Source organism: Carya illinoinensis, chromosome 2 (genome assembly GCF_018687715.1).
Source record: "Carya illinoinensis cultivar Pawnee chromosome 2, C.illinoinensisPawnee_v1, whole genome shotgun sequence".
Classification (NCBI taxonomy): Eukaryota; Viridiplantae; Streptophyta; class Magnoliopsida; order Fagales; family Juglandaceae; genus Carya; species Carya illinoinensis.
This window is the reverse complement of record NC_056753.1, coordinates 166,243-238,331: the sequence shown is the minus strand read 5'-3', so window position 1 is coordinate 238,331 and position 72,089 is coordinate 166,243. Positions and strand designations below refer to the sequence as shown.

Genomic DNA, 72,089 nt, shown 5'->3' with positions numbered 1-72,089 from the left:
TTACTTCTCATTGTGATAAACAAAAGAAATGGAGGTTCTTTATATGCATCATACATACATGTGTTTGGAAATAACTTGCACCTTGATCTTGATAAAGGGATAAAGATATTCTTAATATATATATTTATATAATTATATAAAAGAGTGGCTAGCACCCGTATGGGTGTGCAACTTCATTTTACACCCCTTAAAATGCAAAAACATGTAAGAATTCTATCAAAATCAGTAATGGAGTTGCATGTGGGTATAGGCCTCCCCAACACAAAATCATATCTCACCACCCTTGTCATCTCCCTCCCAAGTTCTTTCCTCCTCCATTGCTCTCAACAGCTCTCTCTATTGAGCTGTCTCTCCTCAAATTCATATAAGGTGAAGCCAACCTCTCTCTCTCTCTATCTCTCTCTCTCTCTCTCTCTCTCTCTCTCTCTCTCTCTCTCTCTCAAAACTACAGCATATTCGGTTCTCACTCTTCTTTCTTCCAACCATGAGATGGATAGAAACATCCCAGCCTGTGATAATAAGTATATATTACCTATAAACAGCCATGAGTTGCTACTGTTGTGAAAATCTCAAACCTAGTCTTTTTGATTTGAAGTTGGAAGAAAAGCTCTATTTTTTTGGCGAAAAACACTTAACTTGAAAATGTAATAAAGGTGCACAACCCAGATTTCCTTTAGAATCTTTAAATAACTTATATTAGTTTCTTTTTACATTAACAGTCATCTATTGAGGAGAGAGAGACTGACATAGAACTGGTTCACTATAATATGCTATGATTGTAGGGAATTCCCGAGCTTGAATTCCTCCAAGGTCAGTGGTTCATAATCACAAAGAACAGTTAAGCTTAGTCACTTCATTTTCTTTAATTGGTGGGAAGTCCAAAAGTCACTTTAGTTTGGTCGTCAGCATTAAGTTGTCCATTCTGACCTCTGTGCTTTTCAGAAATATGATAGTGTGGTTCTTGATGGCTTAAAGGAATAGACTATTACATTGTCTATGTGAGATAGTAAGACAGTCTTCACCAAAAAACTAATTCGAGTACAAACCTCTCAAAAATGGGGATATGATTAAATGCCTCTATCATTGTGATACCTGATCGAGAAATCCTTTGTTTCCTTTCACAATCCAGTGTATTTGTTTTTTGGGTTGGAGTAGGACGATTTAAGAAATTTCAGGCCTACTAGATATTTGTCGATTCTGTATGAATAGATTCAAGAAGTAGTTCAAGAACAACATGTTTGTTTACATGCTACGAACAAGTTTTTCTTGAATATATTCATACAGAACATTTCATTTTCAAATGGCCAAGGTTTAATCTCTTGGATTGAGTGACTGCTGCTACAGATGAATGTTGTAATAATTTTAACATAAATTCATAATTTTAAGGACATCGACCGATCGCTTTTGAGCGTGATTGGACCTTATTCCCATGTAGCAAACTGTAGTTTGGTTTTCACTTTCTTTCTGATCTTCTTAATGAACTCATGGAACTACATAAGTAAATTGAACAACATTACAGCTAAGTAGATTATACAGACATCCCAACCAAAACTAGAGACACTTCATTCTGTCAAAAAACAAACAAAACTGAATAGCTCAAATAGTAGTAATCTCCATATTTTGCATTTAATAACATACACCATGGCTGGCCGCTCCTTTTACTCATTCAATATCTTATTAAATATGGTTCTTCTACTTAATGATCTTAAAAAACATAAAGAAATTCATGTGGCATTTGGCTGATTGGTTTCAAGGGGTTGAATTGTTTTAATTTATTTATTTTTTGATTCTTGATTGTTCAAGGGGCGAGCGCCACTTCATGACAAACCGCGCACATGCATGATGGCAGTGTGTGTAAACACAAAGATGAGTTTAAATGACTCATCCATTTCCTTTCCCAAGTCTCATTTTGAGCTCAGAGCTACCATTCCTTCCAGGCTAGGTGGATCGAAGATTTATTAAACCATCAATAATAGGGACAAATCATTGATAGATAAATGAATGAGAAATTTGGTTCAATTTTTATCAATTAGATACTGCATGTATATTATATAGATCATTAATAAATTAGTAGATACACATAAAACATGACATCAAGCTGGTTCATTAACCATATGTAAGAATCATTATACTAACTTTAATAGATGTTATATAATTTATGTGAGTAAACATTTGATCACCAATATCTACATAATTAATAACCAATGAAAACATGATCACCAATATCTAATTAATTAGTAACTTTCATAGATTTAAAATAATCTATGACTAACAAGGAATGTAGTTGTAGTAAGACTTCCCCCTCCCCCACCCACAACCCCAAAGTTGCTAATTTTCCCTTTTCATTGTATGCTTTCTATTTCTTGCACAACTCGGGCATTAACTTCATGGTTGGGATGATCATTCATTTTTATAAGTGAATAAAGGCCCCCTACAAACCATTTAGCTGTTGTTAAATACCTTATAAGTTTCATGATTTTAATTAAGAAATTAGCTCATATCTTCTTGATCTATAAGAAATTTATCGATACAAATATGGTGTTTATTTTAATTCAAGTGTATCTAGTTAGGACGTTGGGTATGAAATTGGTCATAATTTGTTACATTTTGATCTGAATGTAGAAATTCTATTTCTTTTTCCTTGTATGCAAACATATTATATTAAACCCAAGCACCCCTTTACATGAATTATGACATGGTCCATGGTCACATGATACATCACAAAATGTTATACTGGAGCCTTGAAAACTTAGCTCAAACTGCACATCTAGTACAAGTACATTCAGCAACATAAAAATGGTACAAAATTTGACATTTATATGGTCATCCATCACACGACCATATAAATGTGGTGTTGACACCCAACCACAACAAGACCAGCTTCATTTCAGGCTCCATCAGACTAAATTGGGTCAAGTCATTTCCATTTTTGTTTTTTAGGCTAGCATATAGAACTAATTCTAAAAGGTCAAGTAAGAAAAAGAAAAGCTTTGAGGTCTTTTGTTTACATCTTTTAGGCTTGTAGCTGCAAGAAACTATAGCTACAATTGGTGTACTATTGAGGACTACTATAATAGTACAAAAATTTATAAAAGATAACCAATACTTTGTTGAGGATCAAAGCCTTTATGCAGCTTGTATTGAGAATCATTGTATCTATCTAGCCTCACATGAGGACATCGTACATGGATGAGATATACCTTGACCCCTAGAATGGTGGTTTCTTACTGACTTGAAATAGTGCTTGATGCATGGGTTTTTGCAATGTCAATGGTGTTTGGGCTAAAAGTATAAATTGTGTACTAATCATGAGCATGCATACTTTTAATGCAAATTTCTGCTTGACCTAACAGTACTTGATTAACAATTTCTAACTCAGTTCTACCAACGAGAGGCTGCTGATCTGCGACAACAGATTCAGGGTGTTCAAGAATCAAACAGGTAATATATATTTATATATTAGTATCTCTATCATGACATTCTCATTATTCTGTAGTTAAATTTACAAGAGTACATGCAATTTTTTTTATTTGATGCTGTCATTCTAGTAAACTATAGTTGCTTGCATATGGAGTAGTTACAATAATCCCTCTCAAGTTTTAAGTCAGGCATGCTGCTAAGTTTACAACAGGAAAGTGACATCATTTGTGCTGCTTTTTTCAATTTGATAAGATAGTCCCAGTCACTAGTCTTAAAACCTAAAACGATCTTAAATAATTATTTAGGATTCCTACTCAAAGTCAAATCTGTAGAACATATTAGTTTCAGAAGATTGAAGCATACTTATATGCTTATCTGAATCCAATACAAAAATAGTGTGCAATTATTACTCCTTAACTACTTGACTGCCTCCCTCTCAACTATACACACACATCTCTCCTTTTACAAGAGTTAGATAAGCATGAGTGGTTGATGCTTGAAGTGTAGTGACTGGGGTGATTGGACCCTACCTATTCTTAATAAAAATGCTAAATTGCCTGAATATTTTGTCACCTACACTTGGGAAAAGAGCCCCTTCATGTAACAAGTCAAAAACTTGTTCTAAGTATTTCTTTTTCTCACTAGGTACAATTGCATTGTTTTATTGATATTTTACCCAACACAATATATAAAAAATTGGAGATAAGTAAATAGGGGATAAGAAAACAACCAAATATTAATACTGTTAAGAAAATTTAACATAAGTAACAGCCAACACATTACTAATGTTTCCTAATGAGGCTTAGACTGGACCGGTTTTAATGTTATTTTTTTAATACTTTTATAAATTTTTTTGTATATATAATGTCTAGAAATGGAGTCCTAAATTGAAAATGACTACAACACATTAAACTCCAGTTGCTTTTATTAAACTATCACCCTAAAGATGGCCATCCTGGTTATCTTGCCATATCAATTGAACTCCATTCACAACATTTGTGATTTTAATAAAAAAGTTAAACCATTATCATAGCCTTACACTACGCATGGTGTCTAAGGGAGAACCCTAAAATCGTTATCAAAATAAGCAGCAAACTTGTAAAGGACAAATGTATTACTAACTCAAAAAAGTTAAGAACCAGTGAACAACAAAGAACTAGAAAAGAAATAACACAATATTAATGAAGACAACACAAATGGCATCAAGCTAAATATCCCAGGAGCAAATATTTGGCTTATATCACATTATAAGCAAAAAATCTAGCATGTCCACATCATCAAATCAAAGAATCACTCCAATCATATGAGATTGGAGTGTATGGGAATCACAGAATCAACCCAAATAACGTGATTCAAATCCAACGTTGTCAATATCATAGAATCACAGTGGCTCAAATCACATAACCATTGCGGCTCAAAGTTAGTAATCATGTTAAAAAATCACAGAATCACATTGGCTGGTTCACATACTCATATTGCCCAAGTACCATCATTTACAAGTGTAGTTCATATGAGCATGACACAATTTATCCATCATATCATTGTTTTTCTTGTATGTAATGAAATTATTGAAGTATACCAACTACATGCTTCCATAACTTCCAAGCTAGTTCCAACTCTTGTTAGCATCTTTATATGCATTAGTCTGCCATATACCAACAAATTTTCCAAATAGTACCATGTTTAACAAGATGGTACGTATTCTGCAGCACTTCAATACTCCTGGCATAGACACACCAAACTGTTCAACACAACCTTCATCAATCCTCACCGATCTGCATGACAACCCTGGTTACTATCATCACCTCCTTCTTATCTTCTGATCCACTACATGTGGCTTCGACTCGTCTGCTTATTTTGCTCACCAATTCACTTTCTCAAATTCTTTACCCATCTTTCGTATAGCTAAATTGAACCCTAAATACTATCTGAGTAACTAATATGTTGATTTCAACCATTTTAGATGGACAAAAGCTGGATGAACTTGACTGATAGACTTCGATCGCCTGCATACGCCGAGGGGGTTAACACTTTCCTTAACTTGGCACGAAACCATTCCCGAGGAAGTGATCGCATTCGATGTCCATGCCATTCATGCTGTAATCTAATCTTCTTGCCTATATTTGATGTGGAGACTCACTTGTTCATGAAAGGGATCAATCCAAATTATACCCAGTGGATCTTTCATGGGGAGGAGGAAACACGAAGTTACAATGACGGAGACGATGATAGTGTTGCTGATTATGTCGATCACTGCATTGATGACATGGACCATATGTTAGATGACATTTGGGCAGGCACATTTGCTGATGTTCCCCAAGATCATAGTAATCCATTGCCAACTGGTGGATCAATACCTGATCCCTCCCCAAGTTCATCTTTTGAGCAGCTACTAGAGGATGCCCGACGTCCACCTTTTGTTGGCTGTACAAAATTCTCAAAACTTTCCTTCATTGTGAAGTTGTTACACATCAAGAACTTGGTGGGTGGTCAATAAAGTCGTTTGATATGCTACTTAACCTGTTACAGTTTGCCTTTCCTGATGTTGAATTGCCACATTCATATGAGGAGTCAAGGTCATTGGAGCGGGGTTTGGGTATGAATTATCACAAAATTCATGCATGTCCCAATGACTGCATCTTATTCTGGAAGGAAAATGCTGCTTTTAATGAATGTCCTATCTGTAAGGCTTCAAGGTGGGTGCCTAATACACACGGGGCTCATCTTATCCCTCAAAAAGTGTTGAGGCATTTTCCTTTAAAGCCAAGATTGCAACGTCTCTTCATGTCTACAAATATAGCACGTGATATGAGATGGCATAAAGAGTAACGACCAACTGATGAGTCTAGTATGAGACATCCTACAGACACAGAGTCTTGGAAGAGATTTGATGACGACCATAGTTGGTTCGTACAGGATGCTCACAATGTAAACTTGGTCTGGCAAGTGACGGTTTCAATCCTTTCAACAATATGGCTAAATCGTATAGCATTTGGCCAGTAATCCTGGTTCCGTATAACTTGCCCCCGTGGTTGTGCATGAAGGATCAATTCTTCATGACATCCCTCATTCTTCCTAGGCCAAAATCTGTAGGTAATGACATTGATGTGTTCTTGCAATCGTTAGTCGATGAACTGCTTGAAATTTGGGAGGGGTACCTACGTATGATGCCTCTAAAAAGGAAACGTTCATGTTGCATGCTGCTTTAATGTGGACAATCAATGACTTTTCAGCATATGGGATTCTTTCTGGGTGGTCAACAAAAGAAAAATTGGCTTGTCCATCTTGTAATGAGGGCACAGAATCATAGTGGTTGAAATATGGCCAAAAACATTGTTACATGGGATATAGTCGTTTCTTGCCTCCTGATCATATGTGGCGAACGAGAAAATATTTGTTCAATGGTAAAGAAGATCATTGCCTACCACCAAGGGTTTTAGAAGGATCTGATGTTTTATCTCAACTGCTGATGCTTGGAGATGTGCAATTTGGTAAATCTCATCGAAAGAGAAAACGCACTGTTGAAGAGTTGAACTGGACAAAATCTAGCATTTTCTTCAAACTACCGTATTGGGTAACCCTGTGTCTTCGACATAATTTAGATGTCATGCATATTGAAAAGAATGTTTTTGATAACATATTGTGCACTTTAATGAACATTCCTGGTAAAATTAAAGATAATATCAATTCTCGACGTGATTTGGAGATTTTTGGCTTCAGAAAAGAATTACATTTGAAGTATGACAGTGAACGTGTTACAATGCCACATGCATCATATACATTACACGGTGACAAAATGAAGCAATTTTGTTCATTTCCAGATGGATTCGCTTCAAACATTTTGCATTGTGTTTATGTACGAGATTGTAGAATCTCAGGGTTGAAAAGCCATGACTGTCATGTTTTCATACAAAGACTACTTCCTATTGCTGTTGGGGGGGGTTTTTACGAACTGATATTGCATTGGCCTTGACTGAATTGTGCTCCTCCTTCAAGGGGTTGTGTGCCTGAACCTTGGATGTTAACCAAATATCCCAGTTCCAAATTGATATTGCCACAATTCTATGCAAATTGGAGATGATATTTCCCCCATCATTTTTTGATATGATGGTCCACCTAGCTATCCACTTACCTCGTGAGGCCCTACTTGGAGGTCCAGTACAATACAGGTGGATGTATCCATTTGAGAGGTATCTCGACAAGTTCAAGTAGTATGTTAAGAATAACGCCCTCCCAGAAGGCTCAATAGCCAAAGTCTACATTCACATTGAATGTCTGACATTTTGCTCATTGTATTTACAAGATGTTGAGACAAAATTTATTTGAATAGACTGCAACATTGATGGTGAAGTCGAGAATATAGATGGATTCAAAATTTTCAACCAGAAAGTTCATCCCATGGGTATAGCTTCCCACTGGCAATTATCAGATAAACTCCTAATGGAAGCAACCTAGTATGTCCTCAACAACTGCACTGAGATTAGACCCTACCTAGAGTAAGCATCCATTATCTCTTAACAGAAAACTTAATTTTTTATAGCTTTATGGGGACAACCAATTTATGTTGTATGTTTTTAGCGTATCTTACATATAATGATCCGCGATTTTGTGATCTCCAAATGTAGGGAGCACTACGAGAAATGTAAGGTGCACAACCCAAATTGTATCGATCAAACACATAAATCTGAATTTCCAACTTGGTTGAAGAAACGTGTAAATTAGCTTCCTCCCTCCCTAGTTAGATGAACTCGATCCTCCCTGACTAAGTTGAAAAACCTATAAGTGATGACCTTCGTACTATGTATTGTTGTAGGTTCAGGACCAGCGTATTTCCAACCCACTTGGTGTGACTGATGATCTATATGTGTTAGCTTACGGTCCTGAATGGTGGGTTGCATCCTATGCTGCTTGCATTATAAATGGCAAAAGGTTCCATATGAAACAACGTGAACTTCGGCAGCATACACAAAATTCAGGGGTGTTGGTAACTGGAGACAAAAGTACTAATAATATGGACTTCTACAGTGTTATTAATGAGATCATGGAGTTACACTACATGGGTTGGCGTTGGGTGTACTTGTTCATGTGTGATTAGTTTGACGTTGGTGATCTAAGACGAGGGGTATGAGTTGATAACCATATGACCAGTATCAACATGGACAGGACTTAGTATAAGAAGGAACCATTTGTGTTGGCATGCCAAGCTTCCCAGTGTTTTTACATTAGAGATATAAGGGCAAAAGGGAGATGGTTTGTGGTGCAGAAGTACACGAACATGAATGTATATGACATTCCATCAATGCCAAGAGTGTTAGAAGATAATGAATCATCATCATCAAGTGATCATGATGCCTATCAAGAAACTGAGGAGTCATATGATTATGCACCATTGTAGTGCGATGTATGTCCAGTGTCAGCTTCACTAAATAGGAATGATATAGAACCTATCTTGATTGATGCACGAGAACTGGCAAGTTCGGCTGGTCAAAATGTAAGGCTGACAGACTTTATTGACGATGACATGATTGCTTCTGGTTCAGGAGATGATTCTGGTGATGGGGAATATTCATATGAGGAGGACATTCCCACAGACGAGAAGTTGCTATCAGCCTATTCAACTAGCTAAAATCGTTGCTTTGTTTGCAAAATTGAGTTTACCTTTTTTGTAATGTATATATGGACAATATAAAGTATTTCGTAATACATGTATGTTTTAGATCAACTATGTTATAATGATTCAGTTAGTTTTGATTCACCATTTGGACCAAGTAATGTATCATTTAATATTTGGGTATTTTGTTCGATCGCCTACAGATGTGTAATGCCCACACCATGAATGATTAGGGGCATATATAATGAAAGAATTATTAGCAATGCATTAATGTAATTTGTAATTAATAGCTTGTGCATGCATGTGTATGGAATGATGTTGTGTAGGTTAAATAGGAATTAAACAGCTAGCTAGCATTGATTACTTTCCAACTTTGTCATTTGCTTATTTTGTTAATCAATTTGTATATTTTACTTTATATGATATATTTTTCTCCGCTGTTTAATTTTTTAACTAGCTCCAACTCCATAGCAAAATTAATTATAAACTCAAGCTTACTACATATATATATACATGATTTTAATAATGACAATGTGGGCTTATTGTTGTTCTATGACTAGTAACCAGGTCTTAAGAACCACACAGGCGATAACTGTAAAAAGTTTGACTATTCCTAATTTCAGTCTGCAAGAAATGAGGAGGATCAACCCCGGAGGTAAATATATTGACAATTGTGTACTTTCTTATAGTTGGCAATGAAGGCCCTTTTCCATGCATGGCATCTTCATTTGAAGTGTTTGTGGGAAAAGTTGAAAACAAATTGAACATTCATGCATCATTTCTCAATATTGTTTGAATAGTAATGATGGATTGCTATATACGTGTATTACACAAAATATAGCAATAAATCATATGTCGAAGATATTAGTCGTATAAAAAAGGAGTATTAGAGTGCATTTTTATTTAATGTGGATCCCATGCTTGGCATATGTCGGTTGGATATTCGTCCTAACTTAAATGGGGTCTTGTAAATAAATGCAGGTGACACGATGGAAGCAAGTTTCCGAGTAAGAGCGGCTAGACGAGGTTTCCGTGGCTGTCGATTTGGACCATACTCATCTAGAGCATGCCATGTCCCACGAGGCTGTCGTATCGCTTCATACCATAGCCCTTCAAATGAAGATTAGTCAGGCTTAGATGACTTAACTCAGCCTCCTAGTCATCCATGGGAGCCTCCTTGTCCCATTCAAATGCCCCCACTCGAGCCAAGCTGAGTTCTGTCACCTGTAAGAGAACCCCTACCTAACGGGGACAATCTTGTTATGGTTATGACCCCACCTAACAGAGACAATGTGGGTACGGTTGTCACTCCACATAACGGAAAGAATATCGGTACGATGTATCCATTTTTGTTCTATTTTCACTAAAAAACCTCCAAGACATGTGTAAACAACAAAAGATTTATGAAGACTGATAGTCCATTTTTTTTTATCTTGTAATACAGATGCGGTTGCCCCCACAATGCTTACAACAAACCAGGAATAGACCAAATGGAGACGTGGGCCCGCTAAGTGTATTGAGTTTGAGAAGATGAGAAAGCAAGGAAAATTGATTTTGAAGATTAATGACGGTGAAACGACACCGTGCTGTACCAACTCATCCATGTTCACGGCACGGGTTATGCAAATAATAAAATAGCATTGCGACATGAGCTATGCGAGATGGACTGATGTGCCACAAGTACAAAAGGACAAGCTGGTCGACCGTGTGAGGGTAAGATATATTACCTTTCATGGTGGATCATTGGAGTGGGCATACTATACAAGATGATGTTAACGTGATTTTCATCCATGTAGGGTGATTTCGTGTTGGATTGGCATTGGGAGAATCATAGGTTGACCGTCCTCAAGCAACTGCGTAAGAGGTTCAATGCATTCCATCACCAATTACACAAAAAATATGAATCATATAATAGCCACGAGGAAGCATTGGCTTCTGGTTGTTCAATGGTCGACTTGAACGTTTAGGTTACCTTGTGTCGGAGGTGGGGAAGCGACCAATTCAAGGTATATAATGGTTATTCAAAATATAAAACAGGAGGCACATAATTGGGAAATTTTACATGGTCTGTTTATTATGTGGTATTGGGTAAACTGATATTGGGTTTTAATGGCAGAAAATGTCAAGGCAAAATCAGGAGAATAGAAAGGCGTTAACCATCAACCACACAGCAGGCTAGAAATCCTTTGTTAGGATATTGGAGGAGAAGGTATGCAACTGATTTCAGCCTAGTCTGATGTCACAACCCATTCTCCAATAATCTTTCTATCACAACTCATTTGATGCAATTATACTGGTCCACGAATTCCATTATACATTTGTAAGGGTTTTATATAAAATGTAGAAACATGTTGGGTACCCCCTTCTCTAGTACTTGTAATGCATTAAAGGTTGTTTCATAAAAAAATTACAACATTGCTGGTACAAATTTGAGGTCCATGCCGTATACACGTTTCTGTTAACGTATGATAAATTATAATGTGGGATTATAGAGTTGGGGACAACTTATTTAACATACGATATTGAAATTGGTTAGAATGACCTCTTAAATAGATTGCCAGAATTAGTTAATGAGGCATGGGAGTGGACATAATGTGAACCCATTATGTCCATTTTTTTTGGTAGAGGTAAAAAATGGATAAATGACAATTGCACCCATTAAGAAATGTACAGGTTGATTCACATTCGCATTTGTTTCGTATTGATGTGTATGTATGGTTGACCAAACATATGTGCATAAGTATTTAGGATATATGTTCAATGTTCCTTATTGAACATATACCAATGTTCCTTATTGAACATATACCTGACAAAATTACTAACTTTGTAGCGGGTTGTTGACTCGTGGTCGAATGTGCTTCCAAGTGTAGAAGTGTCAAGTTGTATCAAGGATAAGTTCAGGATCGTATTCCACAGGGACAATGGGTTATCAAAGCGTATAAGAGATTTGTGAGTAACAAGTGAATCGAGTACGAGAGATGAAAATAAAATTAAAATGCAATGCAAAAAAGATAATCGAAGTTGAAATTAGAGTTTCTAAAAAAAAACAAATTAACGAACACTTGGGTTGGGTTTGAGACTCTCTTTATTTTGGATTCTTGATAATTTTCTCGATTAACAACCCAATCAAGGCATTGATAATCGGAAAATAATAAGGTTAAGCTCAAGTTTTTGCAATATCTTCCTAAGGGATTTTCTATTTTACTAGCCGAACACACATTAACAAACAAATGAGAGAAGTCTTGATAATTTTCAAGCTTTTGTTGTGCCTTACGTCAACAACAAAACAAGAACAAGAGCTTCAATCTATTTTCAATTTAAATCCAACTAGTAACTTAGTGAAATCAACATTCAACCATAAAATATTGCATCGATCTAGAACCTAAAATAAATTAAGTCTCATTCCACAACCCAAGTTTTAGAAATTAGCTACACATGATATTTCTAACAACAAAAATTAATCCAAACAAAGCCATATTAAAATCCGTGAGAAAATATTTAAATGAGATGAAAACTAATATTGTCCGGACGAAAGAGAAAGGAACAAGTATAAAAACTACAACAAGCAACGTAAACGAAAAGGTAAAAGTAACAGAAAATAAATTCCAGCTATCTCTTAAACTCTAAACTAACAAGAACGAAAAGAAAAAAAAGAAATAAACAAGCCGCCCAATGGAATAAAACTGAAACGAAAAAAAATGAATGTAAGAACACCCCCCTCCGTCCAAACGAAGACAGCATTTTTAAAATAAAAATGAAAACCAGCCGACTGAAAAAGAAAGAAGAATAAAAACAAACTAAGCTACTGCACTGTCTTAAACGAAAAAGAAAGAAAGAAAGAAGGTCTACCCTTCTGTACCCCAATTCCTCACAAAAGAAATGATAAATAAAGACTTTTCCCAGCGTCTTTCACGATCCAGCGCATATCCATGTGTTGAGGGCCTGCTGTTCCAGCTGCTGTCAAACCGAAAGCAAGAAGAATGAAAGTAAAAGTCAAGAAAAACAGCTGCTTGCCCCCTGCTGCTGCTTTCGGTCCAGCTATCCCATGTGATTTCTTGCTGTCCTGATTAACGTGATTTGTTTAAGCATGCAGAGTTTGACCTTCCATGTGCAGAAGCGAGAAGAATGAAAGTAAAAGTCAAGAAAAACAGCTGCTTGCCCCCTGCTGCTGCTTTCGGTCCATGCGTGATCTGCTGCAGATTCTTCTCCTGCTTTCTGTTCTGCATGTGTTCTGCATGTGTGCACATCCGAATGAGTGGTTGCTGTTCTGCATGTGCATGTGTGAGCTGCTTTCCGAATGATTATTTTTGTTGCTGTGTTCCTACTGCATGTGTGCTGTCCATGTGGTCCGAATGGTCTGCATTGTTTGCATGTGCATTGTGCTTTTCCTTGCTGCAGCAGCTGCTGCAGATCCGAGTGAGTGGGTGTGCTTTTAGCATGTGTGAGTTTGTGTTGCAACGTGCTATCCAAGGGTCTTGTTGCTGCATGCCGAGTGTGTGCTGTGTCCAACGTGATGATGCTTGTGTGCTCCTGCTGTTAGCTGTCCGAGTGATCTCTTTGCTGCACGTTCATTTACTCTAAAAAGAAGAACAAAGTTGTTGTCCTACATGTGTGCATTTTTCTGCATGTGTATTGCCCAAACTATCCCTGTTATGAGAGGAATAAAAATGAAATATTTATTTTCATGTGAAACAATTGCATTATAAATCTTTTTAAGCACCAAAATACTAGAATTTATCAATTGATTCAAGTAATGTGATCTATTGCATAATTAAGTACTTAAATCATTTTTTTATTAAACAATTTGTTGGCTTAAGTAACTTAATCATGCAATTTTAGCGCTTCATCAGCTGTGAATGTGAATTTGGTGGAGTTCTATAAGGAGACTCATTGGTCAAAGAAGAACGATAAATTTGTCACCTCAGCAACTGAAGCCACCTATGTGAGTCTTTCCCAATTATGTTACGCTATTTTTTTCGAAGTAAAGGATGGTTTCCAGCTTGGTATTTGAACCTGATTTATTCATATGTCACAACACGACTTAAGGATAACCAATTTTGAGACAAACACGTATACATATATATATATATATATATATGGAGGAAGGTTGTCTACTTTGTGTTGTGGGAGGCATTGGGCACTTGAGGGGGTTTTTGGGATTGGCATTGTATGAATATTCATACAGTCAGGCGTTGCCGTTGGATAAGGATGTGACTGGTGTTTCAATAAATGAATGTTGTAGCACCCTTCAACAAGAAGTATCTTCAAGATTATTGTCAGTGCAGTAGATGAAACTGTTATCTTAAAGTTAAGTAAGCCTTTCATTCCTTGTCATACATTATATTTTACACTAGTTGGATTAGTGGCTATCAATTTGCATAGTTGTTTTGGTGATATTTAAGCCTTATAATATGCATTTTACATTTGGAATTATATGCAACCTTAATTCTTCTTGTATATCACACAACCTTCATTAAGGCTACCTTTAATTCACTTTATTAATGATAGTGATTTGAGCATCTTTCCTATTTCTGGGTACACTGTGTTCAAATCCATAACTTGTTGTCAAGAAAGTGCTGCATTGTGTTTATAGTTTTCAATATATTTATAGTAGAGAGGTTGTGGCTTATCTTTTCATGTATTTTGGCTCTCAATAGGAAAGATGATGCTTGGTTTGCAGCACTTGGAAGATCTTGCATCCATATCACTTGGAGTGACCGGGGTCTCATATCTCTTGAGGTATGGTAAACGCACAAGCATTGATTCTTTATCATATTACTGTTTACATGTCAACTTGGTTCACGTGGCTTTGTTATTGATTTAACTAAAATGTCCATCATTAACACTAGATATGTCATATGTATAATTACACATTATCTATAACAATGTGCTTGTGTTTTTGATGATGTTTATAATTTAATTTTGTTAGAAACTATAGCGGCCAAATATGAGAAGATTGGGGGATCAGTGAAATGGATGGACAAGCCTTATAAGGTGATGAAATCACATTGTTCTCCTCCATCATCTTTATAAGAAATTTTGGGTCCATTTCCTAATTACATGTTCCTATGCAAAGTAGGCAAAGATGGTCTATAGATAACTCCACTTGCAATGTGCATTTCCTCACAATCTCTTAGCATATAACCCCCATATGGAAATGGAATACCATAAGGAGATTATGTGAGTTGTTCATTATGATAGATTGTATTAAGATAAAGCATATTGTTCTGAGATGTGACCATAGCAAATAGCTGGAAAGAAATTAAAATCTGTGTATTGTTATAATTATTTTCAGCAAATTATATTTAGCAATAAGATTCATATCTGATTTCTTCTGTATATTCATGATACATCAGTGCTGATTAGAAGTTTGAAAATCTTATCCAAACTTCTCGTGTAAGTGGTTTCCATGTTATTTCACATATTCTTACCTAGCAAAGAAATTCAAATAATTGCTGGAAAAACACTCCAGCTGTCAGCTTCTTAGAGAATTATGAGAATATATATGTGTGTGTGTGTGTGTGTGTGGATGTAGCAAATCAGTTCAGCTGGAGATTTGCTTTTAGTAGTATATATTAACTATAGACCAGCTTAACGATTCCATTTGAAATGAACCTGTTGCAGGATTGAGCTGTAAATAATATTAAAGATTAGACAATGGATATTGATATTGAGGGTAGTAAAAAATTCCTGCTACCTATTAAAAAGATAATGCGCATGCTTTTTATATTTGATTGATCATCAAATATAAATCCTGTTTGGGATTCAACTTTTATATACCCTCCAATGTGTTTAAATTGGGTGGGGGCTTCTCCAACTCTGGATTTTAATGAAAGATTTTAATTGTCAGCATGTCACATTCACATAGAAAATGTCTTTAAACTAGTTATAGCTTCCATAAGAAAGGCTTGAGATCAGCTTATTAATTCAAGTGTTACTAAGAAGGTGAAATTTGAGGCTGTAAACTTTTACTCAAAAATCCGGAAATCTGGGAGGTTGGACTCTAATAGTAGATTAGAGTTTCCATCTACTAAATTGGTGAAATATGGGGAGAAGAATAATTTCTGTTTTGTAACATAAAGATTCTTGGAATGTTTACTGATCTTGATCTGGGAGGACACTTAACTTAAATATTAATTTGAGTTTACTCTTCTATAAAACAAAAAGAACAACAATAGCAATTCTTTGTCCATCTTTGTGCACCATTACAAGCTACATGAGTTTTATGGTTGACATTTTGGCATTTAATGGTTGTGCATGAAAGAGCATCAAGTTAGTGAACTGGTATGACTATTATTTTCATTGATTTAATAGATTGTATGCTCTATTAAATGAAGTCCAAATCTGGACATAAATTGTAGATCAATTGCAGATTTTAGAACTTAAAAAGAGATGAAGCACTAAAACTTTGCATGCGAAGAGGTATGTCAATATCATACTGAAATCTGGCATTGTACCTATATTTGAGAACTATATACTATTGTGGTGAATTGTGAAATGTATACTGTTAAGGTAATATGTTATTTGTGAACTGTGTACTGAAGTGATTTTCATAATTGTGTATATGTGAATGTGGATGAGAGTTGCAACGAAGTGTTGGGAATGTTTTGTGGTGTTCGAACTGTAGTTAAGAATTAATAAGGATGTTGGTGTTTTGTGTTTTGTGTAGAACAAGTGGTTGGCTATTCAACTGCCCAAGTTGGGTTACTTAGATCTCTTGAGATGTCTATAGCTTTGCTAACTTCTTTCCTTTTTTTTTTTTTTTACTTTATTTTCTTTAATCTTTCGAATGGCACTTGTAGAGGTTAGGGTGAGTCTTTCTACTGTGCAGAATCCAATAAATAAACTAATGTTACAATATTATGGTACCTAAATGCTTTCATTGGAGACTAATTGAACTGCTATTGAAGGAAACCTGGGTACTTAGTACCCAGTTTGGCCAAATCCGTTAAGGAAATTACCAAATTTGGCTGAAAATTCTATTGACATACATTGCATGTATCTCTCTCTATCTCTCTCTGGGTCTATCTCTCTCCCCAAATCAAGTGGTTTGCATTTAAGGAATTTGTTTATTATTTAGATGTCAGTGGGTAGCAATTGTTATTGGGTACAAAATCCAATATTCAGTTTTGAGCTGGGTCTTCCATGTTGCATGTATGAACTTTGATTATGGCTATATGCTAATTAAACATAACTACCTGGAGATGGTGAAGTCGTGATGGATGTTGTTCAGACTCAAGTCTAGGTTATAGTAGTATCACCATGTGCAGATACTACTTTAGAATACCGGTTTTAATGCAAAGTAGTGGTCACTGGGGCTTTCATTGTCCTCCTTTAGATGTGGCTGTATGCTAAACAAGTAGAAAGTTTTCTTTGTGAAGTAGAGCTCCCATTTTGATAGTGCAAGTTATTCAGGCCTACTAGATTTACATGCTAAATTGCAGGATCCAAGATCTGAGTTTGAGTTCTCAGCTTCCAAAAATGCCCAGTTAACATCATTTTAGAAGGATCAAGAACAACAGTTCCAACTTATGCTTAACTGAATCTTCTAAATACTAAACGTCATTTAGAAAGGTGTTTCATTATAACTGAATTTTTAACTACTAAACCATGATTAAAAAGAAAGAGTGAGAATCTATGGTCTGTTTTAGGTAATGCAAAGAACAACTAAAATAAAGGCTCAGGTTCTATTGCATATAAAGATGTAGATGGGGTGTGCCTTTATTCACTATTTTAATTGACTCTCATTTGGCCACCAATGAGATTGCATGACTCGAGTCCATTATACTTTTAGATGTTGAGGCCAAGCAAGTGCCTCCTCTGGGAGGTAGCTGCTGAAAGACTTATATTTAATTATGTGCTGAAGGTTAGAGGCCTTTTCGTCACAGCTAAGTAAATCAAACTAACAAACAATATTCAAGGGATATTGTGAGGTGTTCCAAGAAGACATTACTAATGCTGATTTGCTAATGAAACTTGTTGATTCTAAGGCAGTCTTTTTGTTATTATTAGTCATCACGTACATATCACTTCTTAGTCAAAGAAGATACAGGGTTTGAAAAAGAAGTGATAAGTACCATTTAGGATTTGTTAGTGTAGGACTTAGGTTCTATATATCCAAGACTAACTGCATGCTGTTAGTTGCCGTAGAAGCTTACACTTGATGACACTAGAATTCCATTAATACTCTCTGTTGCATTAAATAGGTGGCAAAGATAAGAATATAAATAGAGCCCATTGTCTTTAAACATATGCTGCGGGTTAGATACTCCAAAAAGCTTTTCATGGAAATATATCAAACACATTTATTATCTCCTGGCATGGTTTCTCCTTTCTTGCACTAATTAGGATCGTTTAACATCTTAAGAGCAGAACCAATGAGATATCATTGAGAAGATCCCTTCCAAACACTGTAGCTGGTTTTATTTTTTTTAAACATGACAATGTTGGGCCATGTGACTAACGTAGGAAAATAAATTTATGTGCCTCTTCAATAACTATGTCTATGTCTTAATGGATTATGTCTCAAATATATGGTTTCTTTTTTCTTTTTTGTTATAATGGTGGTTTGAAATTTGCGATAGTGTAGTTTTAAAGAAAATTAAATTTTTTAATTGGCATAATATAATGTGATTAGTTGCATAAATATTTTTGGGTATCCTACTTCAATACTTGAAAGCTTAAGTAGTATTTTTTGGTGATATACTATTTCCAGTAAGTGCTGCTATACATAATTATTTGCAATCATATGACTAGTCATGAATATTTATCACTACTAGGTCCATCATTGAAGAGCGAGACGTTAAAAAAAATGTGATAATGAATTCCCTCACATGAAGCACGTGTGATGAAGTTGTTCTATCTCTGCAACAATGCCCAGGTGCACTTGGTTTAATAAATTGTTACTTATCACAAAGTTTGAGGACATTGTGAAAATATCTAAATGAATGTTAAGAGTTTCATCTAATGTTTATAAACACAAAGTGTTCTATATATTCTATAATTTGTAAGTTGTAGGTTCTTGGTTCCAATTGGTCGACCCTAATGTATAGCCCATAACTACATTAATGTGAATTTCTAATTGGGTTTAGATGAATGAATGTGTTTGATTTATTATATTACATGAAAGTGATGCTTTATAATTTGATCCAATATATTCATCAGCGCATATAAAGGAATATCTGGGTTTTCTGTTATGATTCCAATAATATTTAATTACTTAATGACTGATTGAAAAGTGTGGTTGTTTCATACAGTTAGATTATGATTGAAAAGTGTTTAGTAATTAAGTGCAGTTTTTGATATTAACACAATTATATAATTTATTATTTCATCAGGGTCTTTGGAAAATGAAATTAGTCAAGCCAGTCACTAAATTCCAGATTTAAATAATTTAGTGATTTAAATAATAATAATGTAACTCTAGTTACTTTTAGTGTGAAAATGAAACTTTCATACCAACGACGTTAAGAGAAGCAAAGAAAAAAAAGGTACCAAAAGTATTTTGCAGCGAGTTTTGATTGCTGCAAATAACCTCCCCAACTGCATATCAAAGCGTTGGAAACAATTTTCAAATTGCTGCATTTAATTAATTGCAGGGATTTTTCAATGTTGCAAAAATCTAAAAAGCAGCGAAACAAACAAAACGCTGCTTTAGCACGAAGTTAATGCAACGACTTTGAGCAATTGCAATGTTTATCGGGCGCTGCTATTAATATTTAAAAGCAACGAAACAACCAGCTGTTGCATTATTCCAACATTTTGCAACACCCTATAGAGTAATTGCAGTGATTTTTAGTCCTTGCAAAAAATGTAAAAGCAACGAAAGAAACAATTGTTGCTTTTGAATGTGGGTATTTATAGCGCCCTATAGAATAGTTACAACGATTTTTAGTCCTTGCAAAAAATGTAAAAGCAACAAAAGAAACAATTGTTGCTTTTGAATGTGGGTATTTACAGTGCTAAAGGGGTAATTACAGCGATATAAAAACGTTGCAAAAAGTATTAGAAGCAGCGAAATTGGTAATTGTTGCATTTGCTATTAAGTAGTCGAGCATTTTTTGGTAATTACAGCAATTTTAAAGCGTTGCAAGTTTGATCAAATGCAACAATAACACTTAACGCTACTTTTATCTTTATTATTTGCAGCCTTTCTTTTGGTATTTGCAAGGATTTATGTCGTTGCAATAGAGCTATTACAGCGCTTCAAACAAAAAATGTTTATACCTTCCGCAGCGTTATGATTTGGTATTTACGATGAAATAAAAACGCTGCAAATAATATCAATTGCAACATTTTTTCATATACATTGCTATTGATAAAAAAAGAAGGGATAACAGTGTTGAAGATGCAAGAAACTATAAAACGCTGCAATTGAATTTTAAGTAGTTTTTGCAACATTTTTGAGCTCTGTAAAGAGCCAAATTCCTTGTAATGGGTTCAGTTGCTCCATCAATAATTGCTCCTGAATTAAATGAATGGCTTGTTAAGGCCTGTCAGATTCTCAAAAAATTAAATATTAATATAACCACAAAAAATGAGGTTTGAAAAGCCACAACTTAACGTGTAAAATAAAATCTAGGAGAAGGGATCAAGCAATTACATAACTTCTATAGAATCTTCATCTCTCGCACTGACAATAATCCTTCACTTAATTGCTGTTCTAGGTGCTGCAATTCTTTTAAACCCACGCCAGTCAAATGCTTACCCAAAAAATCCCTTAACTACCCAATGCCTCTCACAATACAAAAGTAGACAACCTTCCTCTTTATATAATATATATAAGTAAATATATATATATATATATATATGTAAATATATTCATTTATAGTTTGGCCACCCACCTTCTCCCACTAACAAAAAATGTCCAAAATACTCAAAAAAGTGATTCTCATGATTTCTTGTTGATGCTCACTAAGTCACTCCACGAGATTGGAGAGACTCAGTGTAAGATGGAAAATTCTGGAAAAATGTCTTCAACATCTTATCAGTTTCATTTTGCCTCTCACGAAGTACTCGCATTTCACATATCATTTCATCAAGCTTCGTCTTGTAATTGTTGGAGTCTTTCTTGTGTTTTTCAATTAAGGCAAGGTACTCTTTTTCTTTTTGGTTGTTTCGTTGCCTTGTCGACTCAAGCATGACCATCTCTCCTAGCACCCTTGCGTATCCTGGTCTATGCCCAAGCACCTCCCTAAATACACTTGTTGCTGCCTCATCAATGCGTTGCTCAGGCTCTAGACCATCTATCTTGCTGACTATCTCCTTCTGCATGTGGAAATTTTAAATGCTTATTGTAAAGTCGTGTGATGAAAGGTGAATAAATCACTTTCAAATATGAATTTGGAAACCATTCTTGCGTGCAGCAAATAATTAAATATAAAAATCATAATCACATAAGTGTCTTCAGTTGTTGAGGTGACAAATTTACTGTTCTTCTTTGACTAGTGAGTCTCCTTATAGAACTCCACCAAATTGCATTCGTAGCCTGCTACGAATGTGTGTGATTTGTATAAGTAGATGTTTAATCAGAAATATTGATTATTACATCATATTTATGCAAAAGGAAGGACCAATCATATAAAAAAACCCATATGGTCAAACCACACAAACACATTTATCCGAAACTAAAGACCTTCATACCTTGCAATGCAAATGAATCAACATATACATTTCTAAACAATACATGATACAAATGCATTGTTCCCTAACCAATAAAACCTCCACCATTAAAAAATTGTGCATTTATATTGTACTTGAAATGCATCATCCTCCTCATTTGAAAATTCTCTCATTCTATATAAGAGGCCATTTTAATCAATTATTTTGTTGTATGTTAAATAAGTTGTCCCTAACTCTATTATCCGACATTCTAATTATTTATACGTTAACACAAACGTGTAAACGGGTAGATCTCAAAATTGTACCAACTATGTTTCTATTTTTTTTAGGAATAACTTTTAATGTGTTATCAAACTAGAGATGACCTTCACCAACATGATTCTTCATATATTGAACACCCTTACAAACGTCATCAGAAATTAGTGGACTAGTATAAATGCAACAAATGGGTTGTGAGCAAGGTTATGGGAGAATGGGTTGTGACCATTAGACTAGGCTGAAATCAGTTGAAAGACTATACCTTCTTCTCCAATATCCTAACAAAAAATTTACGACATGCTGTGTGGTTAATGGTTAGCGCTTTTCTATTCTCCCAATTTTTTTTGAGATTTTTTGCCATTAAAACTCAATCTCAACTTACACAAGTTGCATAATAAACAAACTAAGAATAGACTTGTTAAATTCCCTTGGTTGAGACCCAGGACCCAAACTCCTCCACAAGCCATCATGCCTTTACCATATGCCACCTCAGCGCCACCACGAGGTCGTTACTCTAGGACCATGACCAAACATTTCCCTACTCAGATCCACACCCGTAGCCACCTCTAGTAGCCTAAACAACCACCGTACTCAGTTTAACTACCACGTACGACTCTTTCGACACCTTTGACAGTGATGGGCAATGAGCAATGCACGGGTTATCCCGTCAATGGTATAACCTTCTATCCCTCATTATTTATATTAAATATTAGTTGATAGGTTGTGGACTGTGCTATTAGTATTGTGGAGTTCGTTGTGAAGTGAGGCTGTGTAGTGAAGTGTTAGGCGTAATTGTCTAGTGTTGTGGACTATGCTGTGAAGTATGGGTGTGAGGAGTATGCCATAGTTGTAATGCGATGTAGTGTTGTGAAGGGAGTACACGTGGAGTGTACTCCATGTAGTGTGGCAATGCACCATGTGGCATGTACCATAGTGACGTGTGGCGTAGTGTGAAGAGAGTACATGTGGCATGTGCTCCATGCCGTGTAGCAATGCACCGTGTGGTGTGCATCATGGTAATGCATGATGTAGTAAACGGAGTACACATGATGCGTACTCCATGTGATGTAGTGATGCATCGTATGACGTATCACAAAGAAAAGGATGGTTGCATAATAGAGGAGTGTAGAGCATGTTGTGTAGCGTCGGGAACTTTGTAACGATGTCCTGAAATAACTGTAATATGGCCTGTAGTCCGAGGTGATAGGTGTTGCCTTGTAGTTGACTTATGACTTAGAGTATGTATGAAGTGATAGGATAGTGTAAGAGTAGAGTAGCGGAAGCATGACGGGTGTTGTGACGTAACTCGGGATTTGTCTCGAGCTATATATGTGACTTGATGGAGATGTAATGGTGAATGGAGCCCTGTCGTGTCAAGTGTTGAGATGAACTTATAAAGGGGTCAAGAAGTAGGAAGGTCCCGTTGATTGGGTTTGAGTAGAAGTTGGTATCAGAGTATGGAGCTTGTTTATACAAGTGGGCGTTCATTAGACTATAAGTTGATTTTAGGTGATAAAGGGTAAGGTACATGTGGATCTAGTGACACTCGTGTACCAGACAGATTTACCATATATAATGGGTAATCTGTCATAAGTATGGTTGCACGATATTTAGGCCTCAGAGTTTGCTTAAAGTCATGTGGCATGTATGGTTGGGAATGAGGATTGAGTATAGGCTAGGAAGCATAAAGGTAGTATTGGGTATGTTGTTTAGGATCGTGATGCGTGACTTAATTGGTTAGAGTCATGCATTGGAATGTGGTTAATAGGAGAGTAAGACGAATGTTTTAATGTCTTAACCCTAAGGTGAATCACAAAGGTAGTGACGGTAAATGGATCCTAAAGGTTTTGGCATAGTAAATAGCACATAAGAACACATGGATGTATGGAGAGTATTCCAAATGAAGTTTAGTTGCTTAAGTACTATATAGAGAATAACATTAAGGTTATGTGTATTTATGTAGGTTGCTATCGGGCACACACATGAATGGATTGCATGGAATGAGTATGTCATAGAATCCAGGTAAGTATTATGTTCATACTCTTCTAGAGTTTTCTAAAACATATGAAAATGAAAACGAAATGCTTTTCCTTTACGATGCTTTACAAAATGACAAGAAACTCATTTTATGAAAGAATGCTAAGTATAAGTTTTCAAGTAAAAGTATGTAACGGCCATCCTTGTTAGCCCCTTTTTACGCACCCCAAATATATAAGTGTATGAATGTGAATGGATGTTATATGTAGTAAGTACTGGATGTATTTTCAAGAAAAAAAAATGAAAAGAAATGTCAATGCTTTTGTCTTATGCTTTAAACGATGCGAAGAAAGTGTTTTAAAATGTCCCTATGAATTGATATTTTAAAGGATACATAACTGATGTTTTAAATGATGCCATGAAAGATGAAATTTAAACTCATGCTTTTAAATGACTTTTATGAATGAACGGACTGAAGGATGGAAAGAATTATAAAGAACTGAAATGAATGAAAGGACTGAATGATTATTATATGAAAACACGTAACGGCTATGACTGAATGAACATATAATGGTAATGAAGGACTGGATTGGACAGAATGCAATGCCAGGTAAGTAGTACTAGTAGTGCACTCAGTGCTGTACCATAACAGAATGGATTCCTAACTTGTGGCCATGGGTGGAATCAAGTCCAAAAGACCGCTAACCTTCATACACGGGGCGTAACAGTATGCAACCGCTAATAAAAGTGATAAAAAAGAATGTATGCATGTTAAGAAAGGATGTATACACGATAAGACTCTTTAAAAATGAAGGCAGTGAGGTGTGGGGAACTGTTTACGAGAAGAAAACCTTTTTTAAAGGAAAATCCCACTTCACAACATTTTAAAATGAATTGAATGTCTATATATGATATGTATGAAGTGATGAATGCATTATTGAAAATCTATATTATTACATTTTAACTGTATGAAGTAATGCTTATGAGTCATCGACTAGTTTTAATTTTTATGTGTGCCCTCTTAGGGACAAGATGAGCATGATGCGTTAAGACGGATAAGGCCCAAGGGGAAGAGCATGAAAGCCTAGGCACAACGTTTTGTATGAAAGAATTTAACTATAAAATTTAATGTTTTTACTGTAACCTTTTAAATTAAGAAACACGTTTTATTTATAAATATGAAGTTTTTTGTATCCTGGCATAAAAAGAAAAGAAAATTGAAAAGGAATCATAATTCTCGTCTATTTTCTTAAAATCATTTTTAAAGGACTTACAACACGAACGAGCGTTACACAGAACCAAAAGACTTGCAAGAAATCTATTGCAACACAAGGAGTCAAGGACCAATGGAGGCTTGCTCAACAATGCCACCAACAGTTTGTTAGGACTCCAGGCAGCAAACAAGGGAGGAAAACGGTGGTGGAACCCTAGCTAGAAAAGATGGAGGCTATGATGGAGTCGACCTAAAGTTAAGTAGAGTTGATCTTGTTTTAGTTTAACTCTAAACGATGTGTTTTGAGTTATCAAACGGTCCATTTTGATTATCTTGTAAACGGTGCGTTGAGTATGAATAAAATGTTGTTGAGTGTAACCTGCTTAAAACTGCGTTTCATATAAATAAAATGCTTCGTTAGATCATTGACCAAAGAAGGGAAATATAGAAGAGGGAACGAAGGAAGGAAGGGAATCATTAGCAGAATTCTTATAGTCACAGACCCTTGTGGAGGACGAATTGCCTCGAACAATCCATATTTTCATCTATAACATTGTGACATTACTTTCCCTATTTCTGTTCTTATTCTTTCTTTCATACAATTACTGTCTTGTTAAGGTTCCAACCCAGGTGAAGCAGAGGGTAGCTAACAAGTGGTAAATAGAGCCTAAATCCTGATGGCAGAAGGCACACTCTCCAAATAGCAATAGGACGCTTTCCAACAACAAGTTGATTCCTATGAGAAAGGCATGCAAAACATTAACAAGAGGTTAGATTAGTTTACAAATATGATTAGAACAATAATGGCACACCAAAATAACAATGTTAATAGAGAAATCTAGGTGGGATTAGAGGGGGAAACAATGCCTCACAGAGGTGGTTTTACAAGGGGGATTTGTTTAGACTTCCCTTACTTTGAGGGAGATAATCCATCGGGCAGGATTTTTAAGGCAACACAATATTTCAAATTTCACCAAACACCTCTTGTACAAAGATTATTAATTGCTTCTTACCACATGGAGGGAGAAGTTTTGGTGTTGTACCAAGATATCATGGAAACTGGCCAGTTCACAAGCTGAGAGGCTTTTGTGAGAGCCTTATTGTTACGGTTTGGCCCTATGGTCTATGATGATATGATGAAAGCACTCACACAACTTAAACAATCATATTCTGTGACAGTTTACAAGGCTTAATTTGAGGCATTGTTTAATCACCTAAGCGGGTTATTAGATAATCACAAACTAAGTTTTTTTCTAAGTAGGTTGAAAGATGAAATCTATTTACCAGTCTGTATGTGAAATCCATTAATCTTGGAGTTACATTTGGTTTAGTGAAGATACAAGAATAGTACTTAGCTACAACAAGGAAGTCTTCCTTTAAATCTGTGTTAGACAAGGGATTTTTTCCTCCTAGACAAATTTCTAACACTTGAAATCAAGGGGTGAAGGGAGCAGTAGGCGGGCAAAGTATTTACCTCTTAATAGAAGGATGTCATCTACTACTATGGATGACAAACGTCGTAGAGGGTTTTGTTACCACTGCGATGATAAATGGAACCCAACACACATATGCAAAACTCCAAAAATATCTCTTATAGTCCCAGGAGGAATCTAAGGATGTTGGAGAAAATGTTGATAGTGGAGGGGAAGGGAAAATAGAATAGCCATAACTAGTTATAATGGAGCAACCTGAACTGAAAATTTCACTCAATGCAATAGCAGGGACACCAAGCTTCCACACGATGAGGCTCATTGGTAGAATACATGGAGCACATGTTGTAGTTTTGGTGGACTTAGAGAGTAGACATAACTTTATCGACCTATGGACTGCACAAATGACATGACTGGAAGTGGAAGAATCTAAGGTCATCTCAATAGAAATAGCCAATGGAGACGTGATATGCATAGAAGGGTAGTGTAACAATGTGGCCATCACTCTCTAAGGTAACCATTTTAAACCATCTTTTTACTTACTTAAGCTGGGTGGATGTGATGTGGTTTTGGGGGTAGGTTGGTTACAAATCTCGAGACCTATTATGTGGGATTTTTTAAAATTATTTATGGAGTTTGGTTGTAATATCCGCTCATTCTTTCTTCTTCTTTAAGTATGAGCCTCGATTTATGTGTCGAGCTTCAGTTTATGTGTTGAGTTTCGATCTACATACTGAGCTTCGGTCAATGTGTTGAGTCTCATTTTACATGTCGAGTTTCAGTCTATCTGATGAGTCTCGATCTACGTGTTGAACCTTATCCTAAGTACCGTACCTCAATGGCGTATTCTGAAAGTTATCCAGCGGATTTCAAAGTAAGATAGATATTTTAATGCTTACGAATATTTTAAATATTATGAAAATATCTATAGAAGATATTTTCAGTATTATTAGATAAGCTTGTTTTTAATGTAACACAATTATAATATTTTATTGAGCTCTGAAAATATTATAATTGTGGATAATTACTTAAATTAAATATTTTAGTTGTTTTAAAATATTAAGAGGTTTAACTTTATATTGAAAACTCTTATTTAATTTAAATAGTTTTATCCTCTTTGAGGAATTAATGATACTTTATCATTTTAAATAATGATGAAGAAATATTATTTTATAAACTTTAGTTTGTAAAATAATATTCTATCTTAATTCCTCTCTGTGTTTTATTTAAGTGTTTTATTTTAATAAAACACTTACGTGTTTTCAAATAAGTGTTTAAACTCATCATTAGATCATTTTGAGGATCCTGAAGCGTAGAACTGGGATTAAATACCTAGGCCCTCTCTTTTCTTCCTCACTTTTTCTCTTTTTCCTTTTCTTCTTTCTCTCTCTTCTCTTTCCTCCCATGCACATCCAGCCGTCTTGTGTTTCCTCCACCATACGTGAGCTTCAAGCCTTCCAGCCGGTGCCACCTCCAGCCACCGTGCCCCACCTCCCACACCGGCATGATTCTCTCCCACCGGCAAGCTCTACTGCACCAGTGGTGAGCTACACCGGCCACCTCTTCTCTCTCTTTCTTCCTCCAAGCAAATGGGTTTTACACCCATTTTCTCCTCCTTGAGCCACCATACACGGCCAAAACGGCCATCAAGCACCACCAATGGATTCACCACATCATGGGCTTCCTCCCCATGTCCTTCTTTCTCCCTAACTCTCTCTCTTTCTCCGATGGGTCTTCACTCACACACATTCGGTTGCACCATTGTACACGGCCACCCATAGTGTTTAACCACCACCACCTTGTTCCCCTCATTACCATGACCTTCTCCAACAAATTTCATGTCCAAAGGAACTATGTACAGCTCTCACTCTCCCTCACTCTCCAAGGCACGAACTAGCTTCAAGTGGCCGATCCGCCGCCGTGAGCCACCGTATGGCCACCACCTCGCCACCACAACTCCACCACATCTTCCTCTACCTTTTCCTAGCTTTTCATGAAGTTCTATGGCCTTCATCCACCTCAAGCAAACTCCTAGCATTTCGGATTTACTGTTCAAGGCGTGATGCCGCCGTGCTCCGCCACCTTTGACCACCACAAGGCCACCTTGAGCCTTTCCAAGACACGCCTAGCTATTCTCTAGCCCAAATAGCCACTTTACGTGGTGGACAGTCACCGTATGCGGTGTTACTGCCACGTACGATTCTCCGACGCTTGATCGTGACGAGTAGCGAGCAATGCATGGGTTATCCTATCGATGGTATAACCCTCAATCTTTAGTTATTTATGTTTATAGTAGTTGATTGGTTGGATTATAGACTGTGTAGTTAGTATTTGTAGAGTTCGCTGCGTAGTTGTGAAGTGATGTGTAGTTGTGAAGTGTTGGGCTTGATTTGTAGTATTGTGGACTGTGATGTGAAGTGGGCGTGAGATGGATGCCGTAGTTGTGATACGACGTGAAGTGTGAAGAGAGTACGCGTGAAGCGTACTCTGTGTACTACAGCGAGGCGCCATGTGACATGTGCTGTAGTGATGTGTGGTGTAGAAGGAAGGGAGTACCCGTGGAGCGTACTCTGTGTTGTATGGCGATGCACCGTGTGGTGCGTATCGTGATAACAAGTGTTGAAGCGGAAGGAGTACGCGTCATGGTCACGCGTACTCCATGTCACGTAACGATGCACTGTGAGGCGTGTATCATAGTGATGTTTGTCATAGTGTAGATGAAAGAGAGTTCACATGAGTGTACTGTATACTATATCGTGATACACTGAATTGCATGTCATGAAGGGTTGGATGTCGTAGCAGAGAAGTGTGGAGTGTATGGTGCTGCCTCGGGAAACTGTGTAACAGTGTCCCGAAGCAATAGTGATGTGGCTGTAGTCCAAGGTAACAGGTGTTGCCTTGAGGCTAACTTGTGGCTGAAAGTAAGTGTGAAGCAGTAAAAAGGTATCAGAGAGACTACAGCGGAAGCACGATGGACATTGTGCTATTATTAGGGAATATTTCTCGAGCTGCATAGTGACAGGGTTGCATTTCTGGATGCAGTCTTCTTGTCAAGTGGCGGGAACTGTGTAACAGTATCCCGAAGCATTGGTGATGTGGCCTGTAGTCCAGGGTGATAGGTGTCACCTTGTGGTTGATTATGGCTAATAGTATAAGGAAGTGGTGGAAAAGTATCAAAGAGTGCAGTGGAAGCATGATGGGCATCGTGATGTGAATCGGGATTAGTCTCGAATTACATGATGTGGCAGAGGTGCATTTGTGGATGCAGTCCTCTCCTATCAAGTGTTGGGATGAACTTGTATAGGACCGAGAAGTAGGAAGAGTCCTATCAACCGGGTCTGAGCAAGTTCGTATTGGAGTATTGAGCTTGTTTATACAAGTGGGCATTCATTGGAATTATAAGTTGCTCTTAGGTGATAAAAGGGGGTGAGATACAGGTGTCTCTGATGAGACACGTGTGCTGGATAGGTTTACCATATATAATGGGTAGTCTATCTTGATCATGGTTACATGGTATTTTAGCCCCAGAGTTGGCTTAAATTCATGTAGCCTGACTGGATAGGAATGAAGATTTCATATGGGCTAGGATACGTGAAGGTAGTAATGGGTAAGTTGTCTAAGGTTGGGACGCATGACTCTGTTGGTCGGAATCATGTGTTAGATTGTGGAATAGAAGAACGAGACGGAGGTCTTAGTGTCTTAACCCTAAGGTGAATCACGAAGGTTCACTTTAATGAATAAGACTATAAAGGTTTTAGCATAGTAAATGGCATGTAAGAGCCCGAGGATGGACGAAAAGTGTTCCAAATGAAGCATAGTTCTATTTTTAGAATAGTTATTTATGCATTAGATAGATGATAATGTAAGGTTATGTGTATGCATATAGGTTGCCATTTAACACACACATGAATGGACTGCAAGGATTGAGTATGGCATGAAGTCCAGGTGAGTATGGCATGAAGTCCTTCTAGAGTTTACCTTAAACAAATGAAGAAGAAGATGAAGGCTTTTCTTGAAAAGGAAAACGAAACGTAAGTTTTCAAGTATAAGTATGTAGCAGCCTTCCTTGATAGCCCCTTTTTATGCACCCAAAGTATGTACGGGTATGCATGTGAATGGATGTTATAAGTAGTACGTATTGTATGTATGTTCACAAAAAAAAAAATGAAATGAAGCTTTAAAAGACGTAAGAACTGTTAAGGACTGCAAGGACCGAAAAAGAAAGAAAACTATCTTTTCTAAAATAAAATAACTCTTTCTAAAACAACTTTTATGAAAAAGGAAGAAAATCGTTTTTTCTTAAAGAAACTTCTCTTAAAGCATCTTTTACAAAAAGAAAGCAAATCATGTTTTAAACAACGTCTAGAAAGTGTTTAAATGTCCCTGTGAAAGTGAGGCTTCGGCCCTATGTTAAAATGTCCCTATGAAAGACGATGTTTTAAATGATGCCATGAAAGACGACTTTTTCTAAAATGACTTTAATGAAAATTATTTCTCTTAATATGACTTTTATGAAAGAAACGTAAGAACTATAAGAATTGAAATGAAAGAATGGACTGTAAAGGAAAGAAAAGGACTGTAAAGGAATGAATGGACTAAATGTATGATGTATGAAAATACGTAAGGGCCACATGGACTGAAATGGAAATGGTACCAAAGGAATGGACTGAACGGGGCATATTGCAATCCTGGGTAAGTAGAATTGGTAGTGCATCCAGTGCTACACCCTGACTGAATGGATTCCCAACCCTTGGCCACGGGCGGAATCAGGTCCAAAAGATTGCTAACCTCAGCACACGAGGTGTAACAGTGTGTTACATGGCCAATGAAAGTGAAAAGAATGAATGGATGCATGTATGTATGTATGGACTGAATGAATGCATATGTTTTAAAGAAAAACCCCACCTCGCAATGTTTTCAAACGAAAAGAAAGACATGCATACTAAGTACGATATGTATGTATGGAATGATAATTGCATGACTGAAAAATTATGTTATTATATTTTAACTGTATGAAGTAATGCTTACGAGTCATTGATTTATTTTAGTTTTTATGTGTGCCCTCCCAGGCACAAGATGAGCATGATAGGTCAAGAGGCACAGTCGAAAGGGAAGAGCACGAAGGCCTAGGCAAGATGTTTTATATTGGAAACTTTAATTATGAAATGTAATGTTTTTCCGCTAAAATCTTTAATTAAGAAAAATGAATTTTATTTATGACATGGAGTCTTTTGTATTCTGGCATAAATGGAAAAGAAATTTCAAAGGAATCGTAATGAAAAGGACCCACCATAAGGACGGGTGTTACATTGGTGTTGAAGGAAAGAGAATTGTTTTGAAGGGTATCTAATTGAGGACTCACTGTTGAGGGTTGTAGTAAATTAGTGGTTACATCTATGAGCCGTGGGCAGGGACTATTTTTGCAACTAATGGACAAAGATTTTACTAAAAACCCTCCAAGTATACAGGTTGAAATTGAGACCTTACTCACAACCTTTAAGAATGATTTTGACACACTTCATGATCACCATATTGTTTTAAAAGAGGGCCCTCAACCAATTTCTACTTGACTATATCGCCACACCTACTATCCAAAAACTAAAATTGAGATGATAGTTGCTGAGTTGTTACAATCTAGAGTAATTCGTCCTAGTTCCAACCCATTTTCCTCCCAGGTTCTATGGTTAGAAAGGGGGATGGTTTATGTGTGGACTACCGGGCCCTAAACAAGGAAATGATGAAGGATACATTTCCTATACCTGTGATTGATGAATTGCTTGACGAGTTGTTTGGGTCAATAGTGTTTTCTATGCTATACTTGAGGTCCGGTTATCACCAAATTCGAGTGGTTCCTGAAGATGTAGCAAAAACAACTTTTAGGACACACGATGGGCACTATGAGTTCCTTGTGATGCCCTTTGGGCTCACCAACGCCCCTTCCACCTTCCAAAGGCTGATGAACAAGGTCTTTCTACCATTTTTTAGGAAGTTTGTATTAGTGTTCTTTGATGACATTTTAGTTTACAACAAGTACTAGACAAAGCACTTACTTCACTTAGAGAAGGTGTTGACAATTTTATAGAGCACAAGTTGTATGTGAAACTCTCTAAGTGTAAGTTTGGTGTTTATCAAATTGATTATTTGGGGCATGTGAATATAGTTGATAGGGTTAAGGCAGATTTCTCTAAAGTTGCTGCTATGTTGGATTAGCCCAAACCTAAGATGTGATGTCTTTGAGGGATTTTCTCAGGTTAACGGGGTATTATCGCAAGTCTATACACCATTATTGCACCATTGTAGCCCCCCTCACGTAGTTGCCTAGAAAATATTTTTTAAGTGGATTGAAGATGCAGAAAGGGCATTTAATGACCTCGAAAGGTTGTGACATAGGCAACCGTACTTAGACTCCTAGATTTTTCTCAACCTTTCACTGTGGAATGTTATACAAGTGGAAGAGGTGTAGGGGTTCTCCTAATATAGTCCAACCAACCCATTACTTATATGAGCAAGGCATTTAAAGGGAGGGCCATACTATTATTGACATAGAAAAAATGATTATTTGACTTAGTAATAGCATTTCAAAAGTGGAGACCGTATCTTTTGGGACGATCTTTGATTATTAAAATGGACCAACGAGCCCTCAAATTTCTGTTAGAATAGCGAGTGGGCACTGTGGCCCAACAAAAGTGTTTGAGCAAACTCATAGGGTATAATTTCATTATTACTTATAAAAGGAGTAAAGAAAATAAGGTGGCGAATGCCCTATCTAGAAAGTTGGAGGAGGAAATGTCACTGGAAGCATTGTTGGCTATGATCTCTTTCCCTACTCCAAATTGGGTGGAAGAGTTAAGGCCAATCATGGGCAATCAGTTGAGGCCTAGCAGCTCATTTCCAATTTATCTAGCAGTTCAAATCAGTTTAAAGGGTACCAACTTTAGCAAGTTTTGATTCTAGATAAACAGAGAATATTCATTGTACACGAGTCATCCTTGAAGTCCAAATTACTACATTACATCCATACGGATCCAATGGCAGGTCACTTAGGATATTTGATGATTTACCAAAGGGAAAAAAGGGATTTTATTTGAAAAACGTGTGAAGTATGAAACCATACCTCCAACAAGCTATTGCAACCCCTACCCATTCCTCAGTAGGTTTAGGTTGACCTCTCTACGAATTTCATAGAGGGATTGCCTAAATCTCAATGGTTTGATGTTATTATGGTAGTGGTGGACTGTTTTACTAAGTATGGTCATTTTATTCCTCTCTGACATCCCTATATAACTTTTACAGTAGAAGAATAGCTTATGAATCACATCTTCAAATTACATGGACTACCTAAGTTCATTGTTTTAGATAGAGACCTTATTTTCGTAAGCTCTTTTTGGAAGGTACTCTTCACTCTACAAGGAGCTACCCTCCAATTTAGTTCAGCTTATCACCCACAAAGTGATGGCCAAATTGAGGCTCTCAACAAGTGCTTAGAGAACTATCTCAGATGCTATACAAGCAATAAACCTAGCAAGTGGTCTCCATGGCTAGCCCTAGCGGAATGGTAGTATAATTCATTGTACCAAATAGCCACAAAGATAACTCCTTTCTAGGTAGACTATGGCTACCCCCCACCACTGTTATGCTCCTATGTGCCAGGAACCACATCCAACAACGATGTGGACCAACTACTAAGAACTAGACAACAGATCTTAACTCTACTAAGGGAAAATTTACATGTTGCATAGAATTAAATGAAAACTTATGCTGATAAAAGAAGAACAGAATGGAAATTTTAGATAAAGAACTAGGTGTGCCTCAAGTTAAAGCCATACCGACAGAAATCCCTAATGAACCATAGGAAGTTGAAATTGTCTTCACACTTTTACATGCCTCTCAAAGTGTTACATAAAGTGGGTAGGATCTCATACCGCTTGGATCTTCTCACAACAGCCAAACTCCACCCTACATTCCATATGTCATGCCTCAAGAGAAAGATTGGGTTGCAAATCCAATCCATAGCTTTGTTGTCGATACCCATGGGGAGATTTTTCCAAAATCATAGGCTGTGATGGATAGCTATATGAGATGCCAGGGAGACAAGGCTCTGATCAAGGAGTTGATTAAATGGACAAGAGTCATCGATGATGACAACAGTTGGGAATCCCTTTGGAGGTTGTAGCAACTTTTCCCACACCTTGTGGACAAGGTTCTTTAAGGATGGGGTTTGTTAGGACTCCAGGTGACAAAGGAGGAAGACAACAATGGAACCCTAGCTGGAAGAGATGTAGGCTATGGTAGAATCGAACTAAAGTGAAGAAGAGTTTATCTTGTTTTAGTTTAACTCTAAAATGTATGTTTTAAGTTATCAAATGGTGCGTTTTGATTATCTTGTAAACGATGTGTCGAGTATGAATAAAATGCTGTTGATTGTAACCTGCTTAAAATGTTACATTTCATTTATATTAAATGCTATGTTAGATCATTGACCAAAGTGAAGTAGAGGGTAGCTAACACAATTTCGACTCTTTGTCCAAAGTAAGACTCACCCATTAGGACTAGGAGCTCCTCACGCAAGTCAAGGAAAATGGTCACATATAATGATACACACTATTCATTATAGAATTCACTACAGTAATAATTATTTGATGGAAATGGTGGCCGAATAGATAAGACCCAATTCAGAGACCTACACGGTCATGTTTTAAGCATTGACCAAGTAGCTTGACGAGGCCAAGGAGTTTATGTAACATATGAAGTTAACAAGAATGGAATTAGAAAGTTAAATATATTGTATTTCAGAAGTCAATCACTTTACAAATGAAATACCTACCTTTGTATCCTAAGGAATGAGTGGGAAATTAATTTTAAACTATAATTCTAATAACTCTAATACGTCCTCCTTGAAGGTGGAGCATGAATGCTAATGATGCCTAGCTTGGGGAGTAAGGCAAAATACAAAGGGTGTGCAAGTGGTCTTGTAAAACAATCAGCAAGCTAATGTTGTGAGGAAACATGAACTGGATGAATGACGCCAGCTTGAATTTTGTCATGAACAAAGTGGCAATCGATCTCTATATGCTTGGTATGTTCATGAAAAATAGGATTGGAGGCAATGTGAATAGCAGCTTTATTATCATAATAAGATGCAGCAACATCAGGATGGGGAACTTGCAAGTCATGAAGTAGGGAAAATAGCCAAATCAATTCTCAAATAGTGGTGGCCATTGCCCTATACTTCGCCTCAGCTGAATATCTTGAAACTATTGGTTGCTTTTTCGATTTCCATGATATAAGAGAACTACCAAAGAATATGTAAAACCCAGCAATGGATCTCCTTGTGTTACTGCACCCAACCCAATCTAAATCAGTAAATGCAGTCAAATGGAAAGGTGAAGTAGAAGGAAAGTATGAGCCAACACACTCTATTGTCATCTTTAGCACCAAAGCTTGGGTGCAATGACATGTAAACTTCTTCCAACAAATCTCCATGTCAAAAGGCATTATTGACATCTAATTGAATTAGATGCTAGTCTTTAATAGTTGCTATAGCTAAAAGACACTTAATAGTAAGCATCTTAACAACTGTACAAAAATTCTCAAAATAATCAATACCTTCCTACTGCATAAATCTCTTAACAACCAATCGTGTCTATACCTTTCAAGTGTCCATCAGGTCGAAGCTTCACTTTATAGACCCATTTGCATCCAATTGTATTTTTTCTAGGTGGAAGAGTGGTGAAGGTCCATGTATTATTTTCTAAGGCTGCAATCTCCTCAACTATAGCAGTTTTCTAGTGAGGAAACTTAACAACTTGATGATAAAATTGAGACTCAAAGGTGGTGAAAGTAGCTAAGAAAAAAGTTGTATTTAGGAGACAGACAAGAATATGAAAGTGAATGACTTATAGAATATTGCTTACTTGATAGAAGATTAAAAAAAAAAATCAATTAGAGATGAAGTAGGGCAAGCATTAGAAGATGCCAAATGGTAATGATAGTTTTGCAAGTAACCAGGTGGCCTGTGTACTCTAGAAGATCAACTACATGAAATGTGATCAGAAATAGAAGGATGTGCTGTTGTGATAATAGAAGGATCAGTTTCTAAATTCTGAGAAAAGGGAGATGAGTGTTGGATAGTTTTTGAATATTCAGAAATGGGTTGAGGAAGAACAATAGGAGAATGAATTTGGAATTGATCAATGTTATGAGACATTGATTGAAATGGAAATGTGTTCATGGAAAAGAATATCATAGGAAACAAAGGTTGAATGAGTATCGAGATCATAAAGTTTGCATCATATAATGGCAAGAAGATATCCAAGAAAAATGCATTGATGAGCCCTTAGTGCAAATTTGGATCAGTTTTGGGCTAAAGTGGATGCATAACAAATGGAGCCAAAGACTTTTGGATGATCATATGAGGGTGGTCTTTTAAAGAGAAGTTCATAGGGGATTTTATTGGATAGTAGAGGAGATGGAATTATGTTGATCAAATACACAACAATAAGAACGCAATTAGTCCAGAATATCAAGGGAAAGTTAGATTGAAAAAGAAGAGCATGAGCAACATTAAAAATGTGCTAATGCTTCCTTTCTACAGCAAAGTTTTGTTGAGGAGTAGCTACACATGAAAGTTGATGGTTAATTCATTTTGTAGAGAAGAATTTGTCAATAGCAAACTCACCACCACTGTCAGTACGAATGGTTTGATTTTGGATCCAAACTGAGTTTCAACCATAGTAGTAAAGTGTTGTAATAAAACCTGAGCATCAGATTTGGACTTTAATAAGTAAATCCAAGTGTTGTGAGAATAATCTTCTGGTGTGGTCAAAAAATACTGAAAGCCATCTATGGATTGAGGGTGAAATGGCCCCCAAATGTCACATTGTATGAACTCGAAAGGAAATTATGAATTACTTTGACTATTTGAAATGGTAGTCTTTTGTGTTTAGCAAGAGGACAAACATCACAATGTGCGGAATTATTGTTAGAAATGTGATATACAAGATGAGGTAAAAGTTTCATTCTACAGAATTATGGGTGACCCAACCTTTTGTGTCAAACGGCAACATTATTATGACTAGAAGTGTTGAAAATCGAAGCAAAGAAAGGAGACACATCTTTAGAGCTAACATGTTATTCTGATTGTAGCATCAAGTATAGTCCTTCTTTAGCATTACCCTTCCTAATCATCCTCTAATGGATGAGGCCCTAAATAAAGCAAGCATCATGAAGAAAACTTAAGCAACAAGGCGAACAATTGAGTAGTTTGCTGACAAATAAAATGTTGAAAGTGAAAGAAGGAACATATAACACTTTATGTAAAATAAAAGAGGGTGATAGATAAACGAAACCTATATGAGTGATTGATGCAAAGGAATTATGAAAAGATTTTTGGATCGATATCTAGGTGGATTTCCATGAATCTTGAAGCATTTTTCAACAATATGTCCTAGTATAGCACAGTGGGAGCAAATAGGCCTTTCTCTTCAAGCAGAATTCTTGTTTGCAGTTTGAGACTAGCAAGAGGAATTAGAAGATAGGGTAGCAGATTGAATAGCAGAAACCAAGACAGAGCCTATCTCACAATGTTGTTCTTCTTGAAGAACAAGGGAAAATACCTTGTTAATTGGAAGAAGTGGTTCAAGAAGAAGGAACTGTCCTTGAATGTGAGAGTATGAGTCATTTAGCCCCATTAGAAAACGCATTACATACTCTTGTTGTTGTAGATCTAGCAATGAATGTAGGCCTCCACAAGAACAAATAGGCAAAGGTTTGTAATTCATAAATTCGTCCTATAGACCTTTCATTTGAATGAAGTAAGCACTGATTGAGAGATCTTCTTGTGTGAGAGAAACAATAGCCTTATGCAATTGGAAAATGTGAAATCCATTACCTTGAGAAAAACATTCTTTAAAATTAGACCAAATCATCTCCATGGTAGAATCAACATAGATGACACTGACTACAATTTCTTTAGAAAGATAATTGAGAATCCATGATAGAACCATATTGTTGCATTTGGTCCAAGAAAAAAAATAGAGGAGATGTATTTGATGGCAGTGAAATAGATCCATCCACAAATCCGACCTTGTTCTTAACAGTCAAGGCCATGAGCATGGATCTCTGCCAAGTGTGATAGTTATCACTATTAAGGACTTGAGTGACAAGTAGGATGCCTGGACTATCTCCATGAAGAATAAAGTATGGGTTGGAAGCATCCTCAGGAGGTGTAGGAGAAGGATTAGTAGAAAGAGAGGATGAAGAAACCATTCTAGTGTGCAGGAAAAATTTCAATCGATACTATAACAAGAATGAAATTGGAAAGTCGAATATGTTGTATTTATGAAGTTAGTCACTTTACAAACGAAATACACCTGCCTTTTATATACAAAGAAATGTGCAGGAAATTAATTTTAAACTATACCTCTAATAACTCTTAATAGAAGAAGAAGTTTCACACAAGGAGAAGGCTTTAAGCCAATTTATCTGTTATAGATGTTCTTAACAAGCAAGGACATGTTTTCAGACGTGTTGCTCGTCTTTTTTAACCTTTTTGGTTTACGCAACAAGTAGGCCCCACATGAATCGAGCTCCTAAAAGACCTCTTTCTCTATCCCCTACAAAACACAATTTCGTCTGTCATCTACCATGTCTTGAGGATGTAAAAAGTTCATGTCCCACGTGCATTAGCTAGATTACTTGAATCGAACTACATTTTTTTGCTGCCATGACACCATGTCTTCTGTTCAGACTTGTTGCAAAAAAAAAAAAATGAGTGCGGATGTAAGCCCACCAAGGGCACTAACAAGATTTATCATGGCTGACGCTTGCTACTGGCTACAAATGCAACATTAGATAAAATCCACAAATTGTGCAGAGTTAGAAGGACCTTCCAATAGGCACTTGATGACAGTTTCTCTGTTACAATAAACATTGAGAGAGGCATTCAGAATGGGGAATCCATTCACCAAATGCTGAAACATTAGTTACAACAAAATAATTGTCACATTTTAAAGACGGATATAACAATGCAGAACACAACAGAATCTCTATGATTGGGAAATACCATCAGTACAAAGAGATTCAAGATAGATAATAGTTCAAAGGCTACGTTAATAGAAAATCAAAGACACCATTAACATTTGCAGCATCTTGAGGTTCTGCTTGGCCACTGAGAATTCTTAGATGAGAATTTTAAGTTTTAAGATTAAATGTTAAAATATTATATTTTAATATTATTATTATTTTGGAATTTGAAAAAGTATGGAAAAAGTTCAATTATTTATTCTATTTTGTATGAGGATGTGAGAAAGTTGTAATGATGAGATGAGAATTTTATATTTGAGATGAGAATTTTATGTGGCCAAACAGTACCTCAATCTCATGGACCAATTGACGGCTGTGTTGAAACATTCCAAAGCAAGTTCAAGCAGCAGCAGCCGCCGCCTTACACCAACTTGGGGAGATGAAACCTCATGTGGTGGACTGCGGCACAACTAATAGCTTTTCTTGTTTGCGCATTCTGATACCTTGTGCCCAAACCGTCCACAATTAACACATGAACCTCCAAAGTCTCTGTAACGTAAATTTAGATATCTGATGACTTTTATGCAGATCTAAACTATGACTGTTAACATAAATACAAAAATCTCACCAACAGAAACAGACCCCTGAAAGAGGTTTTATGGGGTTTTGCAGTAAAATAAAAAAAATCAATGGTTAACTCCACTCTTGTAGACTATGTCACTCGTTTAAGGAATGGGGCTTCAACTACGTCACCTTTATTTCTTAAGGGATGAAAATGCAGGCACTTGTGCTACTGGCTCAGTTACATGGAGGAGGTGAATGTGCAAGAGTGACTTGCATGCTCATTATGTAAAGAACATAGATATTCTATTTTTGTGTCTTCAGTTTAGTCCATAAAACAGATGTGCTAAACAGCCCTTCTGATTTTGCAACCCTTTTATTTGTCAGTGTTTTCTTTTTATTGGCACCGGGTGTCTAGGAACAATGTCCCTCGACTAATCCTGGGCGCACAGGCCCTCGGCAATGAGTTTTCCGCAAGTGCACCTCGGGTAATTCAAGAAGAAAATCTCCAAGTCTGATGGCTCCTAGAGATTGTTTGCACCCAAGGGAATTTGAACCTTAGACTTGGGGGGAGCATACCCCCAAGCTGGCCTTTACCACTTGAGCCAAGCCTTAGGGGTTTATTTGTCATATGTTCCTACCTAGTATCATTTACTACATAAGGGAATTGCCAATAAATTCCTTTGTAACACTTCCAATGCCAACTGACACGAGTTACAGAATTAAGGATATGTTCTTTTAGGAATTCACAAAACATCAAGAAATTTTAAATGAGATATACCTGTCTCTGGTTCTTGACTATCTACCTCCAATCAGCCTATCATCTCCACTGCTCTTTGAAAATCACGACCAGCTGTTATCAGTTCTATAACTCCGATTGCCACTACTAAAAAACCCATCATCACTGTCAGAATTTTGACCACTACCCCAACCCCGTGAGCTTCTAAGACTTCTCCGATCCCTAGATCCACTAAGACTTCTCCGATCCCTAGATCCACGTTTGTTATTCCGATCCCTGCTAGAAAACCTGCCATAATAATCAAAATAGTCATTGTCAGAATTTTGACCACTGCCCCAACCCCGTGAGCTTCTAAGACCTTCTCTGATCCCTAGATCCACTAAGACTTCTCCAATCCCTAGATCCACGTCCGTTATTCTGATCCTTGCTAGAAAACCTGCCATAATAATCACTTGGAGGGCCATCATCTTGCAAGGCAGGCAACTGTCATTAAAATAGAAGAACAAACGAATTCACTTCTACGTTGGTAGTTTAATTCAAAGACTTGTACCCATAGAAAAACTTTAAATTAATCAAATCATAGCCAGCACATGCAACATATGTAGTCATGTAGAAGCAACTATAATACAAAAGGGAAAAATCTATATCGACCTTGGTAATCTTGGAAATAGCGTTTTCGGGTGGTGTTTGCCTATTCAGCAACTCGTTTGCAATCTCCTCTGGAAGATCAAAAATAGCTCCTTGGACTTGATATAAGAAACAACCATAACTTATAATAGAAAAATGGAATGCATTGATATAGAGTTACAAAAACACAATAAGCAGTGCATATTGTGTATGAGAAATAATATTTGCAGTCATAGAGAGTGCAAGCGCAGCGCCATCCTTTTGAAAAAAAGTGAGTAAATACGGGATCCACGTAAAAAAAATTAATTTTTTAATAGTCGGCCTCACTCTTTTTCAAATGGATTGCGTGGTACTTGCACACTCTACGACTGTATCTATGTTAGGGACCCTGGTCAAGTCCCTAGACAATAAGTCCTCCACGCCAATAGTGGTCTTGTGATGACCGAATTCTTGTTCCTCTCTTGCTTGGTTCTCGAGCAATGGTGGTCAAGATGACTACTTGGGTATGGTGTGGTTAGGTGTTTGGGCAAAGATGGGTATATGAAGTGATGGAAATGGGCAAGGGATTGTGGTGAGTTCAATGGTGATGGGCGCACGACACTAGAGTGGGCTAGGGTTGGTGCCACTTGGAAGATGAGGTTTAGGGTTTGGAAGATGTATGATGGATGGCTAGGATGAAGGTTTAGGGTTTTACTTGACTTGAGAAATTCTAGGAATAGAGTGATTTTAGGGATAGGGTGGTTTGAGGGATTGAGTGATTTGAGTGGATGGAGGATAGGATTTTAGGATGATTCCTAAGTGGTAGGAATCCTTGACGATTTGGTGGGCTAGTTTAATAAGTCAAATTGGACTTAAGAGATTTAAGAGATGAGAGATTTAAGGAATTGAAGATGATTGACAATTTCTTAAATTAAGGGATGAGGGATTTAAGGGATTGGAGATAATTGACAATTCCTTAAATTAAGGGATGAGGTGTATGGCCGGCTATAGAAGGAGGGCTTGGTCAATTAGGATTCCTAAATTATAGGAACCTTAATTGGCAAGATGAGTGGGCAGATTTGGCAATTCAAATTAGGCAAAGATTGCCAAAATTTGAATTCAATTCCCAAAGGAAGTGAATTTCGGCCAAGGCTAAAAAAATGGAGTAAACACTTTATGGAAAGTTGACAAACACAAGTGTTGGGAGATTTTATGGATTGGATGGATTGGAAGAGCAAAAACTATGAAGAACACTCAAGAACAAAAGAACAAACTTATGAACTTGAATGAACAAAAGCATAAACAATACAAATTCAATACTTGATTCACGAATTGCACAAGAATTGAGTAAACCTCATATATTGAAGAACTCAACTTGGATTCATGAATTGCACCAAGTTGCAAGAACAAGATAAATGAATCACACTTATTCACGAATTGCAAAGTGTGATAATCTTTTTGGGATTTACGAATTGCACCCAAAAATCCCAAGTGCAAGGCACCAGTTTGTGATCTCTCAAACAATAGTCTTCTCCCTAGGAGTTTGCCAAAAGATTCTAAAGCAAATGAAAGATGTCCTATTTATAAGCAAAACAAATTGAAAACTCCCAATAGGTCCCTTGAAAATAAATAACTAAATAAAATTAAATAAATAAAATAAATAACATGATAGTGGTCATGGACCAAGGCTAGCCGTGGCATGCATGGCCCAGTGGGTGCATGACGGTCTTTGGGTTGGTCCATGGTCAGGTGGTACAGCATGGCTTGCTAATGGTGAGCCATGGTGGTGCACGGAATGGTCTAGGCTGGTGGCCTAGGCGCTGAGTCTACAAGGCATGGGCTGGAGCCATGCGCTGGATGACATGCCCACCTAACCTGCTCTGCAAGGTACGGGCTGGAGCCATGCGCTGGATGGCATGCCTGGTGGGCATGCCACTGACCTGCTCTGCAAGGCACGGGCTAGAGCCGTGCACTGGATGGCATGCCTGGTGGGCATGCCACTAGCCTTGCTGAAGTATGGCTGGGTGGGCTGGAAGTGCAGCGCAAGGCCTTGCGGTGCATGGGTGCGTGCAAGGGCTGCGCCCACCATGGTGCGCATGGGCCTGCGCACTAGACTCTCATGGGCATGCGGAGCCAAGCTGCGCGCGCAAGCAAGCTCTCACTAGCCATGCTAGCCTGCATGCTGGGCGCCCCGTGTGTGCCACCGCGCGGACCAAGGCATGCATGCATGCTGGGCGTCTCGTGTGTGTCACCCCACGAGCCAAGGCATGCTTGTGGGCTAGCCAAGGTGTTGTCCTTACCTCCCAAGGGCAGTGTCAAGGCTTTTTCCAATGTGACTTTTCTAGGGGTTGTAACAATCTAACATTACTCATTCTATATACAAACCCTTTCATCAGCAATTAGATGTATTTTTCCAACTTCATCAGTAGTTACAGGGTAAATGTCAGAAAGAAGCCCGGTGACATATCTAGTAGGAAGGTATCCACTAGAATAAGGTGGATGTTGAGTCAATTGCAATGTAACCCATCCCTGCAATACAAGTAAGAGCATTAGCAATGGTTTCTTTATCTTCATATGTAAAATTACATGTTTTGAAGATTGATTTTGAATATGAAGAAAAATTCCTACATTGGATTATGTATTTTTTGATCAAATAATAATAAAATAATAAAGAGAGAGAAGAGAAAAAAGAAAAGAAAGAAAAAGAGAGAAAAGAGAAAGTTGGGAGGAGAGAGAAAAAACAATAAAATAATATTTGAAGAAGGAAAATGACATCTTCAAACATAAAGAACTACTATTCATAGTTATTTAAAATTATGAAGATAAATAAACCAATGTAGATGAAATTGTGGTAAGTTTCTTCAAATTTGACTTTAAAAATGAAGATGAATAAACCATTGCTAGTGCTCTTAGTATGAATAAATAATCATAGCCCAATACAAGGCTGCAAATAACACCACAAAGTCTTGAGAACAGCCAAAAAATCTTTTAGCACTACATATTTTAGCATATAAAATTCATGAATTTAGAATTTGCCATCTTTAGGCATCATGAAACTTCTGACATTGCAAGTAATGGCCCTGAGATTAGGGTTTAGGCATTCAAGGATTGAGCTTACTACACGTTTCAAATAATTTTGCTTTTTAATATGTTCCTTAATCAAGGATTTTTCTATCTAGGAAACTACGATTAAGGGGATTCAACCCTTCGATATCACACACCATACTTGGAATAGGTGGAGACTAGATCAAGCCAAAGGGCCATTGGCATCACAGGGATATCTTTATCATCAAGCAAATAGGAGTTTTTCTTTTGCATACATTCGGTTGAGTTGAAAATCATTTGAAAACAACTGAACAAACTGCATTTCAATACTCAAGTACGTACTGTCATTTCCCAAAGAAGAAACTGTTGATAAGGGAATGTGAGGGCTAGTAAGCTTTAAACCGAAAATCAAAGGATCATAATTCAACTGTTAATATTAATGAGACCTTTACAAAAAATAGAAGGATCATTATTTACCTGCCCATGATTTATAAGAGACCGGGATGAAGGAGGTTGGGAGAATCCACTCAATTGTGCTAGTGCAGCTGCAAGAGCACTTATTCCCTGTTCTTCAATCAATTTTTTGTGCAGTTGGCGTGAAAAACTCTATAGACTTGGCATGAACTCCAGTTAGAGTAGCAACCACTTGCTCAGCAGATGACTCCAGAACCTCTTCGATAGATGGTGGGCCAACAAACTCAAACTTGCATCCCACATCACGCTCAAGGGATCTCACTGTTCTCCTCTGGCTACTAGTAAACATGAGAATGGCAGTACATTCTTTTCCTGCACGTCCAGTACGACCAGAGCGATGCACGAAAGTCTCTGGATCATTGGGAAGTTCCTAGTGAATAACCTGGAGAAAGGGGTAAAGAGTGAAATAAGAGAATTCCAACACATTAGAAGAACAATCTAGAATCCTAATATTTGAGCAAAGTGTAAGGGTTGCAGATTTTTAATAAAAGCAAAGTCTTAAAACTTGTAGGTGCAACAAGCAATTAGACGCAGGAGTGAAGAGTCCCAATATGAGCGGAAGTCTGCTACAATTTCGTATCTTTTTTTTGTTTTGAAAACTTATTCTTATGATGCTAGATTTTATCTTAGGAAACACATGATACCAGGATCCACAAAGCTAATACATGAATTTTATTATCGATCATAAAGAATCTCCATTATCGATCATAAAGAAACTCCACAAACTTACTAGGTCAACATTTGGGATATCAAGGCCACGGGATACAACATCAGTGGCGACAAGCAATGTGAATTTCCCTTGTCGAAATCCATTTAATGTTCTTTCCCTCTGATGTTGAGATATATCTCCATGCAATGCTTCGGAAGCAATGCTATTTGTTAATGCCATTGAGACTTCATCGGCATCACGTTTAGTCTGCGTGAAAACAATGGTCTTCCCACCCTTTGCATATACCTGAAAAGTAAATTCACACTCAGTAAAATGGAAAAATAAAAAATAAAAAAGAAGAAGAAGAAGAAGAAGAAGAAGAAGAAGAAGAAGAAATCCCCTTAGGTTTTAAATTAAATTAGACGAGTCATCCACAGAGACTTTTTTTTATCAGTCAGCTGTCCACAAAGACATGACTAATGATGCAATGAAATTTGACAACATTATCTCCTGAAATATTAGAAAACTAGTACAAGAGATAATTATAAAAAAAGAAAAGTAGAAACAAGAGAGTCACTAGGAAAAAAAGTTCAATTTTTTTAAATAATGAATGTCAAATATTTTTTCATGCATATTAATTCACCTTGTGCCTTTAGAAAAGTAAATAAAATATTCTATTGATTGAGAGGTATACAGACGGTTAACATGATTATTAATAAATCACATAATAAGAGTAATGGAAATGTAGATTCAAATACATACAAAGTATGTAAAGACTAACAACTAATAAGACTTGAGAGAGATCTTCATCATTGTGGACTTGCCAAATGGTCAAGGCTTCACATAACAGTGGCTGTTATAGCATAAAGCTTTATCCCTTCAGCGAGCTTTTCATCTTGATCACCAACCTATGGAGGGGAAGAGAAATGGACAAAAATAAGATTTGAAACTTAGGGCTCATTTGGACATAGAGATGAGATATAGAATTCTCAAAATTTTTAATTCTTTTTTTCTTTTGATGACGGGGGAACCCCCACAGTAGAACCCTTAGGACTCACCCATGAAACCTAAACCCCTGGAGAGACTAGCACAACAATCCACTACCATGGCCTTCCACTTAAATCGCAGTTTGATGATTGATCCTCGGGGGAAATGAACTTGTGACATGGGGTCATGCACATAAGTCCACCCTTACCACTTGGGTTACCCACGGGTGGATCTCAAAGTTCTTAAAACTTCTCGCAATTTTATTCCTAAACATCACTCAAACACAAAACACTTTTCAAATTTAAATTTTAAACATTTTTATTTAATCATTATCCAAACACAAAAACCAATACAATTTTTACAAACTTCAAAATAAAAATAATATTAAAAAATAATATCTTAACTTTTTTATTCAACTTTTTCTTTCTTATTTCTCAATACTTAATAAAACATATTAACTCAAGCCATTTCCCTACTATTCACAGAATTGTAAGGGTTTGTTTGCGAATAGAGATGATTTCATCTCATTTCAAAATTTCTCATTTCATTTCATTCTCAAACATCACTCAAACACAAATATTTTTCAATTTCAAATATTCAACTTTTTCAAATACAAAAAATATATATACATATATTAAAAAATTATATTCTAAAAATATTTAAACTTTATAATATTTTTAAACTTTTTCTCTCTTCTTTATCTTAAAATCCCATAAAACATCTTAACTCAAATCAGTCCACTATTATTCACAGATTTCTCATCTCATCTCATTCTTCAAACATCCCATAAGTTACTCCGATCCAAGTGTTCAAACGAGCCCTTAATTTCCACTCTTGCTTAATACTGATGTTAAACATGGACATTATTTATTTACAACTCAAAGCATCATCAGAAGTATGTCATGTTTAACTATTACATGTTGAGAAATCTGGACCACTAGACAGAAGGCTGAACATGAAGATTTCTCAAATGCCATAAGCAAAAGCTTTAACCTTGCTACTAACTTTACCCATAAAAGAATCTTTTAGTGGAAGTAAAAAAAAAAAAAAAAATTCAAAAAAGTGATTATCTTATCATGAGGGAATGTCACAACTTGAAGCTTGCATCAAGCATTACAAGAAAGAAAAAACAAGTATCCAAATATCACAGTTCAAATCAAGCTGAAAAGCAGTTCACATTATTTTTTCTTATTTTATCGCTAAGCATCTGCAATATGATTAGGCGATAAGCATCTTGTGCTCACCCCTTGCGCTATTAGAAAGAACATGTCATGGACTATTATGAGTGATAAGGAAACCATACACAAGGTGTCCGTAACCAACATTGATAGTATACCTCTCAAAATGCATACTACAAGGAGATGCTGGAGATGCTTATATGCCTTATCCCATGAGATTATCTAATCACAAATGATGTGGAAACATGAAGGTTCTGAAATTCTTTGGAGAATAAAAAAGAAAGAAGTTGTACCAAATCAATTGTCAACGGGTCATTCAAATATTTCCGTGTCAATTTCTTTATCCAACCAGGCATTGTTGCAGAAAACAGCATGCTCTGACGCGCACGTGGAAGCTTTTCCAAAATTACTTCCACATCCTCCTCAAAGCCAACCGCAAGCATCCGATCAGCTTCATCAAGGACCAAATGTTGAACTTCCCCCAGTTTGAGGCTGTTACCTTTTATCAGGTCGATTATTCGACCAGGAGTCCCAACAACTACATCAACTCCACGGGAAAGTGCATTCTGCTGTGTAACATAAGAAACACCTCCATAAACACATACAGAATTTAAATAAGGTGCAGACTCTTTAATCTCTTTTTCCACTTGCTTTGCTAGCTCCCGTGTAGGTGCAAGAACCAAAACTCTAGGAAGTCAGACCAGACCGCCAGCAAAAATATAAAGAATTACATGACCACCAAATGGTCAAATTTCAAGAAGTAGCTTTTAACATATTTGATATTCCAAAAACCTCTGAGACCCTCTTTATTCATCATCTTCGTAAAGGCGTTTAATAATTGGGATCCCAAAGGCTAACGTCTTCCCAGTCCCAGTCTTTGCACGAGCAATGAGATCTTGACTTCCCAATGCTGGGACTAAAACAGCTCTCTATATGAATAAAGGGAAAAATTATTTTTTTTATAGGTAAGGGAAAAAACTATCATAGTGTATATGCAATCATAGACATAAATACACACATACACACAAACATGCGCGTGGGCACACACACACACAGTTATTATTTATGTAAAATAACAAAGATAGACATTAAGAATAACAAAGCAAACAAGATTTTTATCCTAAAATAGAACAGAAAGTAAAATTATAAAACTTTTTTTTTAGTGTAAAATTGCAAAACTTAGTTAGAAGACACTACAAGAAAATATGCTTTTTCCAGCGTTTTTTTAATTACTACAAAAAAATTCGCTGCAGATGGGTATTATATCTAGTGATTTTTACATCGCTCCAGATAAGCTTGCTATAATGGAAGGAAACGGAAACAAAATAAATTATACTTTTTATTGCAGCGATTATGTGGATAATAGCAGCAACTATCGGCGCTGCTAATTAAAATTTTTTGTTGTAGCGCCTAGGAACGTTGGAACAAGTGAGGTGCCAAACACATCACCATTTCCCTTTATTTCCCCCCAAGTCTTTTCCCCCCAAACAGTACCTTTAGTCCCAAATCATTCCCCCCATTCCCCCGACCCAGCTTCTTCGGCAAAATCCCCTGCATTTTCCTCCAACCTATTTCCTGCAAATCCCCTGCATTTTCCCACTGATTATCGGCACTTTGAAGCTAGGTTTCACAACGTACACACATGCACGTAGTTCTGTTCCTTTTCGGAGTCTTCATTTTCCCACCCCCTTCACCATCCGGTTGGTGTTTCTCGGCGGCTTTCCTGTACATTTCAAGCAACGAAGACCTTATTGTGAGTTTGGGTGTTCAAGTGGCTCTATATTCGGCTGGGAACTCACGGTGTTGGGTTCATTTTGGGGAATCGACCGGCGTTGTGTTTTCGGGGACAGATTTTGAGACCTGAAGGTATAATGTTTTCTTCTCCCCTTAAGTCGCATAAAAGCTCCCCATTCATGCATGTATTTATGTTGAAGTACCTTGCCTGATTGTTTCCACATTAATTAAATTTTTTTCACTGTCAATCCGATTCCTATCTTCTTCCTCTCGCACCAAGGGCTTCTGTTTGTTGTGTACGGGGTTGTCTAAGTTGTGGGTATGAGCATAATAGCAAATTTCGGACAGCCTTTCTTGGAAAAACAGAGGCTTTTGTGGGTAACATGCATGACCTTTTTCCGTAGCGATTTTCGATATATATGTTAACAATTGCTTGTGAACGCTGGAAAGTATGGACACAGCATGAATTTTTCCGTGTATTTATTGGAAATGTAACATTGCTTGATGTTAATTGCAGGATGAAAATGGAGGGTGAGGCACCCTCTTCATCCATATTTATTGTGGTTTTTATTTTTTTATTTCCTCTGTTTTATATATTGGGAACAATATTATTGATAATTTTGTAGTTTTTTGAGAAGAATAAAATGGGAAAATTGAATGGGATAGGAGTGTGAGATCCCTAAGACAATAGTAGTTCCCAGAAGGTCTATGGTCTGCCACTATATCCTTTTAAAAATCTTATTTATCTAATATATTCATCAGTACTTATATATGTAACTTTTAGATAGTGAGCATTGGCACCGATATCCAACATACCCTAGTTAAAGAGCATTGACATCCGGTTTTGAACATTATGAAAATCTCTAAATTTTAAGAAATCAATTTAACTTGTTGACAACAACTACATCTCCATCCCATTCCTTATTTCCATGGAAAATTTTGGGGATGTGAACAGTATGCATGCCTTATATGCAGGGTATTATTGACAAATAATTACTAATTAAATTTATGTTTTCTTTCATTAATTTAAATTTTTGATAGGACGACCGTGACGTAGTATTTCGATATTAATATATTAGCATATAGTACAACAAATGAGTACTCCCAAGTATATTAATAATAGCAATAAAATATTATATGCCATGACATCTCCCTGAATGTTACCTACTAATTTTTTATAAACTTCAAAAAGAAATATATAGAAATTCTACGTATGTGGGTTGTAGCTTTATATTGTGCTCCACCACCACATGGTGGCTGGCGGCCTGTACATAGTTATATATATAATTGGTGTTAATTGTCAAGTAATATTGAACTTGATTGTCACATCACATATATATTAGTTAATTAGCAGCAGTACTCAGTCTGTTTGTTTTCTTCCCTATTTTTTAAGATTTTAGTACTTTAATTTGATCATTACAGTCCTCAGCTAGCTCAATAAATTTCATATCATAACAGTATAAGCCATGCAGTGAATTTGCTTCGTTTTACTTATCTTTTTAAGCAAGAACATGATGCTGTGGCCATGCATGGTTTAGGATGTATACAGCTCGTTGGTTAGTGTGTTTGAAAAAGGAAATAGTTGAGAATCATGTTTAAGAGGTTTTATGAAAAGTTTTGAGATGTTGTTTTTATTGGATTTTGTTAAAATTTTGAGAACTGTTTAAATAAAAACTTGATCAGATATGATTTGTATTAGGGATGGTGAAAAATGGGTAGATTGTGAAAAATAGGAAGGGGCATGCAATCGGAGGTGGATGGCTTCCCTGGTTGGGCATGGCTTTAATAGCGCATCCTACCCGCTTATTGGAGGCGGCCTAGACAATTTACATGAGAAGTTGTAAGTGTTTTCTCAAATCGGGTTTGAGTCATAACCTAGACTCTTAAGTCCATTAGAGAATTTATTGGTTATTACTTGCTAATACTAATTAATTCTCTAAGGTGAATCCGACCTTTGGATTCGCTTCCTGGAAGTGGTGAATATATTTTCAGTATAAGAGGTGAATGAGAATCTCAAATTACTCGAGAATGAGAAATTCTCGATTTTTCTAATTATTCTAAGGAATTTTAATTGTATTATTAACTGTTTTTTTTTTTTACCTTGGAGTATAGGAGATATGACTTAAGCCTTACTTGAGTCGTTAGTACATATGGGTAGAGATGAGAAATTTTTGAAATATATTTTTTAAAGTTTATTTTGTTTTCGCTAAAGTTTTTTTTTTTTGTAAACTCTAGCTATATGATTAAATGAAAGTTTTTAAGAGAAATATAAATATTTTTCAAAGTAGAACATTTTAAAATGTTAAAATTGAAATTGTGAAGTATAAAATGCCAAAAATATTATTATGTAAACTATATACATATGTTTGGGCAAGTGGATGCTTCTGCTTGCTCGGTACATTTCCTTCCGACAAGCAACACCTACAGACCTATAAAGATGCAATCCCATGATACTTTCTTACCATCATTATCTAACACATAAGATAATGCCCATAATAAATTCCATTGAGCAGCTAGCAATAAGTTAGATAGCCTGATCCCCTACTGCTTGGCATGTAGGGGACCTTGATACTACTTCATAATTTAAACATAACAGAAAAATATAAATACTACTTATATGTATTGGGCATGGGCAGATTTCTACACAAAGTTTTTCACAATTATCCAAGATGTTATAGATTTTCTTGGATAATTACACATTAACAAACTGTTTAATGTTGGTTAATTCTAGCTACCACATTTCCATTTGATGGATTTTACATTTAGTTGCAAAAAATTACTTTATCATATCATACTTATATGTATTGGGCATGGGTTTTCTAAACATGCACATAGGACTGGGATTGGTATAAAACTTTTCTACTATATGCATGAAAAGGCAGGCAAACAGTAAAGCATGGAATGTAGAATTTTTCCAATCCCAGTCCATTTGGTGGGGAGTCTCTGATTTAGAATGGGGTAATGTTGTTGTACTTAAAAGGTCGGGGGAATTGGTATTTTTTTCCCCTAGCTGAATCTGTAAACTGAATTCAGTATAGTTGGCCTGGGAAGTGGTATTAATGTTGTTGTACTTAAAGGGGATTAGGCAATTGTTGGCCTGTGATCTCCTTATTCTTAATTCAGTATAGTCGGTGGGGGGTCCATGGTGACTTGCAATTCGATATCAAAGGCATTCTTAGAGAGAGAGAGAGGGAGAATATTAATGAAAAGACAGGCATTAAATAAGGCATGAATTGCTGTCATTTTCCAATCTTAGACATAATCTATGTTTGCCCAAAACATAGATGCAGTAAAGGCATTCATTAAAGGGGTATGTGAAATCTGTATATGCTTTTATATGCAAGTTTGAAATGCATTTAATTAGATCTTAAATGCAAAGTAGTTAATGATGTTTTATTCAGCATTAGTGATTATAGATATATATATTATATGCAGATAAGTAGACAAATGTGTAGATCCCTAAGAAAACATTCCGGTAATGCTTAAAGTGGGTGCTACCATTTTGAAGTGCATATTCCTTAATATGCAGAGGCTGAAGTTTCTAAAATGTTGATGTAAATGACAGAAATTATTTTGTTCACACCAGCTGGAAAAAGATGTTTGCACCACACTGCTTGAAGGGGTCCGTAACCTTTGTATAGTCGCATGGGTGCAGCTGTGCTATAGATGTTCCAGCCAACAAGGTGTTGAAGCTCCACTGGTCCATTTCCATGAGCACCTCCTGACCTGTTGGCCTTTTAATTGGTGTTTATTGAGAGCACGATATGGAGATAATTTTGATTGTATTTTGTGTTGGAGACATGCTGCTCTGATTTTATAGTACATTAAATTCCCTTCCATTAATGCACCAAGCCAATGTATTGATTACTAATAGATCAATCAAACAGTGTTGTATTGGATGATTGATTTTATATTATATTGAAAATGGTATGGTTGTTAAATGGGCAGTATAGTGGATAAATGGAATGTTTGTTTAGAATTTCGGTTATATCTGTTGTGGTCTGAGTTGGAATTGTATTAGGTACTCAAACAAAGATGTAACATTTACGTGCTGGATAAGAACCAAAAAAGGCTATTATCGGCGTTGGTTTAATCGCTGGGACTAAAAATAAAATAGTTGAAAACTTATTCCCAGTGATAAATACAACGCTGGAAATAATTTCAGGGTTACGTATCAGATCTAAATGCAGCGCTTAGTACCGCTGCTTAAAGGAAAAACAATTGTTTTGAATTATTTCCAGCGCCCAAAAACGCTGGAAATAAAGGTTCCAACCACTGCAACTGGTGACATATTTGCAGCGCCATATTAATACGCTGCCTATTAATATTTGTTGCAGCGGTATGCAATGCTGTAAATAAAATTATTTGCAACGTATTAGTAAAACGCTGCAAATAATGTTGTTATATATCCAACGCCTTATAATGCGTTGAAAATTGTAGCTTATTGGCAGCGATTTTTTATAATTTTGCGACAAATAATTACGCTACAAATGTTTTTCGCAGCGACTTCTTGAAAACATTGGAACATTAATGGTAGCGATTTTTTAATTATCTGCAGCGTTAACTTTCACTGGAAATATTTCAATATTTTCAGCGATTTTCACCTTTCGCTATATGAAGTTAAAAATAAGTAGACAATTGTGACTAACACCGAGCACAAAAAAGTTTGCTGAGAAAATTTATTTCCAGCGATTATGTGGGGTTTTTGCGACTATTTTTGGTGCTGTAAAAGGTGTACTTTCTTGTAGTGAGAGGAAAACTGAAAAATTTGGAATCTAGGAAATGAAATAAGAAGAGGCAGGTTGACATTTAAAGCCAACTTATTTTTATTGGTGAAGCCAACTTTAGCATTCACAAAATATTATATACCATTGAAAAGCATAGAGAATGCATTCATCAGTTCATATTTATTCCAGATCATAGGTGTGCTTTACATAATGGTAGCATTACACAAAAGTAAATTTTTGGAGCAACTAATTGGACTGTGCTAAAAGGGTTTGAATACAAATCAAATTAATAAACTGCACACCAAAATATTATTAAGTAAAACGCTATTGCTTTAGCAGCATCAGGGTTGCTAATATGACAGTTGATCGTATGTACTATAAGAAGCAATACTAACTCCACTGAAGTTGACAACAATGGAACTTATTCTAATACCTAACAAAGCCATATTAAGCCATCAATGAAGTGACCTAATGGTTCTTAGGTTAGACTTGACTTAGGTAGGTTTGGATGGCGAGATGAGAATGTTTAGTCTTAGATAAAATTTTAAAATATTATTTTTTAATATTATTATTGTTTTTGGATTTGAAAATGTTGAATTGGGATTTGAAAAAGTTAAATTTTTTATTATATTTTGTGTGAGAATTTGAAAAAGTTGTAAGGATGAGATGAGATGAGAATTTTGTATCTCATCCCACTTGCCAAACCTACCCTTAAACTATTTGCCATATCTAAAGTAGCTACTGGCAAAGAGGGAATCATCAATTCTTCAATACAATCACTTGTCCTTTTCGGCTAGGGAAGTATGATAGGTCCTAGTCGAAGAAAGCACGCATAAAGGAACAATCGAATGCATTGAATCAGAACATTACACGATAACCTCCACTGAGGGAAGGAGAATAACCACAGTTCAGAGTAAATAAACAACACACCAAAACGGTTACATATCTTATAGAAATAAACACATACACACACATGCGTGCACTTGCACTTAGGAAGTTAAAGGGCGGATTTGGGGTATGGGATGAGATACAAAATTCTCATCTAATTTTATTTTATCTCATTCAATCTTATTCCCAAACATAATTTAAATACCAAATTTTCAAACTAATGATAAAAGTAAAAGCTAATAACACTTAGCATGCACATGGCATGCAATACACGTTATAACTGCTCTATCCATGCATAACTGCTATTCCCCTTATCTTTTGACATTAACTACCCATGACACTCTTGGCTCCTGAACTCCCGCAACTTTATAATTCATTCATCATGTTACTCTCATGCACTTATCTCCCATATCTTGGGTTGGGTTTATACTTAACATGGCCTAAATTCTATCTGGTAACTTTGATTAAAAACACTCTTTGCAACTTGCCTACTTATTTCTCATCCTTGTTCCCACTTCCCATTAAGGTAGCTCACCATATAGAGAGGCTAGAGAATGAATTTTATGGGGAGGAATGGATGATGAGTTTAATTTCCATCTGGTGAAATGGTCCATGGTATGCTATCCAATCTCAAAGGAGGTTTGGAAATTTGGAATCTCTTGGTTTTTAATAGCGCTTTATTGGGAAAGTGGTTATGTATATAGATACCCATTAGAAAGGTGGGTTGTATGGAGGACCATAATTGACTCAATTTTTGGTGAGGATTTGGGTGGATGGAGCACAAATGAGGTGAGTGGACCATATGGGATAGAGATTGAAAACACATAAGAAGAGGGTGGGGGACTTTCTCTATTTACATTCAATTTGAGGTGGGGAATGGGTTTTGAATCAAGTCTTGGCATGACCTATGGTGTGGTAACAAGTCCATACAGGAAGTATATCCCGGAAACTTTGGAACTGCGAGGTCGCAAAAAGCCTTAGTTTCAAATCTCCTAGAGCTGTCCAATGGCTTTCCTTAATGGAAGGTCACTTTTTTCAAAGCCGTACAAGATTGGAAAATTGAAGCACTCACTAAGTACTGCAATCTTGTCTACTCCACTAGAGTGAGGGTGGGCAAGGCATATAGGATCATCTGGAATCCATTGAACAAAGGGAAGTTTTATGTTTGCGCTTTCTACAAGTCTCTCATACAAAACATAAAAGAGTATTTAAAGACTAAGGCTCCCCTAAAAGCAGCTTGCTTTGTATGGATGGCTTCCATGGGGAAGATTCTCCCCCTCAATAATCTATGAAGATGAACAATTATCATAATGGACTGGTGTTGCATATGCAAAAAGAATGGGGAGATTGTAAAACAATTACTTCTTCATTGTGAGGTTGCCAAGCCTTGATGGAATGAATTAATTGTTAGAATGGGGTCAGCTTGGGTGCCAAGAAGGGTAGTTGATTTCCTAGCAAATCAGATAGGCTTACATGGTAATTCGCAAATCTCAACAATATGGAAGATGGTCACCATTAGTCTATAGTGGCGTCTTTAAAGGAAGAGGAATGAAAGAAGCATTGAAGAGAGGTCAATTAATGAACTTAAAATTTTCTTTTTGAACACTTTACTCCATTGGTTGATCATAATATATTTCAATGGGCTGAATGTTCATTAGTTCCTTGTATTCTAGTATCAATTAATCTATCCATCCCCTGGTTTTTAAAGCGCACGCCGCACTCCTGACGTGGCAACATCACGGTTTAACTCAATTTTGCATCGGGTGGGACGAAATTCAAATCGCACTCCTCTCAGACCTCACTCTTCCCTCTCACGATCCTCCCTCTTCCCTCTCACGACGCCCTCAGACCAAAACACCGTTTCCCTCTCACGTCCGTCCTCCTCCCTCTCACTCGACTCTCCTTCTTCTTCTCTCTCACCCCTTCTTTCGCCGGAAAGACCCTTTGCCCTCACTCCATCACTCCGGCACACGGGAAAGGAAACTTATCCGAAGGGTCACCATTTCCGTACGGCACAGCATCGACCTGACCCTCTGCCCGCACTCCGTCGCTCTGGCCCGACCCACTGTTTATTATCTTGCAAGGGTAAGATCAATAAATAAAAATGCAACAAATATTTCTAGGTTTTTATATTTATTTTTCTAGGTTTATATTTTTCTCTTTTCGTTTCATCTCTCCATTTCTAGCATATCTGATATTTTGTGTTTATGGATGTGGGATTTGATCCTCTGTTTGATCTGCTGTTTGATCTATTTTTTGTTGGCTATTTTGGGTTGTTGATGTTGTATGTAGCAACAAATTTGTTGGTTGTTGATAACATCTGAAATGAGGGACATGCTGGGATTGATTGGAAGGGGAAAACATGGATAAAACAGACCCGAGCTTGATTCAGTACTATAGTATTCAGCGAGGGTGTATGTATTAATTCATAAATTTGGTTGTGATGGAGAGGGAAATCATGGGTATTATTGTGAATGGGTTTGAGGGAAAGGTTACTTGTAGCCACTAATTTTTTTTGAGTACCAATTTTCTCAAGAGTAATGTTTTCAGAGCTATCTAAAGTTTACCACTCAGAAAGCCCTCTCAACGTGGTAATGTTAAGACTAGAATCTTAAGTTATAAAAACCACTTTTTGTTTTTGTTGTTTTTAGTAAATCTGGTGGTAGCGCATGAAGACAGTTATTTGAATAGAAAAATGGAAATGACCAAATAGCATTTTTCTTACCTTAATGGTCCTAATATTGCGTTGGAGTTGGTGAAAAAATCCTTGTAGAGACATTATAGTCTTAAGATGATCTCATTGCAGTACTATAGTGTTAGTGAGGGTGTATTAATTCATAAATTTGGTTGGGATGGAGAGGGAAATCATGGGCATGGATTGTGAATGGGTTTGAGTGAAAGGTTCTTTGTAGCCACTAATTTTGTTTTGAGTACCAATCAAGGTTTTTATCAAGAGTAGTGTTATCAGAGCTATCTAACGTCATTTAATGTAAAAGGACATCCATGTATATAGATGGAAAAAGTAAAAAACATGCATATATAGAGCTTTATTTTGGGGAAAAGAATAAAGAATTTAGACTTATACCTGGATAAAAAGATCCTTATGAACATTCCTCATAAACATGAATGGAAAATGATATGTTTAATGAAACTTTTTCACAAAACTTGAATATTTCTTCATTTTAATGGGAAAAAAGGATTACAAGGGGCTTTCTATTTTTATTTTGTTTTAAATACGTAGATAATTGTGCTTAACTTAACTCAACATGTTTATAAATAATTTTGCTTTATTGCCTGTTAGCATTTTAACTTTTTACTTGGTTTGTTGAAAAAATAATGTCAAACTTATGCGAACAATAAATGAAAACAGATTTTTTCTTCCCATACCCCTAGTCAGGTAGCAAATTGTTATTTACTTGCTTCATGATCTCTATATGATGCTTCGTGGTTTAAATGAAGGTTTATATTCTCTTTTGTATTATGCTCCTACGTTGTAATAATTCTGAAAATTTGTATGTGCACGTAATAATTCAGTTTTGCACTTAAAGTAGTCATTGCATTCGATATAGCTTTATATATTCTGGGGATCATTTGTCAATCATCATGTAGATCAACTATGGCATCGAGTCAATCATCATCCTTTGTAATTAATGATCTTGAAATTGACTCACTGAATTGTTGGTGTGGTTTAAAATCGCCATTAAAGATTTTCCACACCCACAAAAATCCTGGAAGGAAATTTTATACTTGTCCAAATTACTACACAGTAATTAACCTCCCCCTTTTTTGGATTGCTTTTGAAATTAATGTACAAAAATGAGTCAATTTACCTAAGCTTTCATATTCTTGAATTGTCTACAAGAAGAACCAAGATGTCAATTCTTCATTTGGGAAGATATATTTCAATCAGTAGTACGTGAGAATGTAAACAACAGAAGAGAGAATGAATCGCGGAAGAGGGAGGATGCATTATTGTTGCGTGAATATGAAGTTCAAAAAGAAAAGGACAAGCTAGTAGAGAGAGAGCATATGCTTAACAAGCAAGAGGGCGAACTGGGAAGAAGGATAGTAGAGAATAGGATTGGTCGTATTTTGTTGTGTGTACTTTGGATTGTCTTGCTTGTAATAGGTTGGTTCTAAATGTAGATATATTATGTTAGTTTTAGATGTAAATAACTTTATCTTATCCTAACATGTATAATTATGACGACGGATTGGCTGTATTTTAATTTTTCATTTCTGGAAGTAAGGTTGGCAAGATTTTTGTTGTATTTTACCGCCTTGCCAAGATTATGGTTGTAAATATAATCTGACTTTGTAAGGACTACCTTTTCAATTTCTAGTAGACAAGCCTATTTAAGCATTTCTTTCTCTTGCAAAAGCATATTCACTTTCCTGTCTATTTTATTTTTTGTATACTGCCGCTTCCTATAAAGCATGTTCTACACCACTTAACAATTCACATGTACTTTAATTTTGAGCCTTGCCTTTTTTGGATTACAGGTTGCCATCGAGCATGTTCTACAAACCCATTTGGGGCACGTACAAATTTAGCATTAGTTGATATGTCAAAACCTATTACAATCTTCCATATTTTCCCAAAATATACATCAACTCATATATAAGATTTCATTAAAATTTTGCCATGGTTTTTTGGACAACCTAGTTCTTAAAATTGTCACCTATGGTTTATATGCAATATTAATGGAGAGTAACATCCATATGCAAGGAAGTAATTTGTAACTCATGACCATTCACAATAAACGCTACCTGCTGCCCAACACTACAAATTCATATACAAATTGGAAAATAGCAGTAATTTGTAACTCATGACCATTCACAAGAAACACAACCTGCTGCCCAACACTACACTTCATAGCCAAATTGGAAAATAGAATTTATCCACTTCATATACAACCATGAATTTACAAATATATTATCCACCTCATATACAAATTCCTTTACAAAAGTTGTACATCTTTCAACTTGTTATATACAATAATCAACTCCTATGCCATAGCATCTAAAAAATAAGCCAAAATATTGTACGTATTCCACGGAGTTGAGTGGGATCAAAAAGCACTTTGAGGGATATCTCAAGAGTACCTGCAAGATATTAAATGCAAATATCAGCCCAGAGTTATCATTCCTACACATATATGATAAACTTTTCAAAATCTGAACATTCATATCAAATTAATTCAAAAGCAAAAAATAGTTTCAGAAGCCAAGCTTCTAAATCCCAATAGCCAAAATATATGTTTCACTTGTATGTTATATTTCACTCCGTATGGGTCGGATGCCGAGATAACAGAAAATGCTCTCCCCACATTTCAATAGTAGTAGGCCAAGATGATGATGATCATTCTCTACCCCCATACAAAACTGCATGTGCACAATAGTGAGGAACTGCGATTATAGATATACGCTATTTGACGAATTAAAATAGACATTAGCAAAGAAAATTTAGTGATATCAGTGTATTGCAAAAGAATTTTTTTTTAACAACAAGTAGTGTATTGTAGAAAATTAAAACTCATGACCCGACAAATATGTGTACAAATATTCTCCCACTTACCATAGTTGACAATGATGCTATGCCCAAGTGTCTATCTTTCTTCCACCACAGTCCACAAAATGCTCATATCTCCAAAATACACCAAGGCATTCCAATGCTGCCAAGTTTTATGAGGCAAGCTTGGCGTAGACTAAACATATGCAAAATTTATAAATTACTATAATATACAAATTAAAAGTTTATTTTGCTGGAAAATCTATAAATGCGAGAAGGTGAAAATAATCTCACACCTGATCATTGGTTGTAGGCGTTACTTGTATTAGATTACTACACTGGGTTGGGATAACAACCTCGTCAATGGCCACACCAACTTGTGATTCGTCGTCAAATATTTTCCGCTTTATCTAAATTGGAAAATAGAAAATAACATCTATTATGAACATATGTATGCAATTTAATAACCTCAGAACTGATGAACAAAAATGAAATATCTGTTTCTTCTTTCTCTTCCCTGCAGCCTTCTCGACCATCGGAACCTTTCTTCGCGTTTGCGGCCTCCCTTTCCCCTGAACAACTTGTGGACTTAATATTTTCTTACCCCTTTCTGCATCCACATTCTCTTTCACCTTTGTTGAACATGACTCAGCTCTACTCCAACCAACTTCAGCTCAAACTCATCCAAGAAATGAAAGAAAGCATTCACATGCTCATCGTTCCTAGATACACATGCCACAAATCTTATACATCTTTTAACAATCATCATAGCTACTCTTAACCAGTGTGTATCTTCTCTTTGTATCTTTCCTCCATCTATCCAACACATATTTTTCTAGCAAAGAATGAAAGTACTTCATCTAACATACATACTTTAAATGCATGCCTGCAAATAATACCTCTCATCTCAAACAGGGCACAAGTGCATTTAACTTCAAATTTGTCTTCATTCAAGTAAACTATGTACTTCATAATTTTGGACTGTCCATCAGGGGTGAAAATTTCTTCAAAGACATCATAGGTAGAAATGCTACCTACTCTGTTGACAAGTGAAGGGTTACATAAAAGCATCCCCCAAACCTTTGCTTGGACTTCTTTAAATTTTGCATTCATGTACAATGACTGAAACTGCCTCTCAATTTTGAATGGGAAAACACATGGGATTGTTTGGTTACAGGACTGGAAATCAGCTGTCGTCTCCGTCTCCACCTTCTTCCTCAAGGCATTGTCGAATTGATCGACAAATTCTTTTAATGTCGTACCGGAAGGCACAAATCCGTCGAAGAAGGCGTTCATGCTTTCCAACTGTTGGGTAGTGCTCATACCAGCCCAGAATACACTTTTCAGGAAAATTGGTACCCAAAATGACCTCTCGGTGTACAACCCCTGCAACCATGCATTATCAATAAGATCATACTTATGCATTAACTGCTCCCACTTCTCCTCAAATTCTTCGCAGCTCTGTATATCGTAGACTACATTCTGAATGGCAGTCTTCAACCCGTTGTATTCTGAGTGGGATCCCAATTTTTCTGGCAATTTCTGCATTATATGCCAGAGACAATATCTATGCCTTGTGTTCGGAAATACAATGTCAATCGCATTTTTCATTGCCCTGTCTTGGTCTGTTATTATGGCTTAGGGTGCCCGTCCATTCATATATTCTAACCATGCTTCAAATAACCACACGAAAGTACTTGTATCTTTGCTAGAAATTAAGCCTACCCCTAAGAGTATGGACTGGTCATGGTGGTTGACACCAACAAAGGGAGCAAATGACATTCCATACCTATTTGTGAGGTACGTCGTATCAAACGTGATCACATCTTCAAAATATTCATATGCCGCTCAACTTCTTGCGTTGGCCCAAAAGACATTCCTAACTCTAAATTTATCGTCCACATCCATGACAGAGACAAAGCCATCATTCATTTTCCTCATTCTCTTAAAATATTCATTCAGTGCTTTCCCACCTCCTTTACCCATTCTTAGATGTCTAGCTTTGTCAATGAAATTTCTACAATCTTTCTCTTGGAAATCCAAATTCTCATAGCCCCCACTTCAGTCACAAGTGCATGGAAATTTTTATGCATCCAAATACCTGCTCTATCATTCAAGTCGAGCATCCTCTGATTGTATTCATCCAGATTTTTATGAGATCTAAAAAATCTGGATTTTTTTGGACTAACAGTACTATGATTGTAAACAAGGTCTACACTGGTCAACACCCATTCCCCATTCACAAGGCGAGCATTTACCTTCGCCTTACAATCTGTTTTTGTCGTTGGTCGTGGCTTCGATAAATTATTATGGCTAGGATAGTACTTGCCATCGCATGCACAGGCAATCGTGACATACTTAGCATTCCCATCAAGATATCTCTTCGTCCTTCTTATAATAACCCCAAAACCCTCTTGTTTGGCAAATCATTTGTAATAAACCAAAACCTCTTTATCAGTACCAAATTTCATACCAACTTTTGGAAGCTCAATCTTATTATCATCATCTGAAACTTCAAACATCCCCTCCGCATTTGGCGATACATTTTTGTAGAGTGAAGTTTCTGAAAAGGAAGAATGAGTGGTTAGGACACATAGTAATTTTTTATATACAATGGATGGGGTGGATATTGTTAAAAGTGTACCTCCAACATCATTTTCACTTTCAACACTAAATGGCATAGATGATGAACCACTTGCGCAAATTGGTACGGGCATACTTGGTCCACATGGTGACATTGCTGAGTGCTGTATTTTAATTATTGTGTTACACATTATCCAAAATACGGAGGTACGTCGAAAAATAACATAACAATTGACTCAAAATAACTACCTGGGTTGTATCTTCACCTTGTCTCAACTCCTCCAAATTAGTCGAAGGAGGGTATGGCATGGTTGGCCCAAAGGGTGGCATTGCCAGATGCTGCAATTACCCACTGTGTTAGAATAACTCAAACCCAAGCACGTAAAAAAAAAATTAAACAAATATTCATATGAAAAAAAAAAAGTCAATATAGATAATTTATTTACTTGGCTACCCCAAGTATACGGATATTGAGTTGGATATGTATTTAGATTCATCATATATGGCGTTGTATTTGGATTTAGTGTATCATGATATCCCTATAATATACAAATAAACCATGGATTCATTAAAGGCTCAATATCTAACACATTGAGCATTTTCAAATAACCAATGTGTGTATCATACATGGGTGGGTGAAGTCGATGTAGAAGGCCTGGGTGGCATCAAATCTTTCTCTTCGCCCATCATGCTATTTAAGGAACCATTTGGGACAGTATATTTTGCATTTAAATTTAGTGGCTAGCTTATCTACTTAAAATCAACAGCAATAACTCACCCTGCAGACACATAACAGTTCTGTCAATTTCAAACAACACCAACAAATGATCTCCAAAAAATATTAACCACTAAACAAACGCAATGGCTACTTTAAGTGCAAAACTAGATTTTCTAATAACCCAGCTACACAAAATGGATTGTGCATACAATTTCGACTTCACAAAATTCACATATACTGTTTCATAAATGTAGTTATCTAATTTAGTAAAGAATTCTGAATGTGGTCTCCAAGGTTAGTGATCTCTAGAGCAGGGAATCTTGATTTCAATGGAAACAGAGGGGGCCTTCATTTAAAACAAGACGCAGCAACAATCATCATGTGATAAAGGTTGTGATCAATGATTTAAAAGGCTACAACTGCTCAAAACAATAAGAAAATACCATGCAATGATGCAAAAGGCTAGACCTGTTAAAAAAAAAAAAATCCAAATCTCATGATTTCATTTCTCATTTATCAATGAGGCCAACCTATATCATACTTTTATTAGCATTTATATATATATATATATATATAAATATATGCATCATACCAAAAGAACTATCCATGAGAATAAATTAGATTGCTCTTGTCCACTAGTTGTACTCAATATTCATATTCTTTGCTTCAAATGCATTAAGTAAAACATTGTGATGATCAGTTAGAAGCTCAAAAATATTCCTACCTCAAACTAATTAAAAGCAACGCATATATTTCTTTACCATTGATCAATCAGACAAGCACAAATGAATGCCCCTAACGTTGCAGCCTTGCAGGTGCAGGGATGTCAAAGATAGCATTTTTATTTTTTACTTGCAACAAGGTCAATACCAGCTGCCTTTAGGGGAAAGAAAAAGCATTGATTTGAATGATTGGAATGCTGGGACAAACTTGTTACTCTAGGAAAAATAGAGGTGAAAAAAAATTCATGTTTGTTAATTTGTTGCCGAAGACACCACGGCTTCCAGTTTTAGGAGTTCTTTCCTTAAGCTTTCGTATCCGGGTATGGCTTGCCTCCAGTTACTTTTTTAACAAGATATGTCCTGTTAAAATTCAAATGCCAACAATGAATGTAACTTCAACCTTTGTGTTGATCAGTCAAAAGTTTTAGCTTTTGTGTGATAGTAATTAATGTAAAAGCAGTCAAATATTTCTTTTTTCCCTAAATTTTTGACTCTTACATCCATCTCTCCCAGTGTTTCTTTTTCTCGTAAACTTGGTTTGTACGTGCAACGATGATAACAACTATGAACTCATCCAAGAAGAAGCAGCGTAGCTACCAGTGGGAAGGATTATATCCAAGCAAAAAGTTGAGACTTGCTGGGTTATCAAATCAAAAGCAAACAACTTGAATACTCTCAAGCAACAATACTGTAAATCGCAGACCCATAAACGAAAAAAATATAGAAATGACAAAATGCTAGAAATGCAGAGCTGAAACCATAACAGAAAATTAAAAGCCCTAGCCCTTACTTTCTTACCCTTGCAATACGACAGTCGGTGGGTATGGGAAGCTAGGATACCACCGGAGGATTGTGCGGCGAAAATAAATGGAGAAGCTTTTCAATATCGTACGGAAATAAACGCGCCGAGAGAGAAAGCCAGCCGGAGTGATGAAGCCAAACGGGCCGGAGTGATGAAGTCAAACGGGGTGAACTGATGCACCCACACGGGGCAGGGAGAAGGTCAGGCCGGCGAAGGAAACTAGTTGGGGCCGTGGGGCAAAGAACGCAGGGAAGCTTTCTTGCGTCAGAAGTGAAGAAGAACGCGGGCGGGGGGGGGGGGGGGGGAATTGAAATGATGCAGATGGACCAAAACACCGACGTTTTAAAAAAAGAAATGTCACGTTGGCTGGAGTGCGGTGGTTGCATGAACAGTGGGTGGTTGTGTAGTATAACTCTTCTAGTATTCTAGTCAATCATGCCTAGGTGTGGCTATTGTATATATCCTATGTACCTGAGTTATGCCTATTTCTCATCAACAAAACTCTTATTCACTGATACAAAAGGCCCTTTCAAGTGGCTTGTCAAAGTAAGATAAGAAAAAGCTTGATAAGCACAGCAAGAGACTTCAAGAAAAATAGGTAAGCACAACAAAAAACCTAAGCTAGGTTGGGAAAAGCCTTCATAGTTTCTTGAGTAGTTCCCGTTTCTAGTGTTTTAGGTGGTGGAGTATTCTTAGCATATTTTACTACTGTTCATTATTTTATAATTACTTTTTACCTACTTTTTACTATTTTGTACTACTATTCACTATTATTCAATATTTTATCATTACTTTTTCACTACTTTTTCCTTACTATTCACAAGATATCTGAGATCACCTCAATACCTAAATGCAACCTAATCACCTTTCAATGGTTCCCTTAATTATGTGCGAGTCTAGTTCACTTTCACAAAATATCTTATCCCATCTCATTTAATCATTACAATATTTTCAAATTTCCATACAAAATAAAATAAACAATTCAATTTTTTTAAATTTCAATTATAAAATTAATTTGTGTTTATTGCTAGGCAATAATATTATAAGAATATATTTTAATAATATTTTATTTAATTTTTAACTTTAATTTCAACTCATTTCTTTTTTAAAAATAATCTCATCTTTAAAAATAAACGACGCCTAAATTTCCTACAACCCTATCAATTGGTAAAGCTAGAAACTCTTCCACGGGCCCCTTTCCTCTGCAGACCATGATGGAAGTTAGATACTGTACCAGCAGCCAAACTCTGCGTAAATAAAAGGCAAAAAAAATAAAAAATGATAGCAGCCCACCTCACAACTGAATTGACAATCGTCTATAATTTTTTTTTTTCATTTTCTTTCTTTAAATTCCTAAATTTTGTTTGATGAAAAGTTATTTTCGTTCAAACAATTCCAGGAAAAAAAGGGAGAGAGGGAGAGAGAGGATAATACTTGAATGGGGAAAAGGTGAGTAATCCCATGGATCTCGAGGGTATCGACGAGACTCTGAGGCAAACCCTATTTGGAAATGGTGACTTCTTCCTCACCCGCAGAGGTAGCAGAACATGGTTCCACCTCGGAGTCATAATAGTCATCCAGAGAGTCTTCTGGGGAACCACCACTGAGGCCTTTGAATGCTTCTTCACTTAGGACCGAAGAATTGGGGGTCGCAATCGCAGACGGAACCAAACCAAGGCTCTGCTGCTTGAAGCCACTCCTAAGTGTACCGCCGGATTCGAAAGAGAAGGGCTTTTGGCCCGTGTTGTAGGCTTTCGGAACATTAATGAGATGAGACTTGTCCGATTAGGGTAACGAAAGCAGAGGCGTTGTTGTTAATGTTATCGTCCTTCCACAGAGCTCGAGTGTTGGAGTTCTGTAAATGGACGAAGCGCTTAAGAGCATTAGTATTGATTTTTTTATATGTATTTTTAAAATTATAATTTTTAAAGATTAATTTTATATATAAAGAAAAATTCATATTAAATTATGTATTTTTGAACTAAATAATAATAAAATATTATTTTTTTTAATTTTTTTTTTAAATTATTATTTTTATATATTTTACAATTAACAAAATATGGTCAAAAATATAAATTTCATATATCTAAATATTATCAATTTTATATATCAAAATGATTTTTTTTATCAATAAATATTAATATATACTAAAAAAAGCATTTTGTATCATTAACTTAATATAAACTTAATATATCAAAATCATATTAATACAAATTTCACAAAATTGATTTTGATGGGTAGGAGAGAGAAAAAATAATAAAATAATATTTGAAAAGTGAATTATAGTTCTTCAAACTTGAATAAATACTATTTATAGTTATGTAAATTTTGAAGATATATAATTTAATATAGATCAATTTAAAAAAATATTATGTAAATATAAAGATGAATATGAATATAAATAAGCTATTGTCAATGCTTTTAAGAAAGAAGCCATCTTTAAAAGCAAAACTGTTGTATTTAGTGACAAGACTATGCTTGCTAAAAGTACTTAAATAATATAAACATATAAATGCGAAACGGTAGAAATATTGACAGAGGGTAGACGGAGGCGTGGAGGCTTTTCAAAGAGCGAATGGGGTGCGGAACCAAGACAAAGAAGAAGAGAGGGAGATAAGGCCACAACCCTTAAGGAAAATGTATGGCCTTTCAAACCTCCACCTCGGTTGGTACTTGCCACACTAGTAAACTTCTATGGAATTGGGACTCTAACTCTAGTTGCGACCTGTGGAAGCCGTCTCGACCCATTGTTTTTCTCCTTTGCTTTGAAGCATCAAAAATATATTTCTATATAAAAAATCGTACTCATCCTCTCTATACCGTATATTACATATAATTTATACCGTATACTACATGTAATTTTTTTTACTTTTTTAATTTTTTTTATTTATCAAATATATAATATATAGATGATGAATAAAATACTTTTTTAATTTAATAAAAATTAAATATCGTATGTGATATAGAAATAACGAGTAAAAATACTCTTTCCATACAAAAATTGACACATTACAAGTATCCTCTCATAGATTCTCACTGTTGTAGAAGCTTTCTTCCTATCAATGCACAAGATTTCCTTTGCACTATCTTTATGATTTCATCTAGTGTGTGTGTGATTTAGTTGGGTGGTGAAGATGGACTTGGAGAGCCTTTGCCAATGCCTCTCCCTTACGGAAAAAGAAGCTGAGGAGATAATGGTGAATTCCTCAAAGCTCGAGGATGCATTTGAAAGAGGTGAACGTTGTTTAATTTTTAAGTTGCTTATAAAGAAACATTTCAATAAGTTAGCCTTCGAGCAAACGATGCAAAGAGTCTAGAGACTTGTGAAGCCCATGCATGTGAGTGATCTAGATCCAACTTTGTTCATTGCTGAATTCGAAGATGTACATGATAAGGATTGGGAGAAGAGAGAATGACCTTGGATGTTTGATAAATATCTTGTGTTGGTGAGTGAAGTGGAAGTATTTCAACAAGTTCATCAAGTTAAGTTGGTTGAAGCTCATTTTTGGCTTAGAATCCATAACCTGCCCTTAATGGCTAGAAATGATTATATGAGCAATGCTATTGGGAAGGCCATAGGAAGGGTAGAGGAAGTTGATATGGAGAAGGAGGAGATAGCATGGGGGAGTTCATATGTGTCAGGGTCCATGTGGATATTACTAAGCCTCTTTTGTTGGGAAAGAAGATTAATCTTGGCTTAGCTCAATTGATGTGGGTTAGTTTTACATACAAGAGACTTCAAAATTTCTGCTATGCATGTGGGGTGCTAGACCATGTTCATTGTGATTGTAAATTATGGTCAAGGGAGATGGATTTGTATGATACTGATATGCTCCTATATGGTCCTTGGTTACGTGCTACAATTGACAATGGAGTTCATAGAGGAAGACAGGATCATCAAAAGGAGAGGAACCTCTTGTAATGGTGGATTCCACAGCGGCCGTCAATCGAAGAGCTAACGTTGATAGCCCGACGGAGGGCAGTCAAGGAAGGGATGAGAATCCTTTTTAATTGGCTGATTTTCAGGCTAAAAACATGGATGGAGTTAATATGGAATGTCCTGCCTTATCAAAACCATTACAAGAGGTAAATGGAAAGGAATATGAAAACGGAAAGTTAGGGGTTTTAAAAATGGATAGTAATCAGCTGTTGAATTCAGTAGGGTGGGAAGGATTTGTGGATGGGCCTCATGTGGACAAGATAGAGATGCTTTGGCCTTAGAGTGAAGGATTGTCCCAAGGTAATGTGATGAGTACTGATAGTCTAGCAGAGTTGGTCCCTCATAAGAAAGTTGGTACCCGTAGATGGAAAAGAAAAGAGCTGTTTGGTGAAGCTCATGATCAAACAATTTATAGTTTGATATCATTGGGAAAATAGAAGTTAGTTATGGGGGCAAAAGAACTAGGAAGGTCTTCTAAGCATTTGAAGGCACAACATAGTGGAGTGAGTGGTGGTGCAGATGACAAACAACCTATATCGGTGGAGGCTGGGTCCCAGCCCCGTCGAGACCCGTGAAACTCTTAAGCTGAAATACCCATGGGCTTGGGAACTCATGTGGTATTAGAACCCTTTGTGATCTAATCAAGAAGGAAGATCCTGATGTTTTGTTTCTCCAAGAAACAAAATCGGTTGCTCAGGCTATGGAGAGGTGCAAGTTCAGTTTGGGGTTTAAGAATTGCTTGTCAGTTAATTGTATTGGACGTGGAGGAGGCTTGGCTTTATTATGGAAAAAAGAAGTAAATCTATCTGTTTTGAGTTACTTAAAGTCTCATATTGATGCACAAATACTGGATGATGATGTCCCTAACAAACAGTGGTTCTTAACTGGGATTTATGGAAATCCTGATGCTACTAAGAGGTGGGAAACATGAAATCTTATTCGTACTTATGGAGAGGTGAGGATCAACCTTGCCTTATATTCGGTGATTTCAATGAGATTTTTAGTTCAAGGTGAGAAGTAGTGGGGGTCGAGCTAGACCTAAACATTAGATTCTTGACTTTAGAATGATTTTATCAGACTGTGAGCTAAAGAATTTAGGATTCACTGGGTCAAATTTTACTTAGTGTAATAATAGAGGAGGAGTTCTTCTATTTGGGAAAGGTTCAATCATTTTGTTGCAAATCTTAGTTGGTGTCAACTTTACCAAAGGGCCACTGTTATACATGGCTCAGTAGCTTACTCTAACCATGTGCCAATCTGGTTGGACTTAAATGGGGGCAACTGTTATAAAAGAAGGAAAAAAGCTCTTTAGATTTGAGGGTATGTGGCTTGGAGAGAATGATTGCACTTAGACTATTGAAAATACTTGGAAGCATAGGTCCTCATAGAGTAGCATAAGTGAAGTTGCTGAGCTGATTAAAGGTTGCAGACAACAGTTAGAATTGGGGAACAAGCACAAGTTTGGCAAGGTACATACATAGCTTCAGAAGACCAAGCATAATCTCCAATTGCTATAGAAATGTAATCCAAGGGAATTTGATAGAGAAGCTATCAGTGCAGCTAGGGATGAGGTTCAAATGTGGTTGGAAAAATAAGAGCTTATGTGGAAACAGAGATCAAGAGCTATGTGATTAGCAAAGGGTTATAAGAATACAAAGTTATGGCAAGAGGGGAAGGATCAAGACATACTTATTTTGAATTATTTCAACACTCTCTTCTCTGGTTCAGTTCAAAAGGGCTCAATGGATATCATTCAAAATGTAGAGAGAATGGTAACATACACTATGAATGAGGACTTAACTAAGGCTTACACTGAGGAAGAAGTCTACAAGGCACTAATGCAGATGCATCCCACCACAGCTCCTAGCCCAGATGGCATGTCACTTGTGTTTTTTCAGAGATATTGGCAGACCATTGGAAAGATTGTCAATTGCTGTCCTAAAGGCTCTAAACTTTGGTGAGTTCCCTCATACAATAAATCATACTTTTATCACTTTAGTGCCGAAGAAGAAGACACCATTGAAAGTGATTGATTATGGACTAATTAGTTTGTGTAATGTCATCTATAAACTCATCTAAAAGGTGATTGCAAATCAATTGAAAATGGTTTTACCTCATGTGATTTTTGAATCTCAAAGTGCTTTTGTGCCTGGTAGATTGATTGTTGACAATGTATCGATTTCCTATGAACTGATTCATTATTTGAGGAATAAGAGGAAGGGTAAGCAGGGTTTCATGTCCTTAAAACTAGACATGAATAAAGCATATTTTTTTTTTCTTTCTAACCAAGCTTGTATATATATAAGTAGTTTAAGTTACATCAGGAGGGTTCTTTCCACTTTCAATAAGAACAATACTAGAATGTAAAATAACTACGGGAATGCGACCAATCACACCATTGGTTACTACCCACAGCACCACAGAATGTGCAAATCGATTTGGAAATCGATCAATTTTTTTTTAAAGCACCATCCTTTATGAAAAACTAGAATAAGGGCTATGTCATCAGAGATGGGAGAGATTTGCTAGGTTGAAATTGATCCTTGAATGGCTAAAATTACAATAAGAGAATCTCCTTCAATTGTGACATCCGAAAACTATAAGTGCTTTGGCATATTAATAGCAAGTCTAGCTGCAAGCGCTTCTGTTACTACTGGGATTGTTGTGCCAA

At 36.4% G+C, this 72,089-nt stretch overlaps 1 protein-coding gene and 1 pseudogene across 3 annotated transcripts; both read right to left on the bottom strand.

Annotated features, from left to right (window-relative positions):
* Positions 1 to 40,957: 40,957 nt before the first annotated feature.
* Positions 40,958 to 67,263, bottom strand: LOC122301577 (annotated as a pseudogene).
* On the bottom strand, positions 59,996 to 66,982 carry LOC122295755. Of its 3 annotated transcripts, XM_043104962.1 has the most exons (6): positions 65,475 to 66,982; positions 63,864 to 64,015; positions 63,486 to 63,575; positions 63,298 to 63,400; positions 63,127 to 63,216; positions 59,996 to 60,247 (listed from the first exon to the last, which is right to left on the bottom strand). In XM_043104962.1, the coding sequence occupies exons 2-6, from the start codon at positions 63,924 to 63,926 to the stop codon at positions 60,165 to 60,167; spliced, it is 429 nt and encodes a 142-aa protein (XP_042960896.1). In that variant the 5' UTR covers positions 63,927 to 64,015; positions 65,475 to 66,982; the 3' UTR covers positions 59,996 to 60,164. The 3 variants fall into 3 exon arrangements, with proteins under 3 accessions (XP_042960896.1, XP_042960907.1, XP_042960885.1); XM_043104973.1 differs by lacking the exon at positions 63,864 to 64,015; XM_043104951.1 differs by lacking the exon at positions 65,475 to 66,982 and having other exon boundaries at positions 63,864 to 64,515.
* Positions 67,264 to 72,089: the final 4,826 nt, after the last annotated feature.

Bases quoted from the DNA above. Each gene is read 5' to 3' on its own strand.
- LOC122295755 (XM_043104962.1), bottom strand. From the start codon at position 63,926: ATGATGGGCGAAGAGAAAGATTTGATGCCACCCAGGCCTTCTACATCG. The intron at 63,576-63,863 runs GTATGATACACA...GGGTAATTGCAG, and splicing joins CATCGACTTCACCCACCCAT to CATCTGGCAATGCCACCCTT. The intron at 60,248-63,126 runs GTATGAAATTTG...AATATCTTGCAG, and splicing joins GATTGAGCTTCCAAAAGTTG to GTACTCTTGAGATATCCCTC.